At 45.5% G+C, this 58889-nt stretch overlaps 3 protein-coding genes across 3 annotated transcripts in view; 2 read left to right on the top strand and 1 right to left on the bottom strand.

Moving 5' to 3' along the window:
* Nucleotides 1–17931: 17931 nt before the first annotated feature.
* Nucleotides 17932–35380, bottom strand: LOC142189554 (granzyme A-like). The gene is made up of 5 exons (XM_075262166.1): nt 35317–35380; nt 34122–34260; nt 20744–20888; nt 20390–20656; nt 17932–18090 (listed from the first exon to the last, which is right to left on the bottom strand). Exons 1-5 carry the CDS (start codon nt 35369–35371, stop codon nt 17932–17934), a joined length of 765 nt encoding a protein of 254 aa, XP_075118267.1. The 5' UTR covers nt 35372–35380.
* A 13885-nt stretch (nt 35381–49265) lies between these two features.
* On the top strand, nt 49266–54343 carry LOC142192043 (granzyme A-like). The gene is made up of 5 exons (XM_075262388.1): nt 49266–49317; nt 51351–51489; nt 52702–52840; nt 53034–53303; nt 54170–54343. The coding sequence occupies exons 1-5, from the start codon at nt 49266–49268 to the stop codon at nt 54341–54343; spliced, it is 774 nt and encodes a 257-aa protein (XP_075118489.1).
* Nucleotides 54344–57898: 3555 nt separating this feature from the next.
* Nucleotides 57899–58889, top strand: part of ESM1 (endothelial cell specific molecule 1) — a 10026-nt gene continuing 9035 nt past the window's right edge. Inside the window, exon 1 of the mRNA XM_075269569.1 lies at nt 57899–58390. Coding sequence (XP_075125670.1) covers nt 58090–58390 — 301 coding nt within the window. The 5' untranslated portion in view covers nt 57899–58089. The remainder of the gene's footprint in view (nt 58391–58889) is intronic.

The raw sequence follows: 58889 nt of genomic DNA, 5'->3' as shown, positions 1-58889 counted from the left end.
CGATATGCTGGCAAAGCACATGGACCCCATAGACTATAATGGGCTCTGTACACTTGCCACGCACTGCCCACATGAATCGGCAAGCACACAGAGCCTATTATAGTCTATGGGGTCCGTGTACTTTGCCAGCATATCGTTTACAATTGCGATTGTATTCCATATGATGGGTGTCCATGCGGACTCCTTCAGGACAGAATACAAATGCAAGTGTGAACCAGCCTTCACTTTGACAACATCTAGGTCTATCCTGATCTCTGCCTGTCTACTGTGTATGCCCAATCTCTGCCTGCCTTGACTCGTGCTCTGCTCATATTCAACTCCTTCTACTGCTTCGGTACCACGCCATGCTATCTTCGGTTAATCTATGTCTCCATTACCCCTACCACAAACTACTCTGGGTATAACATCCTTGGGATTCCTTCTGGGCAAGTCGATACCCCCTCGCAGTGGTTAGAGTAACCCAATGGATCCCCACCTGATTGGCCTTGTTACAAACTACTTTACATATATATCTATGAATCAGCAGATCATGTTGGATCTGACATATGGAAAGATGTGGCTCATCGGGAATTACTGATTATACAGAACACTGGTAGAAGTTCCATGTTGGATTTTTACTGTCAAAGCATTCAATGGTTTGAAAGACTTTCTTAGGTTTTTTTTTTAAAGATCTGTCACCAAGATGCCCTCCGCTATTATCTGATGGCTCCTACATCCTGTATGACCACTCTTTGTGATAAAGGTCACCCAGAAATGTAAAAATGTCACTGCAAAATGTAACATTACTTTAGTTCATGGGGGAAGCGGTGAGGGTGTGGTATAGCACATCTGGCACTGGATGGTGGTCTGACCAAAAAGTCATCTTGATAGCTCTCTGTATAGTAGGAAGGGTGGGGTCGGTTGTTAAGTACGTGTACACTGCTTGGCTATTATCTTATTACTTGCATCTGCATTACATCATTTTGGGTTCTAATTGTAATGATAATGTCAATGTCAATTGCAATGATAATATACAAAGTAATAATAATAAAACCCTATGTAGATAACAGTTCAGACAGGAAGGCCACATGACACAATTTTACTAAATTATATTCACACAATGTACATTTGTTATTAGAGATGAGCGAACAGTGTTCTATCGAACTCATGTTCGATCGGATATTAGGCTGTTCGGCATGTTCGAATCGAATCGAACACCGCGTGGTAAAGTGCGCCATTACTCGATTCCCCTCCCACCTTCCCTGGCGCCTTTTTTGCTCCAATAACAGCGCTGGGTAGGTGGGACAGGAACTACGACACCGGTGACGTTGAAAAAAGTAGGCAAAACCCATTGGCTGCCGAAAACATGTGACCTCTAATTTAAAAGAACAGCGACGCCCAGCTTCGCGTCATTCTGAGCTTGCAATTCACCGAGGACGGAGGTTTCCGTCCAGCTAGCTAGGGCTTAGATTCTGGGTAGGCAGGGACAGGCTAGGATAGGAAGGAGAAGACAACCAACAGCTCTTGTAAGAGCTAAATTCCAGGGAGAAGCTTGTCAGTGTAACGTGGCACTGACGGGCTCAATCGCCGCAACCCAGCTTTCCCAGGATCCTGAATGGAATACACTGTCAGTGTATTCCCGTATACCCGATATATACCCCGATACCCGTTCCAACGGTGTGCCCCCCCACCTTCACCCCAGAAATACCCTGCAAGTCCCCTAGCAATAGAATTGGGGCTATATACACCCACAATTTTTACTACTGGTATACAGTGCCATTGTCTGACTGGGAATTCAAAGAATATATTGGGAATACAAATACCCTCATTTCTTGCTACTGCCATATAGTGCCAGTTTCTGACTGGTAATTCAAAGAATATATTGGGGTTACGTGCACCCACAATTTTTACTACTGGTATACAGTGCCATTGTCTGACTGGGAATTCAAAGAATATATTGGGAATACAAATACCCTCATTTCTTGCTACTGCCATATAGTGCCAGTGTCTGACTGGGAATTCAAAGAATATATTGGGGTTACGTGCACCCACAATTTTTACTACTGGTATACAGTGCCATTGTCTGACTGGGAATTCAAAGAGTATATTGGGAATACAAATACCCTCATTTCTTGCTACTGCCATATAGTGCCAGTTTCTGACTGGGAATTCAAAGAATATATTGGGGTTACGTGCACCCACAATTTTTACTACTGGTATACAGTGCCATTGTCTGACTGGGAATTCAAAGAATATATTGGGGTTATAAATACCCTCATTTCTTGCTACTGCCATATAGTGCCAGTTTCTGACTGGTAATTCAAAGAATATATTGGGGTTACGTGCACCCACAATTTTTACTACTGGTATACAGTGCCATTGTCTGACTGGGAATTCAAAGAGTATATTGGGAATACAAATACCCTCATTTCTTGCTACTGCCATATAGTGCCAGTGTCTGACTGGGAATTCAAAGAATATATTGGGGTTACGTGCACCCACAATTTTTACTACTGGTATACAGTGCCATTGTCTGACTGGGAATTCAAAGAGTATATTGGGAATACAAATACCCTCATTTCTTGCTACTGCCATATAGTGCCAGTTTCTGACTGGGAATTCAAAGAATATATTGGGGTTACGTGCACCCACAATTTTTACTACTGGTATACAGTGCCATTGTCTGACTGGGAATTCAAAGAGTATATTGGGAATACAAATACCCTCATTTCTTGCTACTGCCATATAGTGCCAGTTTCTGACTGGGAATTCAAAGAATATATTGGGGTTACGTGCACCCACAATTTTTACTACTGGTATACAGTGCCATTGTCTGACTGGGAATTCAAAGAATATATTGGGGTTATAAATACCCTCATTTCTTGCTACTGCCATATAGTGCCAGTTTCTGACTGGGAATTCAAAGAATATATTGGGGTTACGTGCACCCACAATTTTTACTACTGGTATACAGTGCCATTGTCTGACTGGGAATTCAAAGAATATATTGGGGTTATAAATACCCTCATTTCTTGCTACTGCCATATAGTGCCAGTTTCTGACTGGTAATTCAAAGAATATATTGGGGTTACGTGCACCCACAATTTTTACTACTGGTATACAGTGCCATTGTCTGACTGGGAATTCAAAGAATATATTGGGAATACAAATACCCTCATTTCTTGCTACTGCCATATAGTGCCAGTGTCTGACTGGGAATTCAAAGAATATATTGGGGTTACGTGCACCCACAATTTTTACTACTGGTATACAGTGCCATTGTCTGACTGGGAATTCAAAGAGTATATTGGGAATACAAATACCCTCATTTCTTGCTACTGCCATATAGTGCCAGTTTCTGACTGGGAATTCAAAGAATATATTGGGGTTACGTGCACCCACAATTTTTACTACTGGTATACAGTGCCATTGTCTGACTGGGAATTCAAAGAATATATTGGGGTTATAAATACCCTCATTTCTTGCTACTGCCATATAGTGCCAGTTTCTGACTGGTAATTCAAAGAATATATTGGGGTTACGTGCACCCACAATTTTTACTACTGGTATACAGTGCCATTGTCTGACTGGGAATTCAAAGAGTATATTGGGAATACAAATACCCTCATTTCTTGCTACTGCCATATAGTGCCAGTGTCTGACTGGGAATTCAAAGAATATATTGGGGTTACGTGCACCCACAATTTTTACTACTGGTATACAGTGCCATTGTCTGACTGGGAATTCAAAGAGTATATTGGGAATACAAATACCCTCATTTCTTGCTACTGCCATATAGTGCCAGTTTCTGACTGGGAATTCAAAGAATATATTGGGGTTACGTGCACCCACAATTTTTACTACTGGTATACAGTGCCATTGTCTGACTGGGAATTCAAAGAATATATTGGGGTTATAAATACCCTCATTTCTTGCTACTGCCATATAGTGCCAGTTTCTGACTGGTAATTCAAAGAATATATTGGGGTTACGTGCACCCACAATTTTTACTACTGGTATACAGTGCCATTGTCTGACTGGGAATTCAAAGAATATATTGGGAATACAAATACCCTCATTTCTTGCTACTGCCATATAGTGCCAGTGTCTGACTGGGAATTCAAAGAATATATTGGGGTTACGTGCACCCACAATTTTTACTACTGGTATACAGTGCCATTGTCTGACTGGGAATTCAAAGAGTATATTGGGAATACAAATACCCTCATTTCTTGCTACTGCCATATAGTGCCAGTTTCTGACTGGGAATTCAAAGAATATATTGGGGTTACGTGCACCCACAATTTTTACTACTGGTATACAGTGCCATTGTCTGACTGGGAATTCAAAGAATATATTGGGGTTATAAATACCCTCATTTCTTGCTACTGCCATATAGTGCCAGTTTCTGACTGGTAATTCAAAGAATATATTGGGGTTACGTGCACCCACAATTTTTACTACTGGTATACAGTGCCATTGTCTGACTGGGAATTCAAAGAGTATATTGGGAATACAAATACCCTCATTTCTTGCTACTGCCATATAGTGCCAGTGTCTGACTGGGAATTCAAAGAATATATTGGGGTTACGTGCACCCACAATTTTTACTACTGGTATACAGTGCCATTGTCTGACTGGGAATTCAAAGAGTATATTGGGAATACAAATACCCTCATTTCTTGCTACTGCCATATAGTGCCAGTTTCTGACTGGGAATTCAAAGAATATATTGGGGTTACGTGCACCCACAATTTTTACTACTGGTATACAGTGCCATTGTCTGACTGGGAATTCAAAGAATATATTGGGGTTATAAATACCCTCATTTCTTGCTACTGCCATATAGTGCCAGTTTCTGACTGGTAATTCAAAGAATATATTGGGGTTACGTGCACCCACAATTTTTACTACTGGTATACAGTGCCATTGTCTGACTGGGAATTCAAAGAGTATATTGGGAATACAAATACCCTCATTTCTTGCTACTGCCATATAGTGCCAGTTTCTGACTGGGAATTCAAAGAATATATTGGGGTTACGTGCACCCACAATTTTTACTACTGGTATACAGTGCCAATTTCTAACTAGGAATTCAAAATGCGCAAGGCTCCCGGAAAGGGACGTGGACGAGGCCGTGGGCGAGGTCGGGGGAATGGTTCTGGGGAGCAAGGTAGCAGTGAAGCCACAGGGCGTCCCGTGCCTACTCCTGTGGGGCAGCAAGCATTGCGCCACTCCACAGTGCCAGGGTTGCTTGCCACATTAACTAAACTGCAGGGTACAAACCTTAGTAGGCCCGAGAACCAGGAACAGGTCTTGCAATGGCTGTCAGAGAACGCTTACAGCACATTGTCCAGCAGCCAGTCAGACTCTGCCTCCTCTCCTCCTATTACCCAACAGTCTTGTCTTCCTTCCTCCCAAAATTCCGAAGCTTTACAGAACAATAACCCAAACTGTCCCTGCTCCCCAGAGCTGTTCTCCGCTCCTTTCATTGTCCCTCAACCTGCCTCTCCACGTCACGATTCCACGAACCTAACAGAGGAGCATCTGTATCCAGATGCTCAAACACTAGAGTCTCCTCCATCTCCGTTCGATTTGGTGGTGGATGACCAGCAACCCACCCTCATCGACGATGATGTGACGCAGTTGCCGTCAGGGCATCCAGTTGACCGGCGCATTGTGCGGGAGGAGGAGATGAGACAGGAGTTGGAAGAGGAAGTGGTGGATGATGAGGACACTGACCCGACCTGGACAGGGGGGATGTCAAGCGGGGAAAGTAGTGTGGATGTTGAGGCAGGTGCAGCACCAAAAAGGGTAGCTAGAGGCAGAGGCAGAGGTCAGCAGCTTAGGCGAAGCCAGGCCACACCCGGAATCTCCCAAGATGTTCCAGTTCGTACCCAGCCCCGAAAAACTCCCACCTCGAGGGCACGTTTCTCGAAGGTGTGGAGTTTTTTCAAGGAATGCGCCGAGGACAGATATAGTGTTGTCTGCACAATTTGCCTCTCGAAATTGATTAGGGGCTCTGAGAAGAGCAACCTGTCCACCACTTCAATGCGCCGTCATTTGGAATCCAAGCACTGGAATCAGTGGCAGGCAGCAACGGCAGGACAAAGGCCGACTGCCGTTCACGCCACTGCCACTGCCTCTGCCTCTGCCTCTGCCACTGCCACTGCTGACTGTGCTGGCGATGCACTCCAGAGGACGAGCCAGGACACCACTTCATCTGCCTCCGCCACTTTGTTGACTTCTACCTCATCCTCCCCTGGTCCTGTCTTATCTCCTTCTCCTGCACCATCAAAGGCACCATCAGGCGTTTCTTTACAACAACCCACCATCTCTCAGACATTGGAGCGGCGGCAGAAATACACTGCTAACCACCCACACGCGCAAGCCTTGAACGCCAACATCGCTAAACTGCTGGCCCAGGAGATGTTGGCGTTCCGGCTTGTTGAAACTCCCGCCTTCCTGGACCTGATGGCAACTGCGGCACCTCGCTATGCCGTCCCTAGCCGTCACTACTTCTCCCGGTGTGCCGTCCCCGCCTTGCACCAGCACGTGTCACTCAACATCAGGCGGGCCCTTAGTTCCGCGCTTTGCACAAAGGTCCACTTGACCACCGACGCGTGGACAAGTGCATGCGGACAGGGACGCTACATTTCACTGACGGCACACTGGGTGAATGTAGTTGAGGCTGGGACTGCTTCCCAAACTGGCCCGGTGTACCTCGTCTCCCCGCCTAACATTCCTGGCAGGGACACGAGAAGAACACCCCCCTCCTCCTCCTCTTCTACCGCCTCCTCCTCCGCCACCGCCTCCTCCTCCGCCACCGCCTCCTCCTCCGCTGTTAGATTGACCCCAGCTACGAGTTGGAAACGTTGCAGCACTGGCGTTGGTAGACGTCAGCAGGCTGTGCTGAAGCTGATCAGCTTGGGGGACAGACAGCACACTGCCTCCGAGGTGAGGGATGCCCTCCTCGATGAGACGGCAATATGGTTTGAGCCGCTGCACCTGGGCCCAGGCATGGTCGTTTGTGATAACGGCCGGAACCTGGTAGCAGCTCTGGAGCTTGCCGGACTCCAACATGTTCCATGCCTGGCCCACGTCTTCAACCTAGTGGTGCAACGTTTCCTAAAGAGCTACCCCAATGTTCCAGAGCTACTGGTGAAAGTGCGGCGCATGTGCGCCCACTTTCGCAAGTCGACAGTAGCCGCTGCTAGCTTAAAATCTCTCCAGCAACGCCTGCATGTGCCACAACACCGGCTTTTGTGCGACGTCCCCACACGCTGGAACTCAACGTTTCAGATGTTGAATAGAGTGGTTGAGCAGCAGAGACCTTTGATGGAATACCAGCTACAAAACCCTAGGGTGCCACAAAGTCAGCTGCCTCAGTTTCACATCCATGAGTGGCCATGGATGAGAGACCTTTGTGACATCCTACGGGTCTTTGAGGAGTCCACAAGGAGGGTGAGCTCTGAGGATGCGATGGTGAGCCTTACAATCCCGCTCTTGTGTGTTCTGAGAGAATCCCTGATTGACATCAGGGATAACTCAGATCACACAGAGGAGTTAGGGATAGCATCCGATCCGTCACAGCTGGAGAGTAGGTCCACACATCTGTCCGCTTCACTGCGTTTAATGGAGGAGGAGGAGGAGGAGGAAGAAGAGTTGTCCGATGATGTGATGGTGATACAGGAGGCTTCCGGGCAACTTCGAATCGTCCCATTGTTGCAGCGCGGATGGGTAGACATGGAGGATGAGGAGGAAATGGAGATTGAACTTTCCGGTGGGGCCAGAGGAGTCATGCCAACTAACACTGTGGCAGACATGGCTGAGTTCATGTTGGGGTGCTTTACAACCGACAAGCGTATTGTCAAAATCATGGAGGACAACCAGTACTGGATCTTTGCTATCCTTGACCCCCGGTATAAAAACAACATCTCGTCTTTTATTCCGGTAGAGGGGAGGGCCAATCGCATCAATGCTTGCCACAGGCAATTGGTGCAGAATATGATGGAGATGTTTCCAGCATGTGACGTTGGCGGCAGGGAGGGCAGTTCCTCCAGTAGGCAACCAAGTTCTCACCGGTCCACACAAACGAGGGGCACACTGTCTAAGGTCTGGGACACCTTGATGGCACCCCCTCGCCAAAGTGCCGCCACGGAGGGTCCTAGTGTCACCAGGCGTGAGAAGTATAGGCGCATGTTGCGGGAATACCTTTCCGACCACAGCCCTGTCCTCTCCGACCCCTCTGCGCCCTACACGTATTGGGTGTCGAAGTTGGACCTGTGGCTTGAACTTGCCCTATATGCCTTGGAGGTGCTGTCCTGTCCTGCCGCCAGCGTCCTATCTGAGAGGGTGTTCAGTGCAGCCGGTGGCATCATCACTGACAAGCGCACCCGTCTGTCAGCTGAGAGTGCCGACCGGCTCACTTTGATAAAAATGAACCACCACTGGGTAGAGCCGTCATTTTTGTGCCCACCTGTGTAAAGCACCCCAACATGAAACTCCATGTCTGTACTCAACCTCTCCAATTCCTCCGCATCCTCATACTCATCCACCATAAGCGTTGCACAATTCTGCTAATACTAGGCTCCCTCCACCCTGATTTCCCCCAACTCTGCTGGTTAGAGGCTCCCTCCACCATGAATTTGCCCAAACTGGGCTGTTTAGAGGCTCCCTCCACCATGAATTGGTCCAAACTGGGGTGGTTAGAGGCTCCCTCCACCATGAATTGGTCCAAACTGGGGTGGTTAGAGGCTCCCTCCACCATTAATTGGTCCAAACTGGGCTGGTTAGAGGCTCCCTCCACAATTAATTGGTCCAAACTGGGCTAATTAGAGGCTCCCTCCACCATGAATTGGTCCAAACTGGGTTTTTTAGAGGCTCCCTCCACCATTAATTGGTCCAAACTGGGCTGGTTAGAGGCTCCCTCCACAATTAATTGGTCCAAACTGGGCTAATTAGAGGCTCCCTCCACCATGAATTGGTCCAAACTGGGTTTTTTAGAGGCTCCCTCCACCATCAATTGGTCCAAACTGGGCTGGTTAGAGGCTCCCTCCACAATTAATTGGTCCAAACTGGGCTAATTAGAGGCTCCCTCCACCATGAATTGGTCCAAACTGGGTTTTTTAGAGGCTCCCTCCACCATGAATTTGCCCAAACTGGGCTGTTTAGAGGCTCCCTCCACCATGAATTGGTCCAAACTGGGCTGGTTAGAGGCTCCCTCCACCATGAATTTCCCAAAACTTGGCTGTTTAGAGGCTCCCTCCACCATGAATTTGCCCAAACTGGGCTGTTTAGAGGCTCCCTCCACCATTAATTGGTCCAAACTGGGCTGGTTAGAGGCTCCCTCCACCATGAATTTGCCCAAACTGGGGTGGTTAGAGGCTCCCTCCACCATTAATTGGTCCAAACTGGGCTGGTTAGAGGCTCCCTCCACCATGAATTTCCCAAAACTTGGCTGTTTAGAGGCTCCCTCCACCATTAATTGGTCCAAACTGGGCTGGTTAGAGGCTCCCTCCACCATGAATTTGCCCAAACTGGGCTGTTTAGAGGCTCCCTCCACCATTAATTGGTCCAAACTGGGCTGGTTAGAGGCTCCCTCCACCATGAATTTGCCCAAACTGGGCTGTTTAGAGGCTCCCTCCACCATGAATTGGTCCAAACTGGGGTGGTTAGAGGCTCCCTCCACCATGAATTGGTCCAAACTGGGGTGGTTAGAGGCTCCCTCCACCATTAATTGGTCCAAACTGGGCTGGTTAGAGGCTCCCTCCACAATTAATTGGTCCAAACTGGGCTAATTAGAGGCTCCCTCCACCATGAATTGGTCCAAACTGGGTTTTTTAGAGGCTCCCTCCACCATTAATTGGTCCAAACTGGGCTGGTTAGAGGCTCCCTCCACAATTAATTGGTCCAAACTGGGCTAATTAGAGGCTCCCTCCACCATGAATTGGTCCAAACTGGGTTTTTTAGAGGCTCCCTCCACCATGAATTTGCCCAAACTGGGCTGTTTAGAGGCTCCCTCCACCATGAATTGGTCCAAACTGGGCTGGTTAGAGGCTCCCTCCACCATGAATTTCCCAAAACTTGGCTGTTTAGAGGCTCCCTCCACCATTAATTGGTCCAAACTGGGCTGGTTAGAGGCTCCCTCCACCATTAATTGGTCCAAACTGGGCTGGTTAGAGGCTCCCTCCACCATTAATTGGTCCAAACTGGGCTGGTTAGAGGCTCCCTCCACCATGAATTTCCCAAAACTTGGCTGTTTAGAGGCTCCCTCCACCATTAATTGGTCCAAACTGGGCTGGTTAGAGGCTCCCTCCACCATGAATTTGCCCAAACTGGGCTGTTTAGAGGCTCCCTCCACCATGAATTTGCCCAAACTGGGCTGTTTAGAGGCTCCCTCCACCATGAATTGGTCCAAACTGGGCTGGTTAGAGGCTCCCTCCACCATGAATTTCCCAAAACTTGGCTGTTTAGAGGCTCCCTCCACCATTAATTGGTCCAAACTGGGCTGGTTAGAGGCTCCCTCCACCATGAATTTGCCCAAACTGGGGTGGTTAGAGGCTCCCTCCACCATTAATTGGTCCAAACTGGGCTGGTTAGAGGCTCCCTCCACAATTAATTGGTCCAAACTGGGCTAATTAGAGGCTCCCTCCACCATGAATTGGTCCAAACTGGGTTTTTTAGAGGCTCCCTCCACCATGAATTTCCCAAAACTTGGCTGTTTAGAGGCTCCCTCCACCATGAATTGGTCCAAACTGGGCTGGTTAGAGGCTCCCTCCACCATGAATTTCCCAAAACTTGGCTGTTTAGAGGCTCCCTCCACCATTAATTGGTCCAAACTGGGCTGGTTAGAGGCTCCCTCCACCATGAATTTGCCCAAACTGGGCTGTTTAGAGGCTCCCTCCACCATGAATTGGTCCAAACTGGGCTGGTTAGAGGCTCCCTCCACCATGAATTTCCCAAAACTTGGCTGTTTAGAGGCTCCCTCCACCATTAATTGGTCCAAACTGGGCTGGTTAGAGGCTCCCTCCACCATGAATTGGTCCAAACTGGGGTGGTTAGAGGCTCCCTCCACCATTAATTGGTCCAAACTGGGCTGGTTAGAGGCTCCCTCCACCATTAATTGGTCCAAACTGGGCTGGTTAGAGGCTCCCTCCACCATTAATTGGTCCAAACTGGGCTGGTTAGAGGCTCCCTCCACCATGAATTTCCCAAAACTTGGCTGTTTAGAGGCTCCCTCCACCATTAATTGGTCCAAACTGGGCTGGTTAGAGGCTCCCTCCACCATGAATTTGCCCAAACTGGGCTGTTTAGAGGCTCCCTCCACCATGAATTTGCCCAAACTGGGCTGTTTAGAGGCTCCCTCCACCATGAATTGGTCCAAACTGGGCTGGTTAGAGGCTCCCTCCACCATGAATTTCCCAAAACTTGGCTGTTTAGAGGCTCCCTCCACCATTAATTGGTCCAAACTGGGCTGGTTAGAGGCTCCCTCCACCATGAATTTGCCCAAACTGGGGTGGTTAGAGGCTCCCTCCACCATTAATTGGTCCAAACTGGGCTGGTTAGAGGCTCCCTCCACAATTAATTGGTCCAAACTGGGCTAATTAGAGGCTCCCTCCACCATGAATTGGTCCAAACTGGGTTTTTTAGAGGCTCCCTCCACCATGAATTTCCCAAAACTTGGCTGTTTAGAGGCTCCCTCCACCATGAATTGGTCCAAACTGGGCTGGTTAGAGGCTCCCTCCACCATGAATTTCCCAAAACTTGGCTGTTTAGAGGCTCCCTCCACCATTAATTGGTCCAAACTGGGCTGGTTAGAGGCTCCCTCCACCATGAATTTGCCCAAACTGGGCTGTTTAGAGGCTCCCTCCACCATGAATTGGTCCAAACTGGGCTGGTTAGAGGCTCCCTCCACCATGAATTTCCCAAAACTTGGCTGTTTAGAGGCTCCCTCCACCATGAATTGGTCCAAACTGGGCTGGTTAGAGGCTCCCTCCACCATGAATTGGTCCAAACTGGGGTGGTTAGAGGCTCCCTCCACCATTAATTGGTCCAAACTGGGCTGGTTAGAGGCTCCCTCCACCATTAATTGGTCCAAACTGGGCTGGTTAGAGGCTCCCTCCACCATGAATTTGCCCAAACTGGGGTGGTTAGAGGCTCCCTCCACCATTAATTGGTCCAAACTGGGCTGGTTAGAGGCTCCCTCCACAATTAATTGGTCCAAACTGGGCTAATTAGAGGCTCCCTCCACCATGAATTGGTCCAAACTGGGTTTTTTAGAGGCTCCCTCCACCATGAATTTGCCCAAACTGGGCTGTTTAGAGGCTCCCTCCACCATGAATTGGTCCAAACTGGGCTGGTTAGAGGCTCCCTCCACCATGAATTTCCCAAAACTTGGCTGTTTAGAGGCTCCCTCCACCATTAATTGGTCCAAACTGGGCTGGTTAGAGGCTCCCTCCACCATTAATTGGTCCAAACTGGGCTGGTTAGAGGCTCCCTCCACCATTAATTGGTCCAAACTGGGCTGGTTAGAGGCTCCCTCCACCATTAATTGGTCCAAACTGGGCTGTTTAGAGGCTCCCTCCACCATTAATTGGTCCAAACTGGGCTGGTTAGAGGCTCCCTCCACCATGAATTTGCCCAAACTGGGCTGTTTAGAGGCTCCCTCCACCATGAATTGGTCCAAACTGGGCTGGTTAGAGGCTCCCTCCACCATGAATTGGTCCAAACTGGGGTTTTTAGAGGCTCCCTCCACCATGAATTGGTCCAAACTGGGGTTTTTAGAGTCTCCCTCCACCATGAATTGGTCCAAACTGGGGTTTTTAGAGTCTCCCTCCACCATGAATTGGTCCAAACTGGGGTTTTTAGAGGCTCCCTCCACCATGAATTTGCCCAAACTCTGCTGGTTAGAGGCTCAATCCACCCTGATTTTCAAAACAAATGTTGGTGCCAACCTCAACTTACTACAAGGGCCAAATTCACTGCTGGTGACAAGCTCTCCTCACTGCAAGTGCCAAATACACATGTTTCAAGGTGTTTTCCTACTGTCAGAGAGGTGGTATTGAGTGTGTAAAGTGTGTAGTTGTTAGGCTGTGATGTTGGGGTAATAGAGGGTCTTTGGTGTGTTAGATGCCCCCAGACATGCTTCCCCTGCTGTCCCAGTGTCATTCCAGAGGTGTTGGCATCATTTCCTGGGGTGTCATAGTGGACTTGGTGACCCTCCAGACACGGATTTGGGTTTCCCCCTTAACGAGTATCTGTTCCCCATAGACTATAATGGGGTTCGAAACCCGTTCGAACACACGAACATTGAGCGGCTGTTCGAATCGAATTTCGAACCTCGAACATTTTAGTGTTCGCTCATCTCTATTTGTTATAGAAATGTACGTGACTGATAGTCAGAGCAAGCATACGGATATATGGCAGTGGAAGTCCTGGCTGTGACGTCCCAGGTCCCTTTCCTCAGCCGGCTATTTGGCCTCACCAGTTACATGACCTCTGAGGCCAATCAGCAGCCTAAGGAAAGGAATGTCACAGGTAGTCATGTCCCGAGTCCTTCGCTGAGGTCATGGTCAGCGGTCATGTGTGGCAGGACCAGACTGCCCTGGGATGTATGAGAGCATCAAGGACACAGGAGTATGCTTTGTTTTTTGTTTTTTCCTCCTTCCCCCACCTAATCTTATTTTAATTTTTTTTTAATAATTATCCTGGACAACCCCTTTAACCTTGTGGTTGAGGCACTAGTGTGTAACTATAGAGGTCAAAGTGGTTGCAGCTGTGACCAGGCCCACAGGTCAGCCTCATCACACTAAGGCTGAAACGTATTTGACCTCCTTTTTTATTTCCTTTGACAGTCTGTGCACTGTGAATATATTACCCCTGCCCTCTGGTGCACTGGAGTGAGACACATGAAGAAGATTTATTATACACAGCCTTCCACTGTCAGAAAGAGCAAAATAAATCATTTAATACCAAAAGTAGCAGTTAGTCAACAGCATATAGTCAAGGAGGGATTCTGTGGTTACTGTGTGTGGGGCACTGACTAAGGGCGGGTTCACACCTGCGCCCGGTCTCCGCTTTGCAGGTTTCCATCTTCTGCCCGAGAAACTGGACAAGAGAAGGAAACCCGGCAGTCAGTTTTCAAACCCATTCACTTGAATGGGTTTGCAAAGTGACCGCCCATGTGTGTCTTTTGCCTCTCCGCGGTGAAACCGTTTTTTTTAACTGGACACAAAGTCAGACATGCAGGACTTTGTGTCCGGTTAAAAAAAACCTGGTTTTGCCACGGAGACCAGAAGACGCTCACAAGTGGACCCTGACTGCCGGGTATTCATCTCCTGTCCAGTTTCTCGAGCAGAAGACAGAAACCCACAAAGCGGAGACTAGGCGCAGGTGTGAAGCCGCCCAAAGGATGGGAATGATGGGAAGCTTGTGTGTACAGACATGTAACGGACAAGTCTTCAAGGTGGTTTGGGCCTAGATATAAAGGGAAATGTAAACGTGGAATGCAAAGATGGGATGCAGCTTGTTGTTGCAAAAAGCTGGACAGGGGGACTCAAGCTGAACTTTTGCACCAGGCCCATAAACCTTTAGTTGCGTCGCTGGGTTGAGAAAGGACAATCCTACAAGTAGTACAATATACATGTATATATGAAATCTTACATTACTTTACTCCAATTTTTTTTTACTTTACTTTAAAGCATTTGTCTGGTTTACAAAACCAAATCTTTCGTACACCCTGTTAGGGAACACTAGAGTAAAAAAATGGATAGGGCCCTCTGTTGTGTAGCCATATTTATTGATCAAAATGGAGAATGGCTACAAAGAGTGACTATGACGGATCTGTTCTGTCTGGGAAATAAGACAACCCATTGACTTGAATGCTCGTGTGACACTCATTTGATCCTCATTGTTTCCCACTTAGAAATGTGTGTGTGACCTTACTATGACTGATACAGTTCTCTCTTTCTTTATGGAGACGCAGTGGCAGCCGAAGCATGGTAACAATAATCCATGTCTTTACCTGAAAAGCTCTTACAATATTTTCACTTAAAGGGTGTCGGACACCAGAACCCAACATGTCAAACCAGCCCCACAGATAGATAGGTTAGGATCATCTGAATCAAGTAGTGTTTTCCCCTTGTGAATCGCTGCCTCTGTTGTTGAGATATCGCCATTTTTGTCACTCTTTGCAGCAATAAGCGCTTTGCAGCGTATGTCTTTGAAGCAATGGCCACGCCCTCAATGTCATTTGCAGTTTGACAAAAACAGCGATATCTTGGCAACAGAGACAGCGATTTACAAGGGGAAAACAACATCTGATTCAGGTGACCCTAACCTATCTAACTGGGCTGGTTTCATATGCTGAGTTCTGGTGAGAGATTTCCTTTAAATGTGGCTGAGCAGCATCCTATTCCACGATAGCTGCCTGTCTATAGGAATGTGAATAACCCTACTTACTGAAATTAAGGGAACCTTATTGTGACCTTTTACTATGTAGAAATGTTGACCTATACTAACATTTACAATAGCATGTAAAGCTTCTTTAGTGTAGTGTTGCACTGAGATCTGGATATAGTGTCCTTCCCTCCTTTGCAATGTAGAGGACTTATTATAGGACCCCAATGACCCCAGATTTAGCCAATTGCTTCCTAGGTTAGCTATCAGAAAAGAAAGAAAGGGAATACTAATGTATCACAGAACAAAGATTGTGTATCACAAAATGCTCCGAATCAACCTCTTAAGCCTCCATGAAGATCAAAGACACTTCTAAAGCTCCAAATGACTTCTCAGCTTCGGTTATGGCTTGTTTGAGCCATAGCAGTCAGGAAATATTAGTGTCACTTTCATTATAAGTATATTTTCATACTTTTTCTATAGATCAAATAAATCTAGTGCTAAAAAACTCATAAAGACTTTGCAGGCCATAGTAATATTGTATCTGCTCTTTCTGATGGAAAATGCGTTGGGTGCAGGACTTGTTTTTTCCAGTAGATCTTGTCAAAAGGAGCGCCCCATGGCCATGATGGGGGGCTAGGAATGGTAAAGCAAGATGCTGTGTCTGTGGACTGAGTCATATTTCTTCTTCTACCCCATCCCACCATTAGTAGCATTAGGTTTCCATGTTCTTTTATAGAAATATCAGTTTGAACATCTCTCTGATCTGATGGCATCAAAGGGCAGAAGGCCAGATAAGTCATCACAGTCTCATGAATCACCATGAACGTCTTTCTGATCAGATTGTCAAATCAAAGACTGTTACAGACCTGGAAACCAGATAAGTTATCACCGAGACACGGGGCAGTGAGGGGGTCATGCAAAAATGAGACTCTACAAATGAGTTACTTATTCGTAGCAGGGACTTTACAAGTGAACACTCATAGTTTTCATTCTTATAGTGTATAACATATAAGAACATATAATATTTGTCACTGCCGGTTGTGACTGGCCAACGTGGTAACGTTGGACCAATTTAATGACCCTATGACTTAGGAAGTCATTTTGTATAGTGTAAATTTGTAGGGTCTGCTGGGTGCACATTCTTGGACTGATCAGAAGAGTTTGATCTCAGGACTAGAGATGAGCGAACACTAAAATGTCCGAGGTTCGAAATCCGGTTCGAACAGCCGCACAATGTACGGCTGTTCGAACGGTTTTCGAACCCCATTATAGTCTATGGGGGGAAATGCTCGTTTCAGGGGTACGCAAAATTCGATAACAATATACTTACCAAGTCCACGAGTGACGGTCGGGCTGGATTCCCCTTGAAGTCTTCTCCCGGCGCAGCGCCCCCACGGCGTCTTCCGGCTGAAATTCACTCTGCCTAGGCATCGGGGCCTAGGCAGAGCCGACTGCGCATGCGAGGGCATGCCGGATGCCTAAACCTTAAACTTCGAACAGCTAGTAGTGTTCGATTGAGTACGAGTATCTCAAATACCATAGTATTCGATCGAACACCTACTCGATGGAACACTACTCGTTCATCTCTACTCAGGACTAAATCATACAGGACAGGACAAAACTGAAAGGTGATGAAGTGGTGATCCAAGTTATCGTATATCATCCATGTTATATTGGCATCAATTCGAAGTTATTTCTACCCAAAAATTCTCCAGTGTTGAGATTGGTAAAGAAACAAATCCCAAAATTTGCATGGCTGCTCAGACCTAGTTAAGCAGTACAAGTTCATCGAATAGATAAATATATTATATATACTCATTGTCTGGTACATTTGGGCTCTTAATAAAATTATGGCATCATTTTGTAAAATTGTCTAGGCCTAGGCGCTCAAAGTATACACTTGAGACAGACAGCAAGGTTGGTGTGAGTGGTAAGACCGGGGCAATTTACATGTCTGGGAATCTTAAGATGTTAACTGGCCGCCTATGTTATATGAAGTTTTCACGTCAGACTTGCCCATCAAAGTACCAGGGGTCAGTATGGCAGAAAAGAAGCCCATTTAGAACCAGTCACTTGCCAGTAGGGTCTATTTCTTATGGGAATCGACAACACAGACAGTTAAAATTTCTAAAAATTTATGAACACATTGATTTTTTTTCTTTTTTTTAATTACATTTAGATTGCAAAAGCTTCATCCTAATATTTGTAAAAATGAAAAAGTAACCCAAAAGGTGATGGGGATAGAATTATCTAAGACAGTTATAAAGGGTCCCCCAGGTCTGAATAATGGGGTACAACCACCTGGACTCCCACCTCCATTTGAACGTAGAAGCCATTGACTCTATAGGCTGAATATAATCATATATAGCACTCTGCTATCTATGACAGTCTCATAAAGTTACCGAGCAGGATCCATGCTCAACCACCACCTGAAATGGGGCTACATGGGATCACAATTCCCACGATCATTTGTGTTTCTAGTGGTTTTACTCAAACAGAAAAAAAAATATATATAGGAATACATTTTCATGTGAATAGGGGAAAAAAAACTTATTGCATCCCCTTGGTCTTCTTATTAATCCATTTCACGTAGTCTTTAGTAAGACGGGTGTAGACATCACTGCCACTTGAGGTCCCGCACAACATGGGTCCAAAAGAAATGACACCTTTTAGGAAGCCCCCGCAAATTAATGGTCCTCCGATATCACCCTGCAATGTAGAGACTCAGATTTATTAAACTCTCCTATCTCTGGAAACTTCTCTTAAATATTGTAAAAAAAAAAATAAAATCTGTTTTTTTTTTATTTAAATTTATGTCTGCGTTCTGTTTTTGGATATGATCTGCTGACTCTTTAGTGATACTGTAGGTCAAAGGGGGTACTATGTCCTCTTAAAGAGGACCTTTCACTACCTCTAACATGTCCAGCTCTTTCCATTATCTAATAGCTTCTGCTCCACTGATTCTGGCAAAGTTGGATTTTTTTTCTCTAGCCCCCACTATTCCTGAGCAATTAATGCTGTTAGTTTTGGTGTCTGACATGCTATTTAGGTTCTGTACTGTCAGAAGGGCAGTGTTAGACAAAAGCAGACAAGGGGTGTGATTCTTAGCCCTGTCACTGTCTTCCTCTGATTGGAGCTTACACTCACCGGCCACTTTATTAGGTACACCTGTCCAACTGCTCGTTAACACTTAATTTCTAATCAGCCAATCACATGGCGGCAACTCAGTGCATTTAGGCATGTAGACATGGTCAAGACAATCTCCTGCAGTTCAAACCGAGCATCAGTATGGGGAAGAAAGGTGATGTGAGTGCCTTTGAACGTGGCATGGTTGTTGGTGCCAGAAGGGCTGGTCTGAGTATTTCAGAAACTGCTGATCTACTGGGATTTTCACGCACAACCATCTCTAGGGTTTACAGAGAATGGTCCGAAAAAGAAAAAACATCCAGTGAGCGGCAGTTCTGTGGGCGGAAATGCGTTGTTGATGCCAGAGGTCAGAGGAGAATGGCCAGACTGGTTCGAGCTGATAGAAGGGCAACAGTGACTCAAATAGCCACCCGTTACAACCAAGGTAGCCAGAAGAGCATCTCTGAACGCACAGTACGTCGAACTTTGAGGCAGATGGGCTACAGCAGCAGAAGACCACACCGGGTGCCACTCCTTTCAGCTAAGAACAGGAAACTGAGGCTACAATTTGCACAAGCTCATCAAAATTGGACAATTGAAGATTGGAAAAACGTTGCCTGGTCTGATGAGTCTCGATTTCTGCTGCGACATTCGGATGGTAGGGTCAGAATTTGGCGTCAACAACATGAAAGCATGGATCCATCCTGCCTTGTATCAACGGTTCAGGCTGGTGGTGGTGGTGTCATGGTGTGGGGAATATTTTCTTGGCACTCTTTGGGCCCCTTGGTACCAATTGAGCATCGTTGCAACGCCAAAGCCTACCTGAGTATTGTTGCTGACCATGTCCATCCCTTTATGACCACAATGTACCCAACATCTGATGGCTACTTTCAGCAAGATAATGCAATGTCATGTCATAAAGCTGGAATCATCTCAGACTGGTTTCTTGAACATGACAATGAGTTCACTGTACTCCAATGGCCTCCACAGTCACCAGATCTCAATCCAATAGAGCATCTTTGGGATGTGGTGGAACGGGAGATTCGCATCATGGATGTGCAGCCGACAAATCTGCGGCAACTGTGTGATGCCATCATGTCAATATGGACCAAAATCTCTGAGGAATGCTTCCAGCACCTTGTTGAATCTATGCCACGAAGAATTGAGGCAGTTCTGAAGGCAAAAGGGGGTCCAACCCGTTACTAGCATGGTGTACCTAATAAAGTGGCCGGTGAGTGTAGAATCACACCCCTTTCCGGCTCCTGCCTGACACCGCCCACCTGAGAGCCTAAGTAGCCTATCAGGCACAAAAACTACCTGCATCTATTGTTTGGGAATGGCGGGGGCTAAAAGAAAAATTCCAACTGCTATAGAATCAGGAGAAATGTTAACAGATATTAAGAACTGGAGTTGGTAAAGTTGGTGAAAGGTCTCTTTAAGAAGATGTTGCCTCAAAAACACTGTTAATAGGAATTTATTAGACCATGCATGCTCTGCTTCTTATATTTTCAACCAATTTTTCTTTCAAAAATTTTCCACACCTCAAGCCACATCTGTTTCCGCTAAGGCTCCACCCCCCATGGCTAAAACACGTAAAAAACTTGATTCATAGCACGCTCACTTTTAGCTAGAATTCTACATTTTGAGTATAAAATGTATCCCTTGAAGAAAGAGTCCAAACAAAAAAAAATAATTTAGGGGCACTTCATTTAAGACCAAGACCATCTAGGGTGTTGCTGGAGTCTGATGTCTATTTGAGGACTCCTATTGATGACTTCATCCCCCTATAGTGCTACACCTGGACGTTTTGGTGAAGCGGTGACTTAAAATTTTAGGAAGGATAGCATCAACACTGAAATTTACATGAATTTTTGCCACTTACATTACAGAAACCTCTCACTGCGTCTTTATCCCTGGTACACATCATGTCCTTAGTAATCTTCGTGCTTGACTTCCACTGGGCGGCACATGTCTTCCAGTCTATGATGGTCACTCTAGCCTCCATCAGCTTGTCAGAAAAGTTGGGTTTCTTGTTACTGGTCCTGCCCCATCCTGCGATGGTGCAGACACTGCCGGGCTTCACTTTGTCAAATTTCTCAGGAAAACGGACAATGTTGACGACCTTGTTAATATTCGCTTTACCTGACAACTAAATTCATACACAGAGGGTTTTCCTGGTCACTTACACAATGGAGAATATAGACTTATGGACGGATACATTATACAGCAGAGATACCTTCAAAAGCTGGAGGTTATTGGTGTGTTTTTCCTTATCGTATTTCTCGTGAGTGATTGTTTTAGTAATTTTGAATTGTTGTCTTCGGTCATTTTTAGTATTCTTGATAGAATGAACCCCAAGATCCACAGTGGTTGTTTTATCTCTACATAGAAGTGATGGAAATGTTATTACAGTTTATCCAAAGGAGAGGATTAACCAAGAGGTTTACAAGCGAATACTCTTATATCGTTAATGTCCAGCACTTCATAGGGAATGTACACTCAATGATGAAAAAATACCGCACCGAGATGGAGTTGGAATGGACTTTAAGTCATCACTATATTATAGCCAAAGGAGGAATTTATTGGGGAAAACTGTACAATTGGGTGGAGGCTATAGTACCTAGTACCCTATTAGGCACCACATCGCGCGCCACAGCAAATTTAGCCGCGGCCACTTTTATGTTGACTCCGCCCATTCTCATTCATTTTTTTCATGTCCCCCGACACAGTATAATCCTCCCACAGGCACCCGTACATTATATGTCTCCACATTGTAACGTCCCCCTTCCAACTGCCCCACAGTATTAAGTCCCTCTCCTGGTGCCGCAGTTTAAACATGAAACTGGATCAGTTGGAGGGTGACATTAGCAATGGGGGTAGTTGGAGAGGACAATAAATAAATGGCAGATGAAGTGGACATTAAACGGTGGGCAACTAGAAGCAGACATTAAACCGTAGGGTTAGCTGGAGGGTGACATTAAACTGGTGTCACGGGGTGACTAATGCTATCACAGTCTTAGAACCCTTCCCACTGACAAGTGTGTGATGTGATAATAGCAGTGGTAAAAGGAGATATTTCTGTAATGGAAAATTCTATTGTAGTAATTCTTTTTGGCCACAAGATGCCGCTGTATTAGGTAAAGGAAGAATCAGGAAGTGACGAGTGGAGGAAGTGGACTGTAGTAGTGTGGGAGAAGAAGCTGGCTGTTTGAGCAGTGAGAGATCTGAGGGACAATCCATCGCCATTTTGCTGCCGTGCAACGCATGTTTCAGGCCAGGGCCAGCTCTGGAGAAGCCTGGACCGGTTGCTGGTTCCCATGTCAGGATAGTTGGAGACGGTTGCGGTACAGACGCCGCGGAGCGGATGAAAAGAAGGACCAGCCCTTGTGACACCGTGTTCCAGTTGTCTGGAGGCAAGGAAATTCCTGTTTCCTTCGGAAAATCCATCTGACTGTTCGCCCCCTTGCTAACCCGGGTAAGCGGAGCTCCGATTCACCTTTCATCAGGGTGAATAGTGTATACACTCAGTAAATAGTTTTTGGCGCCAAAGACCTAGAATAGACTGATTCCGGCCATTTTGCTTTAAAGCGAGTTCTATCTAAACGGAGATACAGCACGTGCTGTCCTGCTATTCAAAAGAGACACTATATCCTGGATTATAGTACCAGAAGCACGTCGTAAGAGGAGTTATTTGTTTCACTAAGACTTGTGCAGCTAAGCACCAACTCCTGATTAAACAAAACCGGTTGCTGAAGTCCTCCCTGCAGGGTTGGGGTAGTGTGTTGAAATGTGGATATTGTGGAGTGGGTAAGTTAAATAGTAAACTGTGATATTGTTAACCCCAGTGTGACACCGCAGGTGATCTTCCTCTGCATACTTACATTGTTTTGTTAGCTTGGTATTAACAGGTAAATTGCAGCTGCTTTACATAGGTAGCCGCTAGTTAAAGGCATAGTTCTCTAGTTCTGACATATTACGTCACGGTGCAGTGTCACTCAGGGGTCTCGGCCCTCGGCTGAGTGTCTTGTAATTATTGATTTCATCAGGCCTGTTAGCCTGGAGTTCCCCCAAAAAGGGTATAGAGTAAAATTTATATTTCTTACTTCGTGTCTGGTGTGTTTGTGCCTGTCCGTGGAACCGCTGTATCCTAAAAGTTCCTGCAAGAGCCCCGGTAGCCAGTCGGCTGCCGTGCCTTTCCCCTCCTTCCCCCCCCTTACATTTTTGGCGTAGTCGGCAGGATACGGTGCCACCATGGACATGGACAACGCTTCAGGGGACGCGCCTTTGGTGGACGCGAACCGCGTGCCTAATGGCGGGGTGGCTGCGGGTGCTGTCCTCCCGCCTGTTGTACCTACCCTTGCACCGACAGCCCCAGTCAGGTGTTTACCAGCAGGTGCCATCTTAAACCAACTGACTAAATTTGACGGACATATGATGTTGCTGACCGATTGGACTGAACGACTGAGGAGTGCGATTAAACTGTGTAATCTAGCCCCCGAACTCCAACCGGAGGTAGCGATAAATGCTCTGGAAGGGAATGCCCGATGGACAATCACATTACTGGCAGAATCCCAGAGGAGTACGGTGACAGACATAATAAACAGGTTGGAGAAGGTTTACGGGAACCGTGCCCCGTCAGTCGATTTACTTGCCCGGTTTGTTAATCGGAGACAGGGGGAGGGGGAGACCGTCCCTGAGTATGCTAATGAACTACAGGGGTTGTTAGCTGATGTCCGGAGGGCCGAATCCCACGCCCAGCGTGCCCCTGAGGAAGATGACGAGCTGTTGAGGGACTATTTTATTCGGGGATTATGTTTGAGTACGGTGAGGCGGGAACTACAGAACCGCGTGCTGGCGGATAAGACCCTGACCTTTGTCCAGATTCTGGAGGAGACCATCGCCAGGACTCAAATGGAGGAGCCAGAGGTGGGTCAGGTCGCCATGCAGAGAGCTGGAAGGGTGATGATCAATGTTGTAGGGGGTGAGGCACAGGCCCAGATGAGAAAAATGCAGCGTACTATAGATGCGCTAACCCAACAATTGAGCCAGGTGCAGAGTAGGGTACAGACTCCTGCTGCTGGGAACCCGTTACCAACCCCCTCAGACGGGCCCCCATGTCAATGCTCAGCAAGACCCCCCATGTGGCAAACAGAGGAACCACAGGGAAGGCCATCTCCATCACGGCCGTGGTATCGCTCTCCTCCCGACCCCCAATTGCGACAAAGGCCACCACCTCGGGAGTGGGACTATAGCAATGTCCAATGTTGGCAATGTCAAGAGTTCGGGCATATCTCAAGGAACTGCCCAGGACCGAGAAGGGCCAGGCCCAGCAACTCACCGCCGTTAAACGGGAGACCTCCACGGTAAGAGGGCGCACTGCGGGGGTATCAGGGGGCCCAAGTCCTCCAAAAAGCCCACATGATTTGATCGCAAAAAGCCCCGTGCTGGAAGTGAGTTTTGAGGGAAAGAAGGTCCCCTGCCTAGTGGATACGGGTTCTGAAGTGACAACAATGCCCTTAGACTATTTTGAACGGCATCATGGCCACCTTATGCGACCAAACACCGGAATGGTTATCTGACTGAGAGCGGCAGATAATGGAACTATCCCTGTACATGGGGTAGTCTGGATGCGGCTTCGGGCCTGTGGCCAAGAATTAGGAGTCAAGGGAGTTATCCTTGTCAAGTCTACCTACTTGCCGGAGGTCCCAGTGATTCTAGGCATGAATGTGTTGCGAGACCTGAACCACGTGCTTTTCACCAAGAAAGGACCGGAGTACTGGAAGCGGACTTCCGTACATAGGCCAACACAGCAAGTTTTCCGGCAAATTGTCCAGACTTGCCGAATCCAGAAGGGACTCCCTGAAAACCGCCGGCTGGGGGCGGTGTATACCCCGAATGGTGCGCCCGTAAAAATACCTCCCCGGCAGGAACGGACGTTGATGTTGCCCGTGGGGACCAATCTGAATGTGGACGGATTGGATGTCGAGCTGGAACCGGTAGAGCGGTGTGAAGAGATAACTGGTGTGATGTTTGGGCGAGTGGTGGCCACAGTCCGAAACGGGCGAGTGCCGGTGCGGTGCGTGAATCTACAGGATCACGAAGTGACCCTACCAAGGAGAGTCAAGGTCGCCAGAGTCTTCCTACATCAGGGTGAGACAGCCCGGAGAAGACCCTTTACTCTTAGGGAAGAGAGAGGGGACATTTGGACCTTGGCGGTACAGATGGATCAACCTGAAAAACCCACGCCCGAGTGGAATGGGAGGAAGATCCTGGAAATGATGGGAATAAACCGGCCCTCTTTGAGTCCAGACCAAGTACGGCTAGTGGAAGAGACCCTATGGGAGTTCCAAGCTGCATTTTCTAGGCATGACGAAGACTTTGGCTGTACGTCTGCTATCGAGCACCGAATACCGACCGGGAACACGGCCCCAATCCGTGAAAGGTATCGACAGATCCCACCAAACATGTACCAAGAAGTGAAGGAGATGTTACATCAAATGTTGGATAATGGCGTGGTACAACCAAGTCAGAGTCCGTGGGCTGCCCCGGTGGTGCTGGTCCGAAAAAAAGACGGCACCCTACGCTTCTGTGTTGACTACCGGAAGCTGAACGCACAGACAGTGAGAGACTCTTATCCCTTGCCGCGGATCGAGGAATCCTTATCCGCATTGGGAAAGGCGAGATACTTCTCATCCCTAGACCTGGCGAGTGGATACTGGCAAGTGCCAATGGCAGCAGAAGACAGACAGAAAACGGCGTTCATCTTGCCGATGGGCTTGTATGAGTTCAGAAGGATGCCCTTTGGATTGTCCAATGCCCCCGGCACGTTCCAAAGACTCATGGAGTATTGTCTTGGTGACCTAAACTTTGAGTCAGTGCTCATCTATCTGGACGATATTGTGGTCTTCGGATCGTCCTTCGAACAACATCTTCAGAGGCTGAGACAAGTTCTGAAGCGCCTGATGGAGCATGGGCTCAAGGTCAAGCCCAAGAAATGCCAGCTGTTCCAGACACAGATTGAGTATCTGGGGCACATTGTCTCTGCTGAGGGGGTGCAACCGGCAAGCAGCAAGGTGGAAGCGGTACAACGCTGGCCTGTCCCAAGAACCCTCAGGGAACTTCGCGCATTCTTGGGCCTAGCTGGATATTACCGGCGCTTCATAAGAAATTTTTCAAAGAAGGCAGGACCGCTGAACGAATTGCTGAGGGGGACCTCCCGGGGGCCAAAGAACCAGCCCATTCCATGGGGAGAGAAACAACAACAGGCGTTCGAGGAGTTGAAGGAAGCCCTGACGAGTGCACCAATACTCGCCTATGCGCAGTTTGACAAGCCCTTCATGTTATACACAGATGGGAGTCTCCATGGCCTAGGTGCGGTGCTCGCCCAAGAACAAGATGGCTGTGAGAGAGTCATAGCCTACGGAAGCCGGTCCCTGAGGGAGACAGAGAGGAACTTTGACAACTATAGTTCATTCAAGCTGGAACTACTGGCCCTAGTGTGGGCCATGACGGAGAAATTCTCAGAATACTTGACAGGAGCGGAACAACAATCCCTTGTCGCACCTAGACAATGCAAAGTTGGGTGCTTTGGAGCAACGATGGATGGCCAGGTTGTCCAGGTACAAGTACAAGATCAAGTATCGATCCGGTAGAGAAAATGCAAATGCGGATGCTCTGTCTCGGGTGACGCCGGATGACTCCGGACGAGATAAGGATGGAGAGTTGGAAGACTCAGAGGTTCCCCACTTGGGTAGAATACCCTTGTTTGTGATACTGGCACGGACCAGTGGGGTGGTGACAGACCGGCCAGTGTTGCTTGGGAAAACCCATGGAGATTGGGTATATGCTCAGAATGATGACGTGACCCTAAGAAAGATCAAGCAGTGGGTAATGGCAAAGGAGTGGCCTACCCCGATGGAGCGCAAACGCTTGCCACCTATGGGGGCAAGAGTAATGCAACAGTGGGATAGACTGAAGTGTGAAAATGGGTTACTGTACCGTAAAGTATATTTAGAGACTGAGTTGGAGGTGAGATGGCAACTAGTGATACCAAGTACCAGTGCCAGGGAAGTTGCCCGTGAGGCTCATGTGAGAGGGGCCCACTTTGGTCCTGATAAAACGTTCAAGTGGCTCCAGCGATTTGTCTATTGTCCTGGCCTTGAGCAGACAGTGCAGGACGTGTGCCAAGCCTGCAGGGCCTGTGAGCTCGCTAAACCCCCAGAACAAAGGGCCCCCACTCAGACGATTAGGACCACTGCGCCGTTGGAGGTGCTGATGATTGATTATGTCCTGATAGGACACTCCAACAGCGGACATCAGTACTGTTTGGTAATGACCGATCACTTTACCAAGTTTGCAGTAGCAGTAGCTACAAAAGATCAGACTGCCGAATCTGCTGCCAGGGCTGTGTGTAAGCAGTTCATCCAAGTGTATGGGTGCCCCACTCGTATTCACTCAGATCAGGGGGCATGTTTTCAGGGGCGGCTCATGTCGGAGTTGTATCGGGTGTATGGTATCCACAGATCCCGGACGACCCCTTACCACCCAGAGGGGAATGGGGCCTGTGAGCGATTCAATCGCACCCTCCTCCAGATGTTGCGAACGTTGGAGAAAGATCAAAAAGCTCGGTGGCCAGAGAGCTTAGTTGAGTTGCTCTGGGCCTATAATAATCGGGTCCATAGTACCACCGGCTACACGCCATACCTGATGCTGTTTGGACGTCCCGGACGGGAGATTGAAGAACTGAACTTGACAAATCCTGAGAGAGAGGGCGCTCGCTCGCCCGATGACTGGGTAGAGCTACACCGTCGAAAATTGCAGACCATACACCGGTTGGTGATTGACAAAACCCGACTGTCCAGTCACCCAGACAAGACCCCGGTTCAACATGAACCCTTCCAACCTGGGGACAGGGTGTTAGTAAGGGCCAAGAGACCCTCGGGAAAGTTGGATGATCGGTGGGAGGCAATGGCATATCGAGTAAAACGAAGGGTCATCCCTGACGGACCAGTGTATGAGATAGAACCTGAAAGGGGTGAAGGAGTTACCCGGACTCTTCACCGTAATATGCTCAGACCTTGTAATTCAGAGACTCCCACAACAGAGACTGAGGTGCCTCGGTTGAATCCAACAGCCCCAACCTTCACACCTGCTGCACAGATTGATCCCGATGAGTGGTGGGATGTACCAGTTCCCATGTCTGAAACGGTTCCAGCCGTGGTGATTTTACCTCCACGGGAGGGGACGACACTGATGACTGCTCCTGTACAGGAACCTGAGCCGACCTGTGGGAACGAAGTGACTGACGCCCCGACTTTACGCAGAACGCCAAGGTCTAATGCTGGGGTTCCCCCACAGCGATACGCCCAGGATGAGTTTGTCTGGGGAGGTCTGTCGAGGACGCCGACCTCTAGTGGGGTGGTGTGTCATGGGGTGACTAATGCTATCACAGTCTTAGAACCCTTCCCACTGACAAGTGTGTGATGTGATAATAGCAGTGGTAAAAGGAGATATTTCTGTAATGGAAAATTCTATTGTAGTAATTCTTTTTGGCCACAAGATGCCGCTGTATTAGGTAAAGGAAGAATCAGGAAGTGACGAGTGGAGGAAGTGGACTGTAGTAGTGTGGGAGAAGAAGCTGGCTGTTTGAGCAGTGAGAGATCTGAGGGACAATCCATCGCCATTTTGCTGCCGTGCAACGCATGTTTCAGGCCAGGGCCAGCTCTGGAGAAGCCTGGACCGGTTGCTGGTTCCCATGTCAGGATAGTTGGAGACGGTTGCGGTACAGACGCCGCGGAGCGGATGAAAAGAAGGACCAGCCCTTGTGACACCGTGTTCCAGTTGTCTGGAGGCAAGGAAATTCCTGTTTCCTTCGGAAAATCCATCTGACTGTTCGCCCCCTTGCTAACCCGGGTAAGCGGAGCTCCGATTCACCTTTCATCAGGGTGAATAGTGTATACACTCAGTAAATAGTTTTTGGCGCCAAAGACCTAGAATAGACTGATTCCGGCCATTTTGCTTTAAAGCGAGTTCTATCTAAACGGAGATACAGCACGTGCTGTCCTGCTATTCAAAAGAGACACTATATCCTGGATTATAGTACCAGAAGCACGTCGTAAGAGGAGTTATTTGTTTCACTAAGACTTGTGCAGCTAAGCACCAACTCCTGATTAAACAAAACCGGTTGCTGAAGTCCTCCCTGCAGGGTTGGGGTAGTGTGTTGAAATGTGGATATTGTGGAGTGGGTAAGTTAAATAGTAAACTGTGATATTGTTAACCCCAGTGTGACACCGCAGGTGATCTTCCTCTGCATACTTACATTGTTTTGTTAGCTTGGTATTAACAGGTAAATTGCAGCTGCTTTATATAGGTAGCCGCTAGTTAAAGGCATAGTTCTCTAGTTCTGACATATTACGTCACGGTGCAGTGTCACTCAGGGGTCTCGGCCCTCGGCTGAGTGTCTTGTAATTATTGATTTCATCAGGCCTGTTAGCCTGGAGTTCCCCCAAAAAGGGTATAGAGTAAAATTTATATTTCTTACTTCGTGTCTGGTGTGTTTGTGCCTGTCCGTGGAACCGCTGTATCCTAAAAGTTCCTGCAAGAGCCCCGGTAGCCAGTCGGCTGCCGTGCCTTTCCCCTCCTTCCCCCCCCCCTTACACTGGGGGCAACTAGAGGCAGACAGGTCCCCCTCCAGCTCCTCCCACGGTTTAATGCCCTCTCCAGTTGTACCCCAGTTTAAGTGCCCCCTTTATCTGCTCCATTTCATGTCCCCTCCTCCATCTCTGCCCCCGGTTTCATCTCCTCCCCCCTCCATTTCTCCCTCAGTTTCATATCCCCTTTCATCTGCCCCCAGTTTCATGTCCCCCCTCCATCTCTGCCCCCAGTATTATGACAAACACACACAGACTGACAGACACACACAGACAGACAGACACACACACACTCTCTCTCTCTCTCTCTCTCTCTCCATTCTGCATCTCACATCCTCCCTTCCTCCTCCCTTTTCAGTACCTTACACGGATCTCTTCTCTCTTCACTGCACGGGACACCGTGTGACCGTGTGATGTCACACAAGGTCCTTGAACCTTAGTCCAGCGTTCCTCCGATCACCGCAGCCTCTTATCTGTTATAAGAGCAGGCAGTGATCGGAGGAATGATTGATCAGTAAATCATTAAAGGGACATAGCATCGGGCCATCTATGTGTGCAAGATACCCCTTGGACTGTTGCGGTGGCTGTTTTGGAGGCTGGTCCCCTACCAACCGATCGTTCTCGACTCCCCACGTCGCCCTCTTATACAAGGTATGGGATAGGGGGAAGAAACTGTTAGGTACTTGTGGCTTTACTACATTTACTCCTCTGTGGCATAATAATCGCTTGACTGAATTTACTGTGTTAACGGGCTTCGAGGGGTGGAGGGATAATGGTGTCCTGTCCCTTAGTCATATCCTAGATAACGGGATATTTAAGACCTTTGCGGACCTTCAGAGTGATTTTTCTATACCCCAGGTGTGGTTTTATCAGTATCTTCAGCTTCGTCATGCCTTTCATGTTCAGACTAGACGTACCCCCCTGACAGTTGGACTACACCCCGCACTGCAACATACTCTTATGGGATCTATTACTAAGGGAATGATATCTACACTGTACCGACAGTTATTAATGGCATACTTGGAGGATTTCCCGAACAAAACTAGGGAAAGGTGGGAGGGGGATGTTGGTGCGGTGGATAAGGAAACCTGGTGAGATGTGTTAGCCCTAACCCCAACACTGTCCCCTAGTGAAGCACAGACACTGTCTCATATTTATCTCTTGCATATAGTCTATAGGACTCCACAGAGACTGTTCCGTATGCATATCCGTTCTGATGCCATATGCCCCCGCTGTAGTAAGGAACCCGCACATCTCCTGCATATGATGTGGGAATGTCAGGAGTTAGACAATTACTGGAGTCAGGTACTGTCCTTGCTTGGCCGGGTGTATTCTATTGCACTTCTGCAATCACCTCCTAGGTCTTTTGGGGGAGGGTGTGGACACGGAAAGCCCGGATTTTATAGGGTTGTCCAGGGTTTTATACCAGGCAAGAAAATTGATTGCTTATCATTGGTTGGACCCGAGTCCTCCTTCTCTAGTGGAATTGATATCTAGAGTTAATAATACTATTAGGCTGGAGAGGGGCGTATATATACAGAGAAAGGCCCAAACTAAATTTGAAAAAATTTGGGGAGCATGGTTGGACACACCTGGCCTTCCCTCCCCGTCTCGGATTAGGAAGAGATCTCTCACTTCAACTTTCTCTGTTTCCTTGATCCCCTGAATGCTACTCTTTACATGGAAATCAAAGGAGGTTTGTAATGGACTTCCCCCCCTCTCTCTTTATGTTTCGGATTGTGTCTCCATATTTACTTTGAATTGTTATTGTGTTGCTGTTGTTTTGTCGATTGTTTGATTTTATGTTAAGAAAAATTTGTTAATAAAAATTATCTGATTAAAAAAAAAAAGGGACATAGCGGGATATGTAGGGAGCTGTGCGGGACGGCGGGACAGGGGTAGGAAAGCGTGAGTGTCCCGTGGAAGTCAGGACGGTTGGGTGGTATGATAAATCTGGCGATCGGACTGGCTAAGGAAGTGCTGCAATCTGGTGAAGACATTTCCAGGACAACACTTGATGTGTGGGTGAGCATTATCCTGCTGAAAATATTCCAGTTATCTGCCCTGCCATGAGAGACAACACACGTGACACTGCATGTCCATTACATATTACTGAGTTGTTAGTGTCCTCGTATCACTAGTAGGGGTGACCGAATGTCCTATGTGATGGCTCCCCAGATCAGCACACAAGCAATTGGGCCAATGTGTCACTCCACAGCAAAGGCAGGATCAAAGTACTCACCAAAAGGCCTCACAATACCCCTCTGCTCTCGTTCCGATGCTGCCTAAATCCATTGACCATCTTTACTTTTAACCCCTCTCAACAAGAAATTCTGCCCAGCCAATCACTGACTGAGGTGGTCCAGTATTGTGGCCATTAATTGGTTAAGTGGTAATTTCCTGCTGTGCCGTGGGTTAAGCGCAGGGGGTTAAGCGGCCGGACGCTGGCAAAGTCTGCGTGCCGGCCGCTTGCATTCATTCCTATGGGTGCGTGCTATTCGAAACGGGAGTTTCGAATAGTACTCAGTCATCTCTAAGTCAAGGACATAGAGACCAGCAGGAAACTAGGGTAGAATTAACCTCGGATTGGTGATACAAAAATTTATTTATTTATTTATTTATTTATTTTTTAACTATTTTGAGCCTTTGGAATTTTTTCCTATCTATCTATCTATCTATCTATCTATCTATCTATCTATCTATCTATCTATCAATCTTCATCTTCTATTATCATCCTGTCTGTCTTGTTGGCGATGTATATGAGATGACTGCTGCAAAGATAATCCTTACAGAACTGGAAGTATCACTATTACTAGGTTTAGTGGCTAGAGTGAAAATTGCAGGATATAGTACTTTTTTTTCAAATTCGAGAGGGTGAAAGTTGACCAATGGAACAAAAAAGAAAACATATCGTAACTGCGTCTTCTAGAACGCCACCAAAGCGAAGACTTAGGGTTAGAGAATGTGAAGCTACTTGTGTCTCAGAACTTTCTGACATGCAGTCCAATGCAGCTGGGGCCTATGCACCTACATGTCAGTCACAAGTTGACAAGGTGTAAATATTTTCTCGGGCCTCATGAGTTTTTGAGGTTAGCTTGGTATCCGCGTGGGTGACGCTTGTTTTCTTCACACCTGTAGCAGGAACATTCACACTTACCAGTTGTGATGTTTCAGATGAATATAACCCAGTTATCTGTGAGCGTGTCTCTAAGGGTAAGACTATCTCTATTCTGCTGTACGTATGGGAGTTATTAACCGTAATAACATTACTTGTATTTCAGATAGTAATAATAATATGCTTAAAGGGATCCTCCAGCTCCTTTAAAGGGAGTCTGTCTGCAGGGTGAAGCATATTAAACCAGTCACACAGTAATTATAGCATCATTTTTCCCCATGACAATTTGTGTCTCCGTGGCTGATATATTCAATTATTTCACAATTTGCTAATGAAAAGTCTGGAGCATTGAGGGCGACTCCATTACTCAAAACGTCGACACTCCACACTGCTCTGATACACCCTCCTTTCCCTCTCGTCTCCCTGAGTGACAGGCCAGGGAGCTATGCTAAAAATGTTGACTGGCCTGATCTTGGTGGTGTACTAGAGCAGTACAGGGCATTGAGAACAACGGCGTTACTCCAAACTGCTACACTCCACATTGCTCTGATACGCCCTCCTTTCCCCCTCGCCTCTTTGAGTGACATGGACAGGGAGCTATGCTGAAATGTTGGCTGGTCTGTGTTCTCGGTGGCATATTAGAGCAGTGGAGGACATAGCAGTTTGGAGCAACATAGTTGCCCTTGCATGTTGTGAAACAATCTCAGCAATGAAGGAACAAATTCTCATGGGGAAAAACATGTTATATTTAGTAGTGCCTGACCTATCTCACTATCTTACTGATTAAATATGGTTCACCCAGTGACAGACTCCTTTTTAAAAAAATTGCATGGAGGAGTCCAGGAAGCAGTGATAGTGTAGTGATAATACGCATAATGATACTAGCGTAACTCATGTCTGTGATGCCATTGAAGAAGGATGAAAACAGCAAGTAGTTGTGCTGGAGCCCTGGAGAGGTTAGTACCATTGTTTTTATATTTGTCAACACCCCCGAGCCTCCAATTATTAAACCCTGGGGTCTGATAATTATAATAACAGTTCATGGATGGTGTACCCCAAAATTTTGGGTTCTGCTAAATCCGAAATGTATGCAATATTTGCAAAGAACAACTGATACTACTGTGTTGAGGGGCCATTATGGAATATGATACTGTGTGGAGAGGCCGCTATGAGACATTATACTGTGTGGAGGGGACACTATAAGACATTATATTGTGTGAAGGGGCCACTATAGGACATTATACTGTATGGAGGGGCCACTATGGGACATTATACTGTGTGGAGGGGACACTATAAGACATTATATTGTGTGAAGGGGCCACTATGGGACATTATACTGTGTGGAGGGGACACTATAAGATATTATATTGTGTGCAGGAGCCACTATGGGACATTATACTGTGTGGAGGGGCCACTATGGGACATTATACTGTGTGGAGGGGCCACTATGGGACATTATACTGTGTGGAGGGGCCACTATGTAATATTATACTGCATGGAGGACACTTTGGGACATTATATTGTGTGGGGGCCAGGAAAGTGGTCACTATGCCATGGGAGGAGGGGAGCCCAAGTCAAAGTTTGCTGTGGGGTGCCATCTTTGCTAGTCACGCCCCTGGATAGTAGGTTTGAGGGAAGCCTATACTGATAGAAGATCTGTACTTAGTTCTCCAAGATGGCAGCAGGGATAACCTCCCTGCCCAGTTCTACCAAAAACTGTCAGCAAGTACTGAGAAGAACTGATGGAAGGCAAAGGGCAAAGGTCACACCAAATATTGATGGGGTTGATGTTGACATTTGCACCACGGACATTTCTGATCCACTGTAAAATGAATAGTAAGGTGACTCACGTGACACAATCTGCAGATGTTAACACCCAGTCAGATTTTATTAATGCTCCGCCACAAAAAGTTTTCCCGGGGGTTCTCACTAAAGCCATGTACGGACTGGAGCCCGCTTCCTTCCCTCCTATAATATCTGCAGAAAAACCTGCAGGCAAAAACAATAGGGAAATGAATAAAGGATGAAACATATTGTATTACTAAGACGTAACTAAAAGCAGATATCTAGTAGTCCTTAGGGTATGTTTGCACATTTTTTTTTATAGAATCTGTCTCAAAATCCGCCTCCATAAATTCCTCGCTACTATCCCATTCACCCATTCTTTTCAATGGGGGTCAGGCACGGATTTTTCCCTGCAGCTTTTTAAATTCAGGTGTCAATTGATTTATTTTTTTCCCTTGTGGATTTCAAAAATATGATTTAAAAATAAGACGTCAAAATCTGCACCAAAATTGCTATATTCATGTATGAAAATGTGCATCAAACTCTGCTCCTATTTCTGCAGATTTCCACGTCTATCTATCTATCTATCTATCTATCTATCTATCTATCTATCCATCATCTGTCTGTCTATCTATCTATCCGTCTATCCATCCATCATCTATCTATTTATCCATCCGTCTATCATCTATCTATCCGTCTATCCATCTATCTATCTATCTATCTATCTATCTATCTATCTATCTATCTATCTGTCTGTCTGTCTGTCTGTCTGTCTGTCTGTCTATCTATCTCTCCATCCATCCATCCATCTATCTATCCCTCTATCTATCTATCTATCTATCTCCTATCTATCTATCTATCTATCTATCTATCTATCTATCTATCTATCTATCTATCTATCTATCTATCTATCCGTCTATCCATCTATCCATCTATCTATCTATCTATCTATCTATCTATCTATCTATCTATCTATCTATCTATCTATCTATCTGTCTGTCTGTCTATCTCGCCATCCATCCATCCATCCATCCATCCATCTATCTATCCCTCTATCTATCTATCTATCTATCTATCTATCTATCTATCTATCTATCTATCTATCTATCCATCCATCCATTTATCTATCTAGCTGTCTGTCCATCAAAGACTCCAAAACTAAGAAAAAAGTAGTGGATAAAATTCTAAAAGAAATTAGATAATTGGTCATAGAAGACAACAAAACATGGAGGAGAGCTGGTCAATGTCATATGTACTCACAATTCTGGTCCTCCAGAATGACCACTAGAAATATCAGATTCCAGAAAGCAGACATTGTTCTGAAGCCTTGAAAACCTTGCAGAGAACTGTGGCAGAGGAAAGATTCCTTCTGTAAGTGCACAATTGCCGAGTTGTGGTTTTAGTAAAGCCAAAGCTTCTATTTAACAAATCACTTTCATGTTCTTCTCATTTCTGACACTCTTTGTCACATGATGACACCTCAAGTTCTCTTAGATTTAGGTTTTGAACAGGAAACTACATTTATGTTGGCAGTACAAGACTTGTTACAACCATACACATGATGATTTGCACCAGTAGGTTATGCCGGCGACCACACACTTATATAACACAAGGTTACTGTAGCAGAATGTCCTGGAGACTCTTGTGGAGACCTGAAGAGTTGGCTTTTCTCCAGCCATGGTGGAACAGATAGCTCCCATGTCTGTAGCATAGAGCATTGCCATGGCCATTGGACTTTTAAGATCAGGGCTGGATCAAAGTTGGTCATGGATTCCATCTGGCACCCCATTGCAGCCACGAATAAAGAGGCAACCATTAAAGCAGGAGCTGTGACAGCTCAGCTCCTGCTTTAACGCTGCGGCCCAGCTTTGGCGTGTGTAGGCGCGATGTGATGACGCCACATCGCGCCTACAACTATGTGAATGGCGTGAGAGCAGAGAGAGGAGCGGCGGGGGACCGATGGAAGGTGAGTGTAAGTGTTTGTTTGGTTTTTGTGTTAAACATTAAGGTGGAACATAATGAAGGGGGCCCATGAAACTGGGGGGCAAATGAAAGGGAGGGGGGGACGGCATGACACTGGGGCAGATGAGGGGGGGAGAACGGCATGACACTGGGGCAGTTGAAGGGGGGAGGGCGAACGGCATGACACTGGGGCAGATGAAGGGGGGGAACGGCATGACACTGGGGCAGAGATGGGGGGACATAAAACTGGGGGCAGAGGAAGGGTATATATGAAACTGGGGGAAAGATGGAGGGGGGGGCATATAATTTACGGGTGACTGTAGGAGGATTATACTGTGTGGGAGCATATGAAAAATGAATGAGAATGGGCGGAGTCAACATAAGAGTGGGCAGAGCCAAATTTGCTGCAGCACGCAGTGTCCCGACTCCCCCCGCCTCTTCCACAAGGGGGCCCACTGAGGCTCTGTCACCCAAGGGCCCATAAAAACCTGGAGCCGGCCCTGTGTGAGTATCAGTGTTTTTATTATGTTGAACTTTTGGGCCAATGGAGGGGGGGGGCATTAAACTAGGGGTAGATAAGGGGGGACATTAAACTGGGGCAGATGAAGGGGGGGACATTAAGCTGGGGAAAATGAAGAGGGACATTAAACTGGGGCAGATGGAGGGGAAAATTGGAAGAGGACATTAAACTGGGGAAATTGGAGGAGGACATTAAACTGTGTGGGTAGCTGGAGGTAGTTGGAGGAGGACATGTCTGCCTCTCTTTGCCCTAGACTAATGTCCTCCTCCAGCTGCCCCAGTTTAATGTCCCCATCCAATTATCCCCAAGGTCTAATGTCCCCCTCCAGCTGACCCAATGTAATGTCTCCCTCTAGTTAAAATGGGACACCAGGAGAGGTACTTCATATTGTGGAGCAATTGGAGAGGAACATTATAATGTGGGGGAATATAATATTAGGGTGACTATAGGAGTATTATACTGTATGGGGGCACATAGAAAAATGGATGAGAATGGGAGGAGTCAACATAACAGTGGGTGGAGCTAAATTTGTGTGCCGCGTATACTGTTCCTCTTTCTCAAGCTGAATTCAGAATGTTATGTCATATCCTTGTGACAGGAAAGAGGAATACAGTAACTTGCCGCCTCAGACCCCTGTGAAAGATCTGGGCCCCCACTTGGTGCTTTTCCATGACATAGTAAGAGGCATTTGTACCCTACTGCACCCCTTACCACTGACCCCTAAACACTTGTATAGTATCTCAAGGAAAATGGAAAATACAGTCCTTATCCTGAAGAAACACTAGATGGCAGTATTCTATATCATATCATTTATATTTCTAAAGGGCAGGCTGTAGGCTATGTGTCTACAGTCATGGCCAAAAGTTTTGAGAATGATACAAATATTAATTTTTACAAAGTCTACTGCTTCAGTTTTTCTAATGGCAATTTGCATATACTCCAGAATGTTATAAAGAGTGATCAGCTTAACAGCAATTACTTGCAAAGTCAATATTTGCCTAGAAAATGAACTTTATCCCCCAAAACACATTTCAACATGAAACATGAAATAAAGAAGAATTTAAAATATTTATGTGTAAACCAACATCTTACAGTAGATGTATATATCAGGACGGAGAGATAATGATCACATGCTGCTCAGACCACTCCAGCCCGGGGCTAACGATCAATAAGTTATAGAACCTGTTTCTACACACACCTTCAAAGATGAGACCCTTACCACAAACAGATAAGGAGTTATAACCCATTCATTAACATTCCACACGCCTTATCCCCTAAAGGGGTCTCTTAGACTCTAAACAGACATGCTTATAAAGTTTATATAAGAAAAAGGTTACAAGATGCCTGACAAAATACAAGATGGAGGATGTGATCCTAACACCGGCAAACACCAAAGTCTTCCTCCTTGGACCGGTAGGACAGTGCAAAATATGGCGCTCATGTCCGATGCTACAGCACTCTGTGGCCTAAAAATGCCCTCACAGAGCAGCTGCCCCGCCACATTCACCCTCTCTCAGGTGGCCCAGCAGAGCTCTTCGTTGGTGAACACTGAGGCCTTCATGGTGTTAAAGCAGAACTTGTTGGTATTAGCTACAAGCATGTGTCACGTGTCTGTTCATGTGGCGGAGGTAACATCTGCCTCTTAGAAGACGTGTCACCATACAACAATAGTCCAAGATGGTGCCCCAGGCCCAGGGAACCAGTTGTGGGGTCGCTGATATCCTTCCTCTCTTGAACTTGATCAGGCCTTGTGTGCAGACGTCTTAGCAGCAAACCGTCATTCCAATGATACGTTCAGTCTGTAGTCTGAAACCCGTTGACTTATGGAAAGATAACAATTGTTCTTCTGAGAAATCCACCTCAGTTTCTAGTAATGTGTAGATGACGAGGTGGGATCTCTGGTCTATGGCACCTCTCTAAAGCAGTCATCATTGTAATGTGTCATGTGCTAGGTGGGCATACGGCATACTATGAGTCACTAACCTAACTAGGGTGGTGTTATTTGTCTACATCCAGGGGCTACCTGCTCTATGGATTTCACATGACATTAGGCACGCTGTGGTTTGGTGTGATAGGGACTTGTGCAATATTTATGTGATGTATAAAAAAGATTATTAAAAGTATTTTATCTGACCATGGTAAGAGATGATCACAAAGTGGTGACACATTCGGGAAGTGGTAACCATGCTATGGCACTGGAGTATGACCTGTGTCTAGTGATGAGTGAACAGTCATACAGTGAGATTGCAGACTGCAGATTGAAGACCTCCGGAGACTTTCCTTTTCACGACGTAGCTGGATGAGTCTTGGACTAAGGCTTGGTTCTCATCTGTGTTCGGTATTCCATTTGGGGAGTCTGTTTGGGGACCCTCTGACTGGAATCCTATATGCATTAAAAAGCAGTTAGCTAAGAAAACCCACGGACCCCATAGATCAGTGATGGCGAACCTTTTAGAGACCGAGTGCCCAAACTGGAACGCAAAACTCAGTAATTTATCACAAAGTAGGAACACGGCAATTAAACCTTAATACTGTGCGGATCCACAATTGCAGACAATTACAGACCCGCAAAATATGGTTGTGTTAACGGAGCTTTGCAGAGCTTTCAATTACCGTATTTTTCGGACTATAAGACGCACTTTTTTTCCCCAAAATTCGGGGGGAAAAGAAGGGTGCGTCTTATAGTCTGAATGTAGCGTAATAGAGAGGCGGAAGCCGGCAAGTGATAGACGCCGGCACAGGTGCTGGGGCCTGAGACATCGCTGCGCTCCTCTGCCCTGCATGAAGCCAGCAGCGGGAGGAGTGATGCTATTCTGCTCCTCCGTCCCCCCGCCGCTGCTGGCTTCATGCAGGGCAGGGCAGCGATGTCTCAGGCCCCGGCACCTGTGCCAGCGTCTATCCCTCCCCGGCATCCGCCTCTCTAGTACAGCAGATGCCGGGTCTGCAGTCTGTATCAGCGGCCTCTTCTCCAGGCCGGCTCCTGCAACTTCACAGGTAAAAAAAAAAAAAAAAAAAAAAGCTTTAAAAATATATAATAAAAATATGAAATAAATAAAAGTTCTAAATCACCTCCTGCCCCTAGAATCCTATTAATATTATAAATGTGAAAGTTTGTGAGTTTGGATGTTTGTTAGTCAATCACGCAAAACCCGCTCGACCGATTTGGCTGAAATTTTCCACAAACATAGTTAATACACCCAATTGCGCAATAGGCTACTTTTCATCACAATAGCGCACATACGTTTTTCCCAGGACCCCCACAAACCCCAAACTCACATCACCATCTCTGCAATCTCACACACTTTGGACCATAGCAAGCCACAAAATTCATATTGCCCTCTGCAGCCTCGCCCCTAACCCCACACAATCTCATATACATATACTTTACCACTTTGCCCCTCCCCTTAAAGATACTCCAGGAGGTTCTCTTTAACGCTCCAGAGCAGCCATGTTTGCCAACCCCCACCGCTCTGACAATCCGCAACACCGCCCACCCATGTCAATACCCCTAGGCGGTCTAATAAATGCAAAAAAAAAAAGTTTTAAAAAAGTAAAAAAAATATTAAAAACAAAAAAAAAGTATTAAAAATTCAAATCACCCCCCTTTCCCTAGAACACATATAAAAGTAGTTAAAAACTGTGAAACACATACATGTTAGGTATCCCCGCGTCCAAAATCGCCCGCTCTACAAAGCTATACAAATATTTTTCCTGTTCGGTAAACGCCGTAGTGGGAAACATGGTCAAAAGTGCCAAACCGCCGTTTTTTCACTGTTTTGATTCTGATAAAAATTTGAATAAAAAGTGATCAAAGCAATAACATTTCCTGAAAATGGTAGAACTACAAAGTGCACCCGGTCCCGCAAAAAAAGACGCCATATACATCCCCGTACATGCACGTATAAAAAAGTTACGGCTGTCGGAATATGGCAACTTTTCCCAAAAATTTTTTTTTAACAGTTTTGGATTTGTTTTTAAGGGGTCAAAATGTAAATAAAACCATATAAATTTGGTATCCCCGGAATCGTAACGAAACACAGAATACAGGGGACATGTCATTTTGGTTGCACAGTGAACGCCGTAAAACCAAAGCCCGTAAGAAAGTCGCAGAAATGCATTTTTTCTTGAAATCCACCCCATTTTGAATTTTTTCCCTGCTTCCCAGTACATTATATAGAATAATTAATGGTGGCATCATGAAGAAAAATTTGTCCCGCAAAAATTAAGACCTCATATGGCTCTGGGAGCAGAGAAATAAAAAAGTTACGGGGTTTAGAAGGAGGGGAGTCAAAAAACGAAAATCAAAATATGCCATCGGCGGGAAAGGGTTAACTTCAAATACTTCTGTCCCAAAGTCACTATGTAAAGTTTCTCACAACACCGTATATACAGCAGCTCAAATACAAATTAACTTCAACACAAAAGTCTCACGTATTCTCTGAATTACAGCAGAAACAAGATACAAACTTACATTTCATATCCCATACCTTATACACACTACGAAAACCTTACCCACGCCTGTATATACCCACTTCTACAATCACCGCAGACGAAGTCGCGGGTACCAGCTAGTATATATATAAAAGTAGAAAATCATATGTCATAAACCCCCAGGTTTTTTTTCAATACAAGGTGATCTAAGCAATAGATATTCCCCAAAATGGTATAACTAAAAAGTACTTCTGGCCCCGCAAAAAAAAAACACTCTATGCGTCCCCGTACAGCTGCAGGGTCACCTGTCAATGTGGTCTTGCAGCTGTTGCAAAACTACAACTCCCATATATTAAATATTTTACCATTTTTTGCTTCAAAATTTTTTTTCCCTATTTTCCTCCTCTAAAACCTAGTAATTTTGTACTGGAAGGTAATAGTCTGCATTTGGTATTATTTTGTACACTTATCTGTTTTCTAGTGACCGTGCAATGTTTTTATGACCTGCAATAATATCACGTGTCTGCTATAAAACAGATACTGTGTGATATAAATAGTGAAGCATAATCTGCCCCAAGTTATTGGGAACTTGTAGATCTCCTTCTGGAAATAAAATGTTACCTAACTCCCCACCTCACTTACCTGTCTTCCATTCCAGGCCTTCTGGGGTCCTTCTGGGCAAGGGACATCACTTGACGGCACCTCTTCTTTTTGTCGTCTGCTGGTAGTCCACACCTTATCTGCATAGTAGAGCCAGAATTCGGCATGTCGGCACTCTACTGTGCATGCCAGCATTCTGGCTCTATAGCGCCGGCGTGATCAGCTGATAGACGTGATGAAGAGGAGGTGTCAGCCGCAAATAACAAGTAACATCCCATGTCCAGAAGTTCTGAAACAGGTAAGTATGATGGGTGGGGTTGAGTTAGTTAAGAAGGACTAGTAATAGGTGGGCTAGCTAGGGAAACATGGAAGGGGTGTAAGTGAGAAAGGGAGGAGGAGGGAATGAGAGAGGGAGGTGGTGTGAGTCAGCTCTGAGTAGCCCAATGCATCATGGTAGTTGTAGGAAAACAGAACAGGAAGATGCCCATGCAAACAAACGTAGAAGATGCCAGGAGCTCACAGAGAAACCCAGAAATTACTCAAAACACTGCTAAATTATTTGGGTGCACATATTAACCTATTAATAGCATTAAAAGACCTTTAAAAAAATTTGCCCGGAAAACCCCTTTAACCCCTTCCCGACATGCGCCGTAATAGTACGGCGCATGTCGGGTCTGTAACTATGGCGACCGCCCGGGAGCTTTAAGCAGTAGACAACCGGCTCTAATACCTCCCATCGGTCCCCGGAGGCGCCATTTTCCCGGCGGCGCATGGGCGCTGCCATTTTGCCCGGGATCGCCGGCTCCTGGAGCATGCTCCAGGGCCGACGTCATGTTGCCATGACAGCTGGGAGCCTGTACAAGGCTCCCAGGCTTGTCTGCAAATTCTCCCTTTTGCAGGCTGGTCTATGCAGCCTGCAAAAGAGAGGATGATTTTTTGCAATGCATTAGCATTGTAATGCATTGCATTAGTGATCAGACCCCCTGGGGTTCAACACCCAAAAAATAAAGTAAAAAAAAATATAAAAAAATATAAAAAGTATTAAAAGTTCCAATCACCCCCCTTTCCCTAGAACACATATAAAAGTAGTTAAAAACTGTGAAACATATACATGTTAGGTATCCCCGTGTCCGAAATCGCCCGCTCTACAAATATATAAAAATATTTTTCCTGTTCGGTAAACACCGTAGCAGGAAAAATAGTCAAAAGTGCCAAACTGCCGTTTTTTCACTGTTTTGATTCTGATAAAAATTTGAATAAAAAGTGATCAAAGCAATAACATTTCCCGAAAATGGTAGAATTAAAAAGTACACCCGGCCCCGCAAAAAAAGACGCCCTATGCATCCCCGTACACTTACGTATAAAAAAGTTACGGCTGTCGGAATATGGCGACTTTTAGAAAACATTTTTTTTAACACAGTTTTGGATTTTTTTTAAGGGGTCAAAATGTAAATAAAACCATATAAATTTGGTATCCCTGGAACCGTACCGAAACACAGAATATAGGGGACATGTCATTTTGGCTGCACAGTGAACGCCGTAAAACCAAAGCCCGTAAGAAAGTCGCAGAAATGCATTTTTTCTTCAAATCCACCCCATTCTGAATTTTTTTCCTGCTTCCCAGTACATTATATAGAATAAATAATGGTGGCATCATGAAGAAAAATTTGTCCCGCAAAAATTAAGACCTCATATGGCTCTGGGAGCGGAGAAATAAAAAAGTTATGGGGTTTAGAAGGAGGGGAGTCAAAAACAAAAAAACGAAAATCAAAAAATGCCATCGGCGGGAAGGGGTTAAATACTATTAAGACAATTTGGTGAGATAGAGAAGACCGGTGGCTATGGTGGCCGCTCAGCTCCTATTGAAGTTGATGATCGTTTCCTTGGTTTTCAGTAGTATTAAAGCAATTTGGTGAGATAGATAACTTACCATTTGCTGCAGCAGGACCTCTATCTATGTGTCTCTGTTTATCTCACTTTTCTCCTCTTTCTTCTCCCACCATCTATAGGCTTCAGCCTGTCTTTGTACTTGAATGAGATAAGTAGAGAAAGAAGCATTTTTCACTGATAAGATATATTACAAGGTTTATCATATTCACTTCTATTAATTTAGGAAAATACATTGAAGACAAGTTTCACAAATAAAATCAATGAAAAGTCAGACAACTATCCAATTTTTTTGTACCAATTACCAAGATCTCTCAGTGAGCAGTATAGGTTACTAGAAATGAGGTTACTAGACAGGGGTGATGGTTACAAAAGTGGTTTCAAAACTATTTTAATATTTAGGTTGAAGAATACAGGGAGGAAGTGGAGAGACAGAAAAGGTCTGTTGGTCAGAGATATATAGGCTTCTTATTACCTTCTCACACTCACAAGTACTACTGAATTTATGTTCAGCAGAGGTGAAAAAACACATAGTCTGAAAGATATATATATATATATATATATATATATATATATATATATATGAAGAGCTCAACGGAAAAATGGCCTAAGTCCACATTTTGTCATATTTCAAATTATTACCTAGAAAGCTTCTTTGTACCTCGTTCTATGCATTGGGTTTATGTTTAGGATTAACGGTGTTCATTAGCTGATTACATTGGATAGATATATTCTACAATAATGCCCGTTTGCTTTAGGCTAAAACTTTAAATTTCGTTTTTCTCACAATATTGATTTTTGGACTTAGGCCATTTTTCCGTTGAGCTCTTCATATATATATATATATACCGGTATATATTCTAGCCTCTGCCTGCGGCTTCATCTGCGGGTTGTTGGCATTGATGATCCGCCTATATTCAGCAAATTGCTGCCATCGATGGTTTCCTGCTCTGGCATTTCCTCAGAGATCTCCTTTGTTCCTGCCATGATACCCTCCCACAGAGGGTATGTCTACAGACTGAGGCTGGGTTCACATCAGCGTCTGGTCTCTGTTCTCAGGTTGCATGCAAAAGACGGAAACCTGTCATGCTGAGTCCGGCTGTGAGCGCCGGTGATTGTTTTATGTGCTCCGCAGGCGAAACCATTTTTTTAAAACCGGATACAGAGTACTGCATATCCGACTCTGTGTCCGGTTTAAAAAAAACGGTTTTGCAGCGGAGCGCATAAAACGCTCACTGGTGCACACGGCCGGAGACTTTTCAAGCCCATTCAAATAATACTGTGTGCAGGGGCCACTATGTGGTACCACTGTGCTACGGGGCCCCGCTATTCCTAGTTACACCACTGTGTGGAAAGCTAAGGGACATTATACATTGTGGTAGCCATCTTATACTGCATTGTATGGCAATAACAAGAAAATTGCAACCATCAGGGTCAACGGTATGTCATAGCGACGATAAAATGTTCAAAACCTAAGTGGGTTGTCCAATTCATTTTTATTGATGACCCATCCTTGGAATACGTCATGAATGAGAGATTAGTGGTGGTCCACCGCTGTTTCAAAGGTCCATTGCCCTTGTCCAAGTGCCTTGTACGTCGCTTATTACAATCACTTCTATGATGTATTTACATCACACGAACCCTTCAAACAGCTGATCAGTAGTGGTCCCAGGTGTCAGAGTCCCACTGATGTCTTATGGATGACCTATTCTGACGATAGGTCCTTGATATGAAGGAGTTGGACAACCCCTTTGAGTTTTAAACAATGGGTTCCATGTCATGTTGGTGTCATTTTTGTAATAATTTTCAACCCTCTTTCAGGTAGCAGAAGTAAAACTAGAAAATTTGCCGGTACTATTCCGTTATCGGGCCAGCAGCAGCGCAGTTCAGCAGCAGCTTTCGGGACAGCAGTTCAGCAGCGGGAATTACAATGACATCCGAGGACTGCTGGCCCGATGCTTGTGCCCAGTAACCAGTACATCGATGACCCCCCTCCCCCATCCTTCTCCTCCTGCCAGTGCTGCCCCCCAGCTCTCCTTACATCTTCCCCGTACCCTCTCCCCGCCACACGACTAGGCCTCACCTCAGCGCTAGTACCGAGACCGAAAGGAAAGACACCGGGGCTCAATCCAGGCCCTGACAAGAAACACGCCGACTATAGGAACGGTGAGCTACAGCGAGCCGGAGGGACAAACTTTCTGCAGCGTCCGGCGGCTATCTAGTAGCATTCATTGCTCAAGATTTACGGTGAGGCCTATTACAGGGAGAGGGTACGGGGCAGATGTAAGAAGAGCTGGGGGGCAGCACTGGAAGGAAGAGGAGGATGAGGGCATCGATCGATGTACTGCCTACTACACACAAGCACGGCCTCTATCATCGGGCCAGCATCGGCTTAGTCATGTGGCGGGGAGAGGGTACGGGGTAGATGTAAGGAGAGCTGGGGGGCAGCACTGGAAGGAGGAGGAGATGGAGGGGGGGTCATTGATGTACTGGCTACTGGGCACAAGCATCGGGCCAGCAGTCCTCGGATGTCATTGTAATTCCCGCTGCTGAACTGAACTGCTGTCCCGAAAGCTGGTGCTGAAATGCGCTGCTGCTGGCCCGATAACGGAATAGTACCAATTTGCCAAATCCTGTAAGTTTCAGCTGTACTTCAAAATCTAACACACCACATAAAAGTCGTTCTTGGGTTTCACTTGGTTAAACCAAAGCTTTCAAGTGATTCTTTTATCTAAACCTTGTCATTTATTGTATCAGGATGTTCTCTGATAAGTAAAGAGCTGACACTGGCAGACAGCGCAGTCATGGCGCCGTTCAATTATGGCTGGCGGCTAGCACACGGTCTTGTGCAACCGGCTTTAACCTCCTCTATTGCTTCAAATAAGTCCACAATAAATTGTCTGCAACTTCCACCTGAAGCGAACAAAATAAAAACTTACCTCTCCACACTCCGTGAAGGCTTTGGGGCCTACTTGTGTGACGCCTCAGACATCACATGACTGGGGCCTGCGTCCTTATGCGTTGCAACGCAGGCCCCCGGTCACATGACGTCATTGAAGATAGCCAACAGCGGGGAGCACAGGGATAGGTAAGTAACAGTGTTTATGTTTGTATCCCCCTCTCCGATTATTATACTCTGGGGTCTGAAAAGACCCCAGAGTATAATAATTGTTAATGGGTGTCCACAATGGAGCATAATACTGGGTGATGGGGCCACTATGGGGCATAATATTGGGTGATGGGGCCACTATGGGACATAATACTGTGTGATGCGGCCACTATGGGGCATAATACTGTGTGATGGGGCCACTATGGGGCATAATACTGGGTGATGGGGCCACTATGGGGCATAATACTGTGTGATGGGGCCACTATGGGGCATAATACTGGGTGATGGGGCATAATACTGGGTGATCGGGAGGGAGGGGGTCCATGTCAAAGGTTCGCCACGGGGCCCCGCCATTCCTAGTTACGTCACTGCTCACAATGAACATAAAAATAGTGAATCGGTGCTCCACTCAAAAGGAGGATTTAGGGGGACTCTCAGGTTTCCTGTCCTTCAAATCATTGGGGGACCTAGCGATTGGACCCCCAGCATTCGTACACTGTCCTGTGATAAGTGTCCATAGTGGCATATCCCCTTTAATGTGTACTGACTCTGCTAGAATAACAAGCTGGAGCGTGCTGCCCCATGTGAGTTAGCTGGAGATCCCACAATATTCGTGAATCCCAAGTATAACATTTCACCTGATCCCATGCCAGGGGCGTAACTTGAGGGGGTTCAGTCACACAGGGGTCCATAAGCACTGGCATCAGTATTGAGATTTCAGCTAAGGCCACACTAAGGTTGATGAAACTCCTTAGCACTTGTAACCATCACTATCAAGAATCCGCTGTAGGGATGAGGTAGGGGGGCCCGGACAAAAGATAGCACAGTTGCCCAAAGGACTGTAGTTATGCCACTGGTCCATGCCATATCCAAAAGTCAAGTAGCCTTGTAGTCTCTGATATAAGCAATCTAATATTTGCAGGTACAAGGCCCTTATGGGGCTAAAAAGAAGTTACTTTTTTAAGTTTTAAAAAATATAAAAATAAATTCCCATCTCCCACAATACATATAAATAAATAAACAGAAACCCATTTTTTTTCCCTTTCCCATTCTGAAATTTTTCCAGCTTCATAGCACATTGCACAAAATAATAGTGCCGTTATGGCGTACAACTTGTCCAGCAAAAAATAAGCCCTGTATGACTTTGTGAATAGCAAAGTGTCGCTCTTGGAAGATAGGAAGTAGGAAAGGATGGAAAACGGCTTGGGTGTGAAGGTGTTAAAAGTAGATGTGAGATACGTGTTCCTATAAGTGACGCTCGGAGACTCTGCGGACCTGCAGCATATGACAAGTGGTTTTCATAATTTGTTCCAGTACATTGTTCAGCTACACGGGTGCAAAGACCACCAAACCTCAGCAATGACACAAACTGTAGACTTAACAGGTAGAAATCCTGTTCTTGTGGCTTCTGCTTGAATATTCATATTGACTCAGCAATAGAAGCTAAATACAGTAAATGCAATGTCACAGAGTGCCGTGAACTCAGGGGGGCTTATGTTGTTGGTGGGAGTACATGATCCTGGGAAACCATTACAATGAATGATACTGAGTCCCCTGTCAGTCTTGGGGTGTGCTGGGTGTGCGGAACTCTCTGGGCAGTTGCGGTTCTGGGTCCCAGAAGTTACCAAGTCCAAATCCACCATTAGGGTCTCTGGCGAAGACCTATGGGGCTTGGTTCCGCTCCGGTTAGGAGAGTGCTGTACACTCAGGACTGTTTTTACCTCGGTGTTTGGGAATTTTGGTTGCCCAGGACTAACTGCACGTTATTGTCGCATCAAGTTCCTAACAGCTGCCTTAAATCCCACTCATTTAATACTCCCTTAGTGCCCCCACATAGTTTAATGCCCCCATAGTATTCCCACACAGTATAATACTGCCTTAGAGCCCTCACACATTATAATGCTCCTTCAGTGCTCCCACACAGTATAATCCTCTCTTGGTGCCCCAACACAGTATAATGCCACCACAGTCCTCCCACACAGTATAATACCCCCATAGTGTGTCCACACAGTATAATTCCCCATAGTGTGTCCACACAGTATAATGTTCTGCTAGAGCCCACACACAATATAATGCTATAATGCTCCCTTAGTGCCCACACACTATAGTACCCCATAGTCCTCCCAAACAGTATAATGCCCCATAGTGCTCCCACACAGTATAATACTCCCTTAGAGTCCTCACACATTATAATGCTCCTTCAGTGCTCCCACAGTATAATCCTCTCTTGGGGCCCCAACACATAATGCCAACATAGTCCTCCCACACATTATAATGCTCCCTTAGTACCCCAACACAGTATAATACCCCCACAGTATATCATGTACACCTAGTGCTCCTTTACTGCCATCACATTAATGCCTCCACACTGTGTTTTTACCAGCCTTGCTGGCAGGTCATTGGCCTGGTAACAGCCCCAGTATCAATAGTATCTTACTACCTCAATATAAGAGGCTGACCACTTGCATGGAGTCCAATGGTCTGAATTTGTGGGCACCATCTTTACTCACGTTGGTAGCTTTAGAGTCAGACTACATCATGTTAAGCTCTTTTTTCCTTGAAGGCAATATTAGTAATAACTATCTGAGTCACAGACCACAATATGCTGATATTTCTCAGAAGTCAAACCACATGACACCTTCATAGTATATATAAAAATGACAGGGTACGCTGCCTTAGCTTCTAAGGTGACCGCTGACAATGGAGCGCCTTCTGATGCTGGTGGTGTTATCTGCGCTCTACATCAATGGACGTAAGTAAATGTAACACAAATTGTTTAATGGGCTCTGTTGGCTAGATGGATGGAAAATGATTTATTTCTAAATATTCATTATCAATTTTTAGCTTTTTGACGATTTAGCCAAAATTTTTTTAAAAAATTTGATCCTAATCTAGATGTGCCAAAACCTGCCATCTTTTAGTGCATTTTATGCCAGGGTCCAGTTATAGTCCCCATACTAATCTGTCCCTATGAGTTAAAATTAATTCTTCAGGATCGCCCATTAATATTAGATTGTAGGGGTTCAATTCTCAACAACAAAACTAATCAGTCATTGAAAATGGGGACAAGACAGGAGTTGCCCCCCTACGATCTAATATAAACCCCTTAAAGAGGACCGTTCATGTTCTCATCCATATGTGGTTTCATATACTGCTAGAATTCAGCATACTATCGGTTTTCCCGGTATTTTCCCTGTTGGTGCCATTATTTTCAGCACCGATATCTCTTCACTGTCAGAAGGGTGATCGTCATAGTTTAGCATCATCGCTGGTAAGCAATGCCCCCTCTAACAGTACAGGGCTATGAACGAGTACAGTCAGTGAGGAGTTTCTAACAACTCAGTGATGATGCTGAGCTATGAGGAATGCCCTTCTGACAGTGGGGAGATATCGGTGCTGAAACTCACAACACCAATATTACCAGCCCCGGGGCAAACACCAAGAAAACTGACAGTGCGCTAGTTGACAGTGTTATGGAGGTATACCCTTTACATGAGGCAGAATGCTACAAAATTTTGATGAAAAATTCGAGCCCGATGTTAGTCAACCAATTGGTGGTATAAACTAGACTTTATACTTATAGTATTTCAGTATATGGTGAATGTGGCATGCTATCTTTAACCACTTCAGTACTGGGCAAATTTCTGGTCCGGGACCAGACACATTTTCAGGTTTCTTGTAGGTGCGATTTTGAAGGCTATAACATTTTTATCATGTAGCCCCAGTTGCAGGAGGAATACAGCCTTAGCCCACTACTATAGAGCTGATCTGTGTCGTTTGACTCTGATCCCGCCAGCATCCGAATCATATAGGGAAGTTGCATCATGGTGGCGCCCATAGCTGTGTATACAGCAGTCATTGAGCGCTGTGTACACCGCGATCGGGAAAGCAGGAACGGTAAAAAACCCTCCCTGCCTTCTCTAGGGGAGTTACAGCTGTAATTACAGCTGGCTCCCCATTTCAGCATCTAAATGATCTCGTACGTCCACTCTTTGGACGTAAAAACCCAATGGGTGGTCCGGAAGTGATTAATTGGTAAATACGTATCATCTTTATTTTATAAATTAATTTTAATTTGCAAATCTGCTTCACTTATCCCTATAAGTCAACCAGTCTTGGAGAAATTTTTGCTTCTCAACTGGACAAGTCCATCTCTGCCCTTAAGGCTAGTAGGTGAACACTCAATTGACATATAAAAGTCAGATTTTTGGGATTTGTTTCCTAAATTTTTCCACCCTGATTTCAATGCCTTATCAGAATCAGCATGGAAAATGCCTCCTACCTGCCTCCCATTTTTTTCAAAGTAATAGGCAGATTTTTCAGTGTACTTAATAATAAGCATCCTTGCCTATTTTGCCCCGGCACGAAGCTGTAGATTAAGTAATCCCATTGAATATAGAAAATCAACATGCTGACCCATGACGCTCCAAAATGATAGACTATGGCAGTGACCCGGACTAAAATACATGGCTACTTTTTCTGTCCTTTATTGTACGCATGCGTTGATGTCCCTGTACCGGCAGACGATCTAGTTAATTGAGTAAGGCGCATCCTCCAGGAGTTCATGTGCCTAGGAGAAGGTCTACACCAGCTCCATGCTGGTACAAATTTCTGCCAGTTATGTCAAGTTGGCGTATCCGATAATGTATTTGGCATGTCCGATGGCTTCCCAGGGATTCCAATTCTTTGACTTCATTATCTAGGCCATAAATGTTGGCATCATCTGGAGCATTCTGCATTACAACCTAGTATTCACTTTCCACATTGATTCATCCTTATCCGTAGATGTCTGCATGGAAATTATTGGAGGAGATGAAGCTGCTCCACACTCCAGACCATACATGGCTCTCCTAGTGAGTAAGATCCGATGTGGAGGAGCATTGATCAAACCCAACTGGATATTAACCGCAGCTCATTGTGCAGTGTAAGTATGTCTACCCTACACCGAGAAAGACTCAGTAACACTTTAATAGATAAAATAATCATTTCTAGTGTCCAGGTCTGAAGAGGGCATCTCCTTACAACAGTGGTTCCTAACAAGGGTTTCTTGGAAACCTTCAAGTGGGCCGCAACACTCTCGTTGGAGAAATGGCCTCATGCCTTCATGCAACATTATCTATGTTCATAGGACTTTTTCTGCCTTTTGGCAAAACTTTTTGTATTTGGTAAGCCTATGTCGAAGAGGATGTCATAAGACCTTACCTTAAAAGGATGATCATCGTCTAGTTGGCCGCACACATCAGACTGATGACAGCCAAACCAGCCAATTTCAACAGGACTGGTCAACCCTCTAATATGAATGGATGCCCCTTGAGACTCCCCCAATGCTTTTATTTGGGGGAATGACAAGCCACTGCCAGAGTAGTCTACAAGAGCTTTCTCCCTTCTCCCAGTACAGTACATATGCACCATTTAACCAAGTCAAGGGTGAATGTTTATGTGGACACTACAACGGTATAGTCTCAACTTTTGTTGTGGTGTTTGTTGTACACTAACATTTTAGGCGCTGCTTTCTTTGGCCTCATCTCATTAAATGCTCTAATAGGATATATAAAGGATTTAGGTAGTGGAACCCCAATAAGACCCCCTTTCCCATAAACCAGAATGGAGATTCCCTACCAAGGGAATATGTTTCTATTTCATTGACCCAATTACATCTAGGTTTCATATTAACATATGCGACCAAGTAGACTTAAATTATCCATGGCAATTGTATATAAAAATATATAAACATATTAAAAAAACACAAATCAACTGAAATTATAGGGTTGGTCTGATCATGAAAATCTTTTCTACTATGACTCTGGCCTTGCGATCATCTGATTGCTGTAGATCTTGCTTTTGAAGACTTCAGTGACCAGTGATCGGCTCTTATCGATGATGTGCCTAATGATAAGTTTGCCTACAGTGGCCACTGCAGGCAAACTGTGGTATTACATACTGACCTTTCAAATGAACTTTCAAAGTACATCTCTGTACACTGGCTTATAGAGTGGGATGAAGACTGAAAGGCCATCCCCCCAAAAAATCTAAAGGGGGATGTCTTAGTAAAAGATCTCTTAAAAAATGAAATGTTATCTTGATGGTTAACTATAAAATTGTTCTGACTGAGCTCATTTTCTAATATTATTTTCAGTGACAATAGGTCGTATGTTATACTAGGCGCACACAGGCTGAAAGACACACAAGAGCAACAGAAGTTAAGGATTAAGAGAGCCATTAAGTTCCCCTGTTTTGACTCAGCTCTCAAACTCAATGACTTACAACTTTTGGAGGTAAGGAGGACGACAATGAGATGTAATGGAAGGTGAACATCACTAGACACGTTTATTGTGGGTGCACCTAAACCATAGTAACCGCCTTTCCATTATACCATTGCCAACCACTCCACGACACTGATGTACCCCAGACTAAGCAATATTAGGTTTTAATGTTATGGATGATGGAGGGATGTCTCTTTTGTTACAGCTGGAGAAACCTGCAAAGCTGAACAAGTTTGTTGGTGTTATTGACCTACCCAAAGGAGAGCAACAAATTGCACCTGGAAAAATCTGCAATGTGGCAGGGTGGGGAGTGACTGATATAAGAAATCAGGTACCATCTGATGTTCTTCGAGAAGCAAATCTGACAATTGTTGATCGTGCCAAATGTCAGAAATTGTACGGAAGTAAGGCAATCATAACCTCCACCATGATGTGCGCAGGACCACTTAAAAAGCGTAAGGATGACACGTGCAGTGTAAGTAATTTTATGTATAGGATGTGTCTGTTATATTGATTTGCTTTATATTGTTCAAAGGGTTCCCCAACTATAGACACTTACCGTCTATGCACAGGATATGTGTCTGATCGATGGGGGTCTAACCACTGGCAACTCCAGCAACCATGAGAATGGGGACCCGTTAATGGAGCACAAGAACTAGTGGAGCACATGTGTGGCTACCAATCCATACATCTCTATGAGACTGCTAAGACAATGATCTCCAGCAGCCCCATAGAAGGGAATATACCGTGTTTGCTTTATGAGGTAGAACATTCCAGAGCACAGAGGCAGCATAAGAGAAGTCTGGGATATGTTAGAGAGAAATTTAGATACATTATAGCTGTAGGACATTAGCAGATCATAGGACAAGTGGTAAACTGAAATATGTGAAAATATATAGAGGGTGGGATAGTTATGGATGAATATGTGAGTCAGAACCAAGCCAATCACAATCCAACCATTCATGTCCATTTCTTTGGGTTAGCGCCATATTACAGGAACCAAAAAGGATGAAGGAGTCTTCTTGAAGAAAGTTGTGTGCCTACAGGACTATGTTTATGGGTCATGGTTGGGGTGGACCAGGAAGATCTATATCCTTAAAAATATTAATCTACTAAATATCGTCATTATTTGAGACCTATAGACTTGTCTATTTTAGGAAATACTTCCCCTAACAATTCTGAGACCTTCTACAATGTCATTTCATCATGTTTTAGAGCCTGCACACCAACATGTTCCTTTCATTCACTGTAAATGGAGATCTTGACAAGTGTTACCAAACCTGTAGGTGTGTTATAGCGGATCTTCTATATGAAATGAATGTGTTATATGATTTGTTTTAGGGGGATTCTGGTGGTCCTATGATCTGCGATAAAAAATACGCAGGCATTGTGTCTTTTGGACCAACAAAATGTGGTAAAGCAAAGGAACCCGGAGTCTACACACGACTTACAGACAACTATCTCAAGTGGATTCGCACCACAATCGGCGGCGCATCGGAATCCTACACGATATAAAAGATATTTTTTAAAAAGTGGGAACTAGGGTTGAGCGATTGGGAAAGATTGGATCCCGAGCAAATTTCACGATTGCGATCGGGATCAGGATCGGCTGGAAAATGATCGAAAATCAGATTTTAAAAACGATCCTGAAATCTCAAGATCGGCTCAACCCCACTCCATAAACAGTGAGCGGGATCCGGTAAGATCGGATCCCGATCGGCGATCGAGCAAATTTCACGATCACGATCGGGATCGGCTGGAAAATGATCGAAAATCTGATTTTAAAAATGATCCTGAAATCTCAAGATCGGCTCAACCCTAGTGGAAGCTGGAATGTTTTTTTAGAATGGGTGTAGAAGGGCAATGTATGTACCGGTAACTGTATAGTATATTTTTGATGCCTCTGTGTACATGGACTTACATGTCTAACCCTATGATTATAAAGTTTATGGACTCCTTGGAAGTAGTACAGTATGTTCCTATGGTCCACCAAAGAGAATAGATCTGAATGCCCATTCGGAGTTCACATAGAAGAATTTAGGTTCACTTCCCGTAGTCCATAGCAGACCCCCATGAGTATATGATGTGGTTACTATCAGTTTCAGATGGACCTCATTATGCCAGAACTTGGGTTGGGTCTCTGGCGGGTCCTCTGGTAAGCCAATCTAGTATTGCTAGACAAGGGACAAGGATTCAGTAAAACTTTTTGTAAATGATCTTCTCTTTGTGTTTTTATGTAAGTTATTCTATAAATTAATCTAGATAAATCCGATACGTAAAATAAAGTTGATTTCATGTTGTTTGTTCGTCTATGTGTATACCTTTACCCTCGGCAGCGGCCTGTAGTTTTGGGGGCTAACTCAGCACCCTATTACAGATGTGTGTTTTTTGTCTATATAGCTGATGCTGGTTGTCAGGACATGCATGAAACTAAGTGAAGATCACTCAGCACAGAGAACTAAATGATCCTAAAGTCTCTCTTTTCCTTTTAGTTGCTATGATTCCTAGTATCTCTTTCTATCTGCTATAAGCTTGTATGTGTTCTTTCTTGTAATATACGTAGGGATACAGCTGATGTTCCAGGCAGTGAAGTTAGGGTCCGAATCCATCTTATAATATAAAGAAGAACTTCATGCTTTTTAGTGTCAAATCGATCACCATTTTAGTGAACGTTTTTGGTCCTATGGACCTTCATTAGACTCTACATCACAAGTATCATATCTTCTCATATGGATTTGCTTCTACTATATGTATATATTTTGTGTCCACGTGAAAGTAACATATTGTTATGTCATAGCTTGCCACCAGTTATGTATGGACATTATCATTTTGTGCTTCTCACTGTGGTTTTTCTGTGTATCTTGCATGTAGAGTCTGATGAAGGTCCATAGGACCGAAAACATTCACACTTGGCTTTACGAATAAAATGGTGATTGATTTGACACTAAAAAGGAATTTCCCCATGGCTGGCTGGACTATTAAAGGATTATCTTATCTTATGAGAGCAATGCCTTGTGTTTCTGGATAGTTCAGCAGGTACATAGATAGCCCTAGGTATCTGCACAGTGGGATGAGTCCATGATCAACCCTGTAGGGTTATAGGTTGGACATCATGGACCTACGTCTTCATCCAACCTCATTCTACTATGTAACTATGATTTGGGTATCTGGAAAGTTGAGTTGGTATATGGCCCTGGATGTATGGACAGGTGAGTGAGTACGTGAGTGCATAGATGTGAGTGTCTGGGTAGTTCATTAGGTGCATGATCTTGGTTGTCGGGGCAGGTGCCCTTATTCATGAAGGTCTGGGAGTGTATGGCCCTGGATGTATGGACAGTTGAGCAAGTGTGTGTAGCTCTGGATGTCTAGACAGCTGAGTGCAGAGATTTGGGTTCCTGAACAGTTGAGTCATACTTGACTTTAGGTGTTTAGACAGCTGAGAGAGTACACAGGTTTTGAGGAATCTGTATGGTTGAGTGGATGTCTGGACAGTTGAGTGAGTGCACGGATCTCGGTGTTTGTCCAGTTGAGTGAGTGCCTGGATCTGGGTGTCTGGACAGTTGAGTGGGTGCCTGGACCTGGGTGTTTGGACAGTTGAGTGGGAGCATGGATCTGGGTGTCTCGACAGTTCAGTGGGTGCGTGGATCTGGGTGTTTGGATAGTTGAGTGTAAGCATGGATCTGGGTGTTTGGACAGTTGAGTGGGTGCATGGATCTGAGTGTTTGGACAGTTGAGTGGGTGCATGGATTTAGGTGTTTGGACAGTTGAGTGAGTGCGTGGATCTGGGTGTCTGGACAGTTGAGTGGGTGCATGGATTTGGCTTTTTTGACAGTTGAGTGGGTGCATGGATTTAGGTGTTTGGACAGTTGAGTGAGTACATGGATCTGAGTGTTTGGACAGTTGAGTGGGTGCATGTAATTGGGTGTTTGGACAGGTGAGTGAGTGCATGGATCTGGATAGTTGAGTGGGTGCGTGGATCTGGGTGTCTGGACAGTTGAGTGGGTGCGTGGATCTGGGTGTCTGGACAGTTGAGTGAGTGTATGAATCTGGGTGACTGGACAGTTGAGTGGGTGCATGGATTTGGCTTTTTTGACAGTTGAGTGGGTGCATGGAATTAGGTGTTTGGACAGTTGAGTGGGTGCATGGATCTGAGTGTTTGGACAGTTGAGTGGGTGCATGGATCTGGGTGTCTGGACAGTTGAGTGGGTGCATGGATCTGAGTGTTTGGACAGTTGAGTGGGTGCATGGATCTGGGTGTCTGGACAGTTGAGTGGGTGCATGGGGTTCTTGGTTTCTGATGGTTGAGTGAGCGTGTGGCACTAGATATTTTGACCACCCATTGATGGTTTAGTGTCTTAAATTTAAGTGACAGGTTCCTCTCCAACACACTTTACTTGAACTCCTTGAGAAAAATCCATGCAAGGTCTCTGACAGTAAAATATATTCTGAAAACTAAGACAGAACACCATATTTATAAAGCTATTTTTTGGAAACATCCAAACCTGTCATAAAAAATTGTCAGGGCTTCAGTGTCCTTATGTGATATGGTAGTTGGGTTTTGCCCTGGGGTCTGTGCTTCTAGTTACACCTCTGTGCAAATGAGTTAAGGGTCAAGGAAGGAGCAGAAGACCATAGAAGGACGACCATGATAATAACCTTTTCTTGTCATGAGGTCATTGTACCATGATGGTTCCTCGCACTTTTTGCTATGGGGCTATTCCTATAATATGTAACGTAATACCTTATGCCAAGTAAGCGGCTTCTTGGGGATGATCCCCTTCCCCTAGACGACATGTTGTAATTCACAAGCAGGTAACACTTTGGCCAAAAATATTTTTGAAAAATATCACGAGAAAAGAAAAAAGTTACTTCTGCCATTGTCTTCCGTCCCTTTCATCCTTCTGTGATTGACGTTGATATTTTGGTACTCCGTCGAGCCTTTGCAACCCCCCCCCAAAAAATAAAAAAATAAAAAAAACTCCAGCTATCTAAACAAAACAAATGACATCAAGCCCGTCTTGTGAATTCCTGGATGGCAGCAGCAGCTTGTTAATCCAGCCTCCATCCTGGATCTCATGAAGTAAAACAAGGGAGGCTGGCAGTAGGATAGCACTGCCGGATTGAGGAAGCTGACGACTGACAAGCCTGTGGGAAGACAATGTATAAAGCTGCGAAATTTGTAGGTTGATGCTCAGCTACTACTTTGGATTCGTTCCTGTCCTCAGCTGAAGCTCAGTGCCCAGTCGGCCCTGCCTGCAGATATGAAGTGCTGCATCTTTGTGGCCTCGCTCCTGATAAACGTTCACCTTGGCACGGCTTGGAATGCCCAGTATGCTGTGGACTGCCCAGAACGTTGCGACAGCAATGAGTGCAAGAGCACCATAAGGTGTAAGAGGACGGTGCTGGACGACTGTGGCTGCTGCAGGGTCTGTGCTGCAGCTGCCGGGGAAACTTGTTACCGGACTGTCTCTGGCATGGATGGTGTTAAATGTGGGCCAGGACTCAAATGCCATTTTTTTACAGAAGAGGATGATTTTGGAGATGAATTTGGGATATGCCGAGGTAATAAGAACATTTCTTTTCATTTTCTCGCTGACCACTTTTTGCATTATTTCACATGGTAATATTAGGGATCATTGTGCAAATTTTTTAAAGCAGTTTTGAGTCTCAGCGAGATCCACCTGTCGGGGAAAGACATCAATGACATCTACAGATGTAGCAGAGCTGAATGTGTTACTTCACTCCTCGGGGCTGCAGTTTTGATGATTTGTCTGACTTGTGGGTCATGGCAGTCCTATGTAATGTATATTGTGAGATCAGTCGTGTCTTATGGCAAACTCACTTCTGCTACATCTATATATTGCATGGGAGTAAATGTAGAAATTACAAGAATAGGTAAAAAAAAATCACATTTCTGGGAAAGTTTTCACTGTGACAGAGCTCTGCAATAACACTACAGGTTAGCTATATCCTTCATTCATAAAGTGGCGGTATCTATCTATCTATCTATCTATCTATCTATCTATCTATCTACAGTATCTATCTATCTACAGTATCTATA

The sequence above is a fragment of the Leptodactylus fuscus genome, chromosome 1, assembly GCF_031893055.1.
Source record: "Leptodactylus fuscus isolate aLepFus1 chromosome 1, aLepFus1.hap2, whole genome shotgun sequence".
Lineage (NCBI taxonomy): Eukaryota > Metazoa > Chordata > Amphibia > Anura > Leptodactylidae > Leptodactylus > Leptodactylus fuscus.
Note: the sequence above shows the minus strand (reverse complement) of the source record. Positions and strands in the feature narration are given on the sequence as shown.

Bases quoted from the DNA above. Each gene is read 5' to 3' on its own strand.
- LOC142189554 (XM_075262166.1), bottom strand. From the start codon at position 35,371: ATGTCTGCTTTCTGGAATCTGATATTTCTAGTGGTCATTCTGGAGGAC. The intron at 20,889-34,121 runs GTGAGTCACCTT...ACTTCTATGTAG, and splicing joins ACATCTGCAGATTGTGTCAC to AGATAAAACAACCACTGTGG. The intron at 18,091-20,389 runs GTAAGTGGCAAA...TCTACATTGCAG, and splicing joins CAGTGAGAGGTTTCTGTAAT to GGTGATATCGGAGGACCATT.
- LOC142192043 (XM_075262388.1), top strand. From the start codon at position 49,266: ATGGAGCGCCTTCTGATGCTGGTGGTGTTATCTGCGCTCTACATCAAT. The intron at 49,318-51,350 runs GTAAGTAAATGT...CCTTATCCGTAG, and splicing joins TGCGCTCTACATCAATGGAC to ATGTCTGCATGGAAATTATT. The intron at 51,490-52,701 runs GTAAGTATGTCT...TATTATTTTCAG, and splicing joins ACCGCAGCTCATTGTGCAGT to TGACAATAGGTCGTATGTTA.